The sequence below is a fragment of the Apodemus sylvaticus genome, chromosome 20, assembly GCF_947179515.1.
Source record: "Apodemus sylvaticus chromosome 20, mApoSyl1.1, whole genome shotgun sequence".
Classification (NCBI taxonomy): Eukaryota; Metazoa; Chordata; class Mammalia; order Rodentia; family Muridae; genus Apodemus; species Apodemus sylvaticus.
The window spans coordinates 39,586,144-39,657,592 of NC_067491.1; the positions used below are offsets into that span (position 1 = coordinate 39,586,144).

At 44.2% G+C, this 71,449-nt stretch overlaps 2 protein-coding genes across 3 annotated transcripts; one reads left to right on the plus strand and one right to left on the minus strand.

Moving 5' to 3' along the window:
• The first annotated feature begins 5,510 nt into the window (after positions 1 to 5,510).
• On the plus strand, positions 5,511 to 22,392 carry Nudt4 (nudix hydrolase 4). Of its 2 annotated transcripts, none has more exons than XM_052165044.1 (5): positions 5,511 to 5,817; positions 16,604 to 16,714; positions 18,014 to 18,058; positions 19,565 to 19,652; positions 19,908 to 22,392. In XM_052165044.1, exons 1-5 carry the CDS (start codon positions 5,722 to 5,724, stop codon positions 20,108 to 20,110), a joined length of 543 nt encoding a protein of 180 aa, XP_052021004.1. In that variant the 5' UTR covers positions 5,511 to 5,721; the 3' UTR covers positions 20,111 to 22,392. The 2 variants fall into 2 exon arrangements, with proteins under 2 accessions (XP_052021004.1, XP_052021005.1); XM_052165045.1 differs by having other exon boundaries at positions 19,568 to 19,652.
• A 1,618-nt stretch (positions 22,393 to 24,010) lies between these two features.
• Positions 24,011 to 59,247, minus strand: Ube2n (ubiquitin conjugating enzyme E2 N). Its single transcript, XM_052165241.1, has 4 exons — positions 59,125 to 59,247; positions 28,334 to 28,580; positions 28,012 to 28,152; positions 24,011 to 27,477 (listed from the first exon to the last, which is right to left on the minus strand). Exons 1-4 carry the CDS (start codon positions 59,152 to 59,154, stop codon positions 27,437 to 27,439), a joined length of 459 nt encoding a protein of 152 aa, XP_052021201.1. The 5' UTR covers positions 59,155 to 59,247; the 3' UTR covers positions 24,011 to 27,436.
• Positions 59,248 to 71,449: the final 12,202 nt, after the last annotated feature.

Genomic DNA, 71,449 nt, shown 5'->3' on the forward strand with positions numbered 1-71,449 from the left:
TCTTATTTCCCAGTACACGTTTTCATCAGCTGGAGGACTGCTTATAAACAGGAGGTGTTCAAACAAGGGCCTGCTGGGGAAGAAGAAGAAAAGGAAGGAGAGAAAACGGGAATTCAGTAGCAAATGTGAAACTCCGGGATCATTCTCATCAATGGGCTGTTTACAAACAGTGGAACTAGAAAGTCTGCATCTGAAGTTTAAATAACAGCTGGGTCAATGGTAGTCAGTTAAAGAACTTTTGGTCTTAGTGGTTAACCCTTGCTCACAGGTGCTTTTGTTATATTTTGTTTTGTTGTTTGCAATTCTAAGGGTTGAACCTGAGGCTTTTTTTTTTTTTCAAGACAGGGTTTCTCTGTGTAGCCCTGGCTGTGCTGGATCTCACTCTGTAGACCAGGCTGGCCTCGAACTCAGAAATCCGCCTGCCTCTGCCTCCCAAGTGCTGGGATTAAAGGCATGTGCCACCACTGCTCAGTGAACCTGCGGCCTTAATTACAGACTAGGTCAGTGCTTTACCATGGAAGTATATGACGCATATGTCCAGGCCACCCCCTCCTCTGTTTTTTCTTTTCTTTTCTTCTTTTTAAAATTTATAACAAGGTCTTACTACGTTGCTCAGGTTGGGCTTGAATTTGCGATGCTGACCAGGCTGGCCTTGGATTTATGATCCTCTTGCCTGGTTCTCCAGCAGGTTTCAAGCACTGATTCTCACATTTCAAATACTGGGGCTCCGATCCATAAAATCATTTTTGTTGCTACTCCACAATTGTAATTTTGATCTGGTGTGTGACTCTTGTGACAGGGGCCTTCAGTCCCTCCTGGGGTTGTGACCCACAGTTTGAGAACCACTGGTGTAAAGACTTATGCCTTTAATCGTCAGCGCCTCTGTAAACAAAACAAAACAAAACAGAAACAAAAACAGGAGAGTAAGTGGAATTATAATCTGGATTCCCACTTCCATTTCGCACCTCGAGAAAATCCTCCCTCCTGAACTCCACTCCTAAACTCCTTTTCATTTTAAAAGGTAAAGAAACTCTGTGTTAGAATGGAACACAGATGAACTAATAGTTACTATGTAAGAGAAACACCAGGACATGCTCACAGAAATCAGGTAGGCACAACAGAGAACTGCCCAGGGTTCTGTAAAATGTGAATAAAACGCAGCTGGATGTGGTAGAACAGACCTGTCATCCTAGAACTCCTAAGGTTGAGGAGGAAGTGTGTGTGTGGGGGGGGGGGGGGGGGCGAGGGTGTTAGGGACAGGCTGGGTTTGAGGCTGGCTTGGGACTTACCCGGATGGTACAAATGAAAGCAAAACAGAAAGGACAAAAGCCCCAACAGCTGTCCGTACTGACTGCTGCAGCTGGGATCATCAAATGAGATCATGCAACCAAGCACTGGGTAACTCGAGAAAGAAGAGCTTCTGACATCAGCAGAAAGGCATGGAAAGACCCCATTTCAGGATCACAGTTTCATCCAGAGAAAGACTCCCGTTTAAACAGCACTGGGATCCAGGACAAGGCAGATCCCTTCTGTGCCCAGAGTGGGTCATACTCTGAGGGGGTCTCTGCTCCCTTGTTAAAGCCTCAGTGGGGGGTGGTGTGGAAAAAGACCCTATACAGCCCATTTTAAACCATTTCCTTCTCTGAAGATTCAGAAAAATTGGAAATAAGGTATGAAATGGCACTGTGGGTGCTAAATTCCATGTAACACAATACGGTGTGGTCAATGAACTAAACAGACATTAATCTGAAACTAGACTCTGGTCCCCAAGGGAACTGACCGGTATAACTTAGCCATTACTGGTTCTGCAGAGGAAAACCAGTCTGTTTATCTCAACCGTGATCCGAGCGGATAGGATCTAAGCTTTGACCAGTGCCTAAGCTCATTTCAGATGCAGTATAATACTCGTTAAACAATACTAAGCTGGGAGATTTGAGCTCCCTGATTCTCAAGAATGGATGCAAGCACATGAAAACCTGGCTTTGGGGCTAACCTTTATCCTCATCTTAGTCAGATGGGCTTCCTTTTTTGGTTGGGTCTCTCTCAAATAATTACAAGTAAATAAATAAGAATGCATGGGTGTAGAAGGAGTAGGTGATTTATACTATTAAGAGTCTTCACTGGGCAGTGGTGGCACACGCCTTTAATCCTAGCACTTGGGAGGCAGAGGCAGGCGGATTTCTGAGTTTGAGGCCAGCCTGGTCTACAGAGTGAGTTCCAGGACAGCCAGGGCTTCACAGAGAAACCCTGTCTCAAAAAACAAAAATAAAGAATCTTCAGTTTAGCTGCCTGTAGTGGCACATGCTTTTAATCCCAGTATTTAGGAGGCAGAGGTAGGTGGATTTCTGGGAGTTCAAAGCCAACCTGGTCCAATCTAGGACAGCCAGGGCTCTGGTACACAGAGAAACTTTGTCTCGATAAACAATAACAACAAAGTCTTCAGTTTAAATAACTTATTACAATATTGCAAACCCCTCCACCCCATGTTAAACTCCAAGTCTTTCGCAAACATCTCTTCAATCCTCTTTTAGCCTTTGAGTAGGGGAAGAGGGGGGACTTGGAGAGCTCTCTGATAAGAATTTCCCTGCAGTAAAACATAAAATACAAGCCTGTAATGCCAGGGAGACTGAGCCTGAGCCTGAAAGTTCAAGGTCAGCCTGAGCCGCAAGAAAGACTCCTTCTTAGAGCAATAATTATAATCCGGATTGAGCTGGGTGGCAGTAGAGCAACGACTCTGGAGGCAGAGGCAGGCGGATCTCTGAGTCTGAGGTCAATCGAGTCTACAGAGTAAATTCCAGGACAGCCAGAGCTACACAGAGAAACCCTGTCTCGGAAGACAAACAACAAAAGCAAACAAGAAAGTGCTTTGTTGATAACATGTTTCTTCAAATTCTTTTCAACTTCAAAGCACTTTCAGACTCCCAGCCTTGTGCCAGAATGTAGCAAACCAGTCTACCCATTTGAGAGATGAGAACAGCTGTGGCTCAGACGCCCAAACATGTAATCGTTGTAGGAGCAGAAGCCAACATTTGTTTATATTTGTTTATTTTTATTTTTATTTTTTTTGTTTTTTTTCTTCTTTTAACCAAGTTCAGTACCAAGAAGTTGAAAGGTATCTCCTGCTTACATTCACCAAGTCTCTCCTGGGCTTTTTTCCTTCAGCAATTTGATTCCAAACATCTTTGCCTTTCCCTCCCCTTAATTCTAGCCCATGCTTCATCTTCTGGAACCAATAAAGGAGAAAGAGGATGGAGAGATGGCTCAGTGGTTAGGAGCACCTGCTACTCTTGTCACACAGTGGCTGACAATCATCCTTAAATCCAGTTGCAAGGGGATCTGATGTCCTTGTCTGTCCTCCAAGGACTCCAGGCACACAGATGGTGCAAGTATGTATGCAAACATGTAAGCAAAAATTCATACAAATAAATATAAAACAATGAGACGAGTAAATCACCATTCGGGTTCAACCATCTATTTATTGATCACCCACTTCTAGAAGTTTCACTGAAGATTTTGTGCAGTGGGGAAATTGAATCTCTATCCATTTGAAAGGATTACAGTAAAGCCAGGCATGTGGTAATCCAGCACTATATGCCTATAATCCAGCACTAGAAAGACAGGATCCGAAATTATAGGTCAGCCTGAGCTACATGAGACCCTAGCTCAAAACACAGTAAAAAGACCACTTTATCAACAGCATTCTGTTATGTAAAAGCAGCACTTTGTATCAGTCCTACTGGAATTCCTAGGTAAATGTGTTTGTAAATCCTGGACTTCAAGTGGCTTCAGTAAGAACAGCTAGGAAAATGTCTCTGTACAGACTTGATTTCTAATTGTGGTGAAGCTTCATTCCTTAAACCACCTAGTCAACATGAACTCATTCTCCAGCCTTGCGTCTGCTAGGCTCTGGGGTAGAACAGGCACAATAGCCTCGTATCAAGGGAGTGCGGTGGCTCAACTTGTCAGCGAAGGCTCGCAGCCCTCGGCTTGCGGTATAAGCTTCCGGTCCCTTCTACAGCCACATTGGCCTTTCGTTTCTAAGAGCTCCGCTCCCTCCCTCTCTGCCTCCCTGACCTTTGCATAAACTCCAGTTCTCGGCTCCGGAGAGTTCAGCTTTTGTCTTCTCAGCTCCTCCTCCCCTCGTTGCCCTAGATGCCTAGTAACGAAACTTGTCTCTTTCCCCTCTGGTCAAAGATCTCCGGAACCCACTGCTCGCACATCAGTTTAATATTCCGTTCTGTGACTGCTCACGATTTCTCTGTTCTTAGGTTCTTATTCTACTGGAGGGGCAGGGTCTGACCGGTTTTGTAAGATGCCAGTGCCTGGCACACCGGAGGCCTTCCAGGAATGAAAAACAAACAGATGTGGCTGTCTAAACAATTGTGTGGGAAGCGGGGTTCCAGTGGGTTGGTTAGGAGTTTGGGGTTTGAAATAGGGTCTCATGTAGACCAGTCTAGTCTCACCAGTTCAGAATGACCTTGAATTCCTAATCCTTCTCTTCGGGGTTCTCAAGTGCTGGGATTACATACCTGGGATTCCACACCTGATTTGGATTAGGGGTTTTCTTGAATTCCAGTGATGTCAGGTCTCCTACTTTCTATCTTGACCTTTCAATGGCACTGAAATATGGGCAGTTTGTTCTAAGTGCCTAAGACTGTGAGCTTCTAAACAACAAAAATCCCATTGATCTGCTGCTGTGGCCTTACTTAGATTGAGATACACAGAGAATAACAGTCATGAACACTGGAGGGTCAGCCGAGGTGGAGGATGCTACAGCACAGACAGTCCATAGTACACTTCAAAGCTTGAGCTGACTCTTCAAGAGCACATAAAAGCACTCTCATCGAAATAGAGGAAATGGGGGAGAGGGAGAAGGAAGGGGAGAGGAGAGAGAACTCAATGAACTTAACCTCCCTAGCCTTCACTAGCAGCGCTAACCGCGAAGCTTCCGTAGTCATGCAATGGCTCCGGGGACCTCGGTTCCAGGACACAGTACTGGGGTCCGTCCCTAAAGGGACCACTAAAACGGAGAGCGAAGAGGTCTCTGCTCCCTTCCCTTTCCCAGCCTTGTACAAAGCGCCCCACCCACCCTCAACCCCACCCCCTCCAAAGCCTCTGGAGCACTCGCCGGCAGGCAGGGCAGAGCTGGTAGAGCCCCAGACTTAGGCCTCAAGCCCCGCCCCTCGGCTGGCCGAAGCCACACCCCCAGTTCCCCGCCCAGCAACGGTCCTGGCGCGCAGGCGCAATGGCGCGCGCAAAAGAACGCGCGCGCGCGCGCGCTCGCGGGCCCCCAGCTTAAATGCGGGCGAAGGGGGCGGCGCGCAGCCTCGGCGTCTCTGCCCGGTCTGCACCGCCGCTTCCAACTGTCTCCGCGTGGCACGAGCCACGAGCCGCGCTCTTCCCCCGGTGGCGGCGGCGGCGGCGGCGGGTGCAAGCAAGGAGTGGCTGCGAGCGGCGGCGGGCTCCATGGAGAGCGGCGGGCGCCGGAGCAGAGGCGGCGCTTCCACCGCTGCCCTCGGACTGCAGTGACCCGCGTTCCGCCCCGCTTCGCGGCGGCCGCCCGGCCTCGCCGTCCGTGTCCGCGCCGCTGCCGCCGCCGCCGCCCGTCCCACCGGCGCCCGAGCACCGCGACTTCCCTCGGCCAGACTCCCCGGCGGGGTGGCGGCGCCCGGGTCCCCACGGTGGCGGCCGGAGCAGCGGCTGCAGGAGCCCGGCTCTAGGATGAAGTTCAAGCCCAACCAGACGCGGACGTACGACCGCGAGGGCTTCAAGAAGCGGGCGGCCTGCCTGTGCTTCCGCAGCGAGCAGGAGGACGAGGTAAGCGCGGGGACAAAGGCTGGCTGGCGGCCGGGCTCCATCCCGGACCCCCTGCACCTCCCGAGCCTGCGGGTCACCTGCAGCCCCCACGCCCGGAGCTGGAGATCGGTCGCTGGGGTTCGCCAGCTTGCCTTTTAGACCGCCCAGGAGGTCGCAAGCTGTTGGCTTAATTACGTAGATACCTCCTTTTGCAAAGCGGCCTCCGCTTTTAAAGTTTTTCTGACGACCGAAAGATGGCCAACGAGAGATGTAGGATGATGCCAGAAGGGACAAGATAGGCCAGAAACGGGGCAGAGTTGCTCTTTGCAGCCCGGCGATCTCTCGTTCTTCTGGTTTCTCAAGGCTGTTCTGCGGTGTGACTTGACATCTGGGAAGGAGCGGCGGCGTGTAATTTTACCCCCCCCCCCCGGTCCCCGCATTGGATTTATAGGGGCCCTTGGAGTATTCTCTGGGAGAGTCTATTTTGTTTAATTCCAGTTATATTTGTTCGGTTCTAAAATGATTCTGTTTTCATCTTGCCCTCTGGATAGTTCAGTCGCTTGGTAGCTAGGGGAAATCTTTTTGTAGCGCTGCCACGCCTAAAATGAACTGATAGAGGAAAAAGTTAGCGTTCTGAGTTCTGCTTCTATAGCCATGTCCAGGAAAGCACCAGGCGTAAAACTGAGGATGGAATTTAATGGTTTCCTTATTGCTAGCCCCTGAAGTTATGATAAGTCTGACAGCATACACTCAGTAGTTGTTAACAAGGAACCTCATGGTCTTTAAACCGCTTTTGCTTTTTATTTATTTTTTTCAAGGTTGATTTGAAACCTTTTAAGTGTAAAGCCCGAATCCCAAAGGAACTTCCAGAGAAAGGTCTTTGAAGTGGGTGTACTCGGAGAATGAAATATAAGGACTTTTAAAAAGTGCACAAAGGGGGAAAAAAGCTAACAAGTCTTAAATGCAGTCTATCATGGGAGTCTTTGAAGGAGGCGCCGTGCGAGGGCCAGGCAAACTAAATGTAAAAGCATATAATAGCGAATAGTGACCGAGGATCCTGTCTGACCTGTTCACTGCTCTATCGGATTTTTAGCTGAGCATTTACAATGAGTTAGGCGCAGCCGGGGGAGTGTTACATTTAATCCTTTTAGCTCTTGGAAGTAGTACTGGTCGGCCCTGTTTTGTAGGTGAGAAGACAGCTTTGAGCAGAAGTACTTTGTCCAGATGACAGAATTAGGAAGCCATCGTCCCTAGGGATGTAGTTCCTACTCCAGAAAGCTGGCCTCTTGGTAAAGGGACTCTCTGCTCAGTGTCCAATGCTCCACGTTTTGTGAGGTTAAACTTCAAAGCCTTTTAAGTTACCTTTGAAATTGTGCTATAATACACAGTTGGAAATTCAGGCCCCAGTGTCTGTGTGTGTGTGTGTGTGTGAGTGTGTGTGTGAGTGTGTTTGGGGGGGGTGATATCTGTCTGTGTCCCTAGGGGAAGCTGTGCGATAGGAGAAATCAAAATGATCTAAATTGTGGGTCTGGCAAAGCAGTCTTGACAAGAGCTTCATAAATGACCTTAAGCAGGTAGGTGGATTGGAGTGTGTGTGTGTGTGTGTGTGTGTGTGTGTGTGTGTGTGTGTGCTTGGAGGTTGAGCTGGAAACGGTGCTAAAGGAGAGCCTGGGTTCCATCCTGGGCTTCTCTCTTTCTCTCTCTCTCTCTCTCTCTCTCTCTCTCTCTCTCTCTCTCTCTCTCACCCCCCCCCCCCCAGGAAGTTGCTGTAAAATAATTGCTACAGCCTGTTTTCAGAATGTATTTTATACAGCGAGATGAGGAAGACTTGGAGAGTGATAGAGAAAATCCATTATATAAAGCTCTGGCTCTTCGAGCCTGTAGGCTGGGGACCCAGTGAATCAACTTGTTAGGGGATATGCTCCGAGGGAAGACTCTGGAATTCTCCTGAGCACACCACCAACTTTCAGCATCTGGTTTGGCTCTTGAGAAATTTTATTTCTGTGGTTGCGTACAGTTGAGAGAGGCTCTTTCTATTATGTGATGATTTCGGAATAAACTCTTAGCAAAACAGTAAGATGTCTAGGAAAGCTACAGATGTGCTTTCCCTGTCTAAATGCTACTACTAGCCATCCAAGGAATGACAAAAGCTGGTTGTCCCACCCTTCCAGCTAATGGGTAAAAAAATGCTTAATCTATTGGGTTACAGGGTTGTAGGTCCTGGTCAGAACTTTTTTGGTTTTTTTTTTTTTTTTCTGAGACAGGGTTTCTCTGTGTAGCCCTGGCTGTCCTGGAACTCACTCTGTAGACCAGGCTGGCCTTGAACTCAGAAATCCGCCTGCCTCTGCCTCTCAAGTTCTGGGATTACAGGCGTGCACCACCACTGCCCAGCCTGGTTAGAACTTTTAAATGTATGTTTTAAGGACAAGAATAACTTCAAGTAAAAAGAGTTAATTACTATCCTATCCTAAAAGGCTACCGAGAGCTCCCTCCCATTGCTTCGCCTGAGTGCTGGGATTATAGGCGTGAGCCTCGATGCCCACCTAGAACAGGTTTTTCTAAATAGTCATGGTTTTACCTGTGCATGCCGTAAATCCCAGCATGTGGGAGGCAAAGGGGGGGGGGGTCGGATCTCGGTGAGTTCACGGCCAGCCTGGTCTACGGAATGATTAGAACCTGTAAATCAGGGCACAGAAGTAACTTGTCCCAAGGTCACAGAGCAAGCCAGATTTGACTTGAAGTCTACGAAGTCCCGCTTCAGTTTATCTGAGCAGCCTCTCTAGCTAGTTTTTTTCCCCCCTGTGGAGGACCATCACCTTCCGTGTGGCTTTGAGCTTTCAGATAAATATCCAGAGAGTAGCAGGTACACTGCTTCTATAGGCAAAGACGTGTAGTGAGTGGGTAACTAGAAACGGATTCCTTTGAATATATTTGCATATTTATTTGAGTGGTGGGTGTAAAGCTAGTTTGAGCTGGTAAGGAACTGTAGTGGAAGAGTAGTAGAAGGGCGGGGGATAAGGAGGCCCAGTGTGCTTTCCTTTGTGTGCTTCTGTTTTGGAGCCCAGTGTGTTTCAGGTGGAATTGGACTTCAGTAAATGGGAAGGGAGAGACAGAGCCTCCCAAATAGAGGAGGCCGACTGGGAGTGGCGGGGGTGCTATACTCTGCAAGGGCAGCTTGGGATGGCAAAGGAAAAGGAATGATTGTTTTGAAACCCTCAGAACCTTGGGTGGAGAATGTAGCTCAGTGGTGGGGCTTGCCCGCCACACAGTGCCTCCAGGGAAAACGGCACCCCAGATGTAGCCTGCCAGGTAAGGCAGGAAGTACATTTCGATTTTAGATTTCTGAGGGGGATTTGAGAACAAAATGGGACATAGAAGTGACTCAATCCAGGGTTGAATCCCGGTGCAGTAGCAAGAGGCATGAACAAACCAACCTGAGAGCAACACCAATTCTGGCTCGGATCGGTGGCTCTGATGAGGGTCTAACCTCCTCCCGGCTTGCCTGCAGTAGAGCGTTGATATCTTGGGGAAAATCCAAATCCAGTAAAAGTAAGGTATGGTGAAAATGAAGGCTCCTCAAAAGGTAAAAAACTAAAACCAGAGCTGTGAAGAGGTATCAGTCCTGATCAGGAATCCTAGTGCAATAAAGGCTCCCCTGCGGTCCTTTACAGATGGGGTCAGGTGTCATTTAACACCTGGCAGTCACGCGGTCCCTAGGTATTGGCATATTTGACCAAGAGACTTAAGTTATCAACAGATGAGCCGTTCAAATGGAGACCACTTTTAACGTGTTATGTTTTCCCTGGCAGTGGCTTCTGTGTCAGAGCTTGTGTGTGCTAGGCAAGCAGGCCCTCTCCCACCGAGCAGCGCCCCCAGCTCAGGTTCACTGTTTAGAAACATTGTGAGGTCTAATCTGTGACCATGGCTCCCCGAGACCTGAAGGAGGGCAGACCTCTTCAGCCACTAAAGCAGCCAGCTTGTTCTAGGAATAGTCCTTGTCTAGCTAGCGTTTGCCTGGTTGGCAGAGGGGGATTTCGGGCCTGGTGGGCTGTTCTTTCCTTTGGAGTCAGCCAAGGCTTACGTGGAAGATCGGATGCCCGCTTGCCTTTCTGTCAGCTGTGGTGCCTCTTCCGGCTGGAAGAGTTCTGTATGGCTCTGCTTCTTGGCTTGAGAAACACCATCTGTTTACCAGTTAGTATCTTGACTGTGTTGTACACCCAGTAGATCCTATCTGTCTGCTTTGGGGGTGTTAAATAGTACTTTTTGATAGGTTTCTCTGGGGAAAGGCTTCAGTGTTCATGGAGGGAGCTTGGGGTCAGCTGTTTCTGAGGGCAATATAATGTGGTAAATGGCTTCTTTATACACACAGACACACACACACACACACACACACCCTCCCTCCTTCCTCACCTTGCCACACCACACCCCCCAAATCGTGTTGACTTGATTTTTAGATTCTGCACGCGCAGAGGTTATTCAGTCTTAATTTACCCATCGCCTTAGAATTTAAAACAAATTTTAAATGTTTACAATGAAACAGAAGATGAACTCACACCTGGTGAGAACACTCCCTGTGCAAGTACCAGTATCCCAAGGGTCACGTGGAGACAGTGACACTTGCTTACCAGCCCCTCACTTTAAAATTCTTCTAAGGATGGGGAGGGGATGCTCTGGTGGGCAGAGGGCAACTTGTAGACGGTTTTCTTTCCTTCCTTCTGCCATGCGAGTCCATGGAACCAAACTTAGGCGCTCAGGCTTGTCAGCAAACGACCTTACCAGATGAGCCATCTCACTGAGCCAAAACCAGGGCTTTGCTTGTGTCTTGCTTGTTTCTTGCTTGTTGATAGTATCTCCCTGTAGGCCAGGCAGCCTCCGTTTTCTACAGTGCTGCTGCTGCCATTACACTCAGCAGTCACCAAGTCGGGCATGAATCTCTGTTTTAAATTAAAAGGCGGGGGAATGGCTCAGGAGTACTTAGTTAGCAAGTGTAAAACCCAGCCCTGGGGAAGAGTGATTTGTGAAAGACTCTCATTTGTAATTAAAGAAGGGAAGGTAAAGGTGGCTTCCCGAGTAGTTCATATTTGAAGAGTACACTGAATTATATTAACTTTTTTCTGGCTTAACTTTTATTGTTGTGCACGAATGAGGATGCATGCTTTTTATCTGCACTGGGACAAAAAAGGTCATAAGTTCAAGGCCAGCTTGGACCACATAGGGCTCCAGGCTAGTCTGGTCTACACCTTGAGACCTTATCTCAGAAAATGAATTCAAGGATGCACCTGTGGCTCCCTGGTGGAGGGAGCACTGCAGGGAGCATTGCATCAGTGGCTGAGACTACAGCTTGGATTCCCACTGCTACCCTAGTCTCCTGGCTGGGGCTCGAGCTCAGGGTCATGTGATTGTTAGGCAGGAGTTATACTTCAGGGTCACATTGCCTCTATTTTTGATTCAAGATCTCCCTAAGAGCTGGAGAGATGCCTCAGAGGTTAAGAGCACTAGGTATTTTTTCTAGAGGTCCTGAGTTCAATTCCTAGCAAACACATGATGGCTCATAACCATCTATAATGTGATCTGGTGCCCTCTTCTGGCCTGCAGGCTTACATGCACGCAGGATACTATACATAATAAATAAATCTTAAAAACAAGCAAAATCCCCGGGCGGTGATGGCACACACCTGTAATCCCAGCACTCTGGGAGGCAGAGGCGGGCAGATTTCTAAATTCGAAGCCAGCCTGGTCTACAGAGTGAGTTCCAGGACAGCCAGGGCTACACACAGAAACCCTGCCTCGAAAAAAACCAAAAAAAAAAAAAAAAAGCAAAATCAAAAAACAAAACAAGACCCTCACTAAATTGCCCAAGGTGGCCTTGTGCTAGCTCTGTAACTGGGATAGGCCTTGACTCTGTGGCCTGACTCTCTCCAGAATATCTGGGATTGCAGTATGGGCCACCACCTCCCCTCTTCCCTGACTTGAGCTCTTAACTGGAAAAAGATAAGTGAATCTTTCATAAATATGCCTTATTAATTTTTAGTTTGGGAAAACAGCATTCAGTAGGCTCCCCCCCCCCAAATTTAAATCTTTGGTGCCATGTCTGTCCCTGTTACCCAGGGAAGTGAGAAGAAGGTTTGGATCACCTTAAACTGGCATTGCAGACAAGTTGTGAGGCACCATGTAGGCGCTGGGATTTGAACCTCTGGAAGAGCAGTCAGCACTTTCCACCACTGAGCCCTCTGCACAATTATCTTTGCTGTTTCATTTTTTGACATAGGGCTTCACGCAGTCCAAGTTGACTTCAAAACCTTGATCCTGCCTCTGCCTCCTAAGTGCTGGGATCACAGTACTGTGTCACCACACAGTACAGTACTGTGTCACCACACAGGCCTCTGGCTCTTTAATCACCCTTGCCCCTCCTCTAACCTGTGGCTGTGCCCTCATTCCGACTTAATAGGGTATTCAGGGTGAGTAAGACTTTAACTAGTCCTGAGATCTCCGCCATGGTATTTATGTCATCTCTTGACTTAGGGAGGCTGGTAGCTTGCCATAGTTCTCCATACCTGTAAGAGAATGAGAATACTTTGAGGAAAGACCTTCATTGATTTACCCAGTGTTCAGTATTACAGTAAGGGGCAAGCTCGACCAGACCCTCTCCTCGGTGCTCTCCTCAAACTAGCTTTTACTACTGTGACAGGAGATGGATTAGCTCTGCCCCTCCCCCAGGTGGAGGCTTGCATGGGCTTAGTGTGAGTGGTGATCTTGGGTGTGGACTATGCGGATGACCAAGTCACACATTTCACCTCCTGAAGCGCTGTAGATCTTTGTAGTCTGTGGCACTTGGAATGAGCGCCTAGCATACGACTGGCGTTGAGGTACTGGCTTTGGAGTTAGTTTCTTAAATAGCTGTGTGCCACCAGTGGCAGCTGTTTACATGTGTGTCCCTGGTGCCGCATAAACCGGGAAAGGTCAGGAAGCCGCAGGGCTCAGCACAGCCAGGAAGTGGCAGATGAGGGTATCCAGTTGTAGATGAGAGGCAGCTACCGAGATGTCCGGCTTACCTACCCAAGGTGGACACTGACAGACCCTGTCTGCTCTCGAGCTGGGCACTGGGACACACCTGTGATCCCGGCTCTGGAGGCAGAAGCAGGAGGATCTGGAGTTCAAGGTCATCCTTAGCAATGACATACGACGACATAAGGGGTTTGAGGACAGCCAGTTGTACTGGGGGCCCTGTCTCAGCTGACGATGCAGAGAAGAAAAGGTGTGTCTGGGGGTTGGGATGAACAGGAACACTGGGGGCCAATGCTTATCGGCCCAGATGCCTGACACTGATTTGATATTTATTTATTTATTTATTTATTTATTTTATTTATTTATTTTATTTATTTATTTATTTATTTATTTATTTATTTTTAGGGCTCAAACGCACTGAATACCAATGGCTTTGAGACTGAATGAGTGGCTGGCCGTCAGTGTGCACTGTCCTGTCCTGACCCATTATAAAAGCACAAGGAAGGCACTTAGCATGGAATTTGAGTAAACGTTTTATCCAGCCAGTAATACCTGGTGACCTCTTAACTCTGACCAGAACAAGAGGCTAGTAGCTGGGTCAGAGCCAGGGCAGCTGTTTACACTGCAGGGCATATGGGGTGTGCTTTGAAGCCTGCAGCTCATTTGCCAGTCTGGATGAAGGCACCACACCTCTAGTTGGGTAAAGTGCCTCAGTGATCCGTGCTTTTGGGTAACAGAAGGGTTATTGACATGGGATTTGCAACCTCGCTTTCTTTAAGGTCCTTGAATTTGAACATAAAGACTCCTACTCTCCAGAATTCTGAAAGTTAAGTTTTATCCAGCTTTTCAATACTATACTGCACACCAATGAATAGCCTATGTTTAGTGAGCCTTTACAGTTTCTTAAAAATGTATATTTTCTGCTATCCTGTCTTCATTCTCGGAATTAGAAAGCTAGCAGTAGTTGGCACTGAGCTGACTCAACTCCAAAGGCAAGAGAACATGTAGCCCCCAGTGGCCATCAGTGCCTTCCAGGTAGGTGGTTTCCTTGCAGCGAAGACCCTAGCACTAACAGGTCGCTACACTCTCCAGTTGATGGGCTTCAAGTTCAGACTCGGGTCCCCAACACTGTTAGATCTGCAAACGCCTGCTCCTTCATTTGTTATGGTGAGCTTAGGCCCTATCTGCAGATATTAAGCCTTAAATTTATCTAAAGCTCTGTTTGGACATGACGCTAATTGCCCCCAAAGCAGCCACAAGTGCTTCAGCTAATGCCCTGGCAACCCTTCCGTTGGCTCAGTGTTTCCCGGATTGGCACTGCCACTCCATGCTTTTGAAAGGAGTGATGCGGGCAGCACAGGCGTGCTCTGGTAGAGCCAGGATGGCACGGGCAGCTGAGCAGAGGGCCTGTTGACTGACTCACTGTGGTCAACTGAAGCTTTCCGTCTGGAGAAGGTTGAATCCTCAGCAGCCGCAGGCAAAGCTAGACATGGTGACACACAGCGCTGTGGGGTTGACCTAGCCAAAACAGTGAGTCTCAGTCAGGTTCAGTGAGAATTGCAGAGAGCTGTAGAAGGTACAACACTCAAGCATGTAGACACACAGACACGTCAACCTTTCTCAAATAGGAGGGAACCCCTGTGTTTCTGAGCTCTCGAGAGCCAGCAGCTTCTCTAACAGAAGGGAGAAAAATAGAATTGGTACTGTCGTTGCCAAAAAGATACAGTATCCACATTGGGGATTAGTCTCCCCCGCAACCCCCTTGTGGGGGGGGTAGGGATATAGCTTGATGTTAGCGCGCTCGTTTAAGTGTAGGTTGTCACTTTGACTCAACAGATTTCCCTGAGAAGAGGGAACCTCAGTTGAGTTCATTGTAGATCAGGTCGGTCTGAGGCTTTGTCTGGGAGATTGTCTTGACTGAGTGAGGTGGGAGGGCCGGCTCCGCCCGCTGTGGGTGGCACCACCCTTAGGCAGGTGGGTCTGGGCTGTGGAAGGCAGGTGAGCACAGACCAGCAAGTTACACCCCGTGCCTTCCTCCTCTGTCTGTCCTGGCTGCTCTCAATAATGGACTATGACTTGGAAGTATAAACAGTTAAGCCCTTTGCTCCCTCCCCCAAGTTGTTTTTGACCAGTGTTTTGTCACAGCAGCAGGAAGCCGGCTAGGATACCTAGCATGTTCAAGGCCTTGGAGTAGGGCAGTGGTGGCGCACCAGTAATCCCAGCACTCTGGGAGGCAGAAGCAGGTGGATTTCTGAGTTCCAGGCCAGCCTGGTCTACAGAGTGAGCTCCAAGACAGCCAGGGCTACACAGAGAAACCCTGTCTGAAAAAACCAAATCCAAAAAGAAAGGGGTGTGGGTGGGGGTGAGCCACCACTTTCTAGTAATACTGATTGCATGTCAGTTTCTCATTTGAACAATGACTACAATTTTACCTCAGTGCTAGTAAGTAAACTGTTAGCAAGTTGGGTCCTTGTTTGTGGTGAGAGTGGCTGTTTTTTTTTTTTTTGTTGTTGTTGGTGGTGTGTTTTGATTTTTGTTTGGGCCTAATGCTGTTCTTACTCCTTAGTCTATAAGTTTCTCCTGTCAGAGGTGACTATTTGGGCTTTGCCGCTGGCTCACCTGGTCCACTTTCAGTAATTCTGCTGTCACAGCAGCATAAAAGCACCAGACAAAATGCAAAAGTGTCTAACGGTGACTACTTCCTAATAAAATTTTATCTAGAAGCAGGGAAATCTGAATATTACATAATTTAAAGCCACCTGACATCTCCTATAGAATCGCTAGCTTTCAAGACTGTGTTCAGGCGTAGCCTGTACTTCATACCAAGTTCCAGAACAGGCTAGACAGCAAGATCCTATTTCCAAAAATAAAGAGAAAAATGAACCTTTCACCCCCCCCCCCTCTTTTTAGCTCAGGCTGTTCAAAATTAGTGGACTGTAAACTAGTTTGCCCTTGTTCTGGACGTAAATTAACAGCCGTTGATCTGACTGGTGTCACTCAAGGTTAATCACATGGTTTCGGAAGACGCAGGTGCCCCCATCTAGCTATGAGCCTCACACTCTGCTAGTGTCCATTTACACAGCACTAGTCTTCACGAACCCTTAGATCATGGGTGAAGAGGGTGGCCTGCCTGTGGCCGCGTGTCTTTCGTTGGAAGAGAAGATTCTATATAGCTCAAGAGTAACTCCCATGTAGGCCCCGGAAGTGACCTCTAGCGGGTAGAGTGCCGAGTGTGCTGGCACACACCTTCGGCTCCAACCCTGTGGGAAATAGACAGGCAGATCCCAGGCGCATGGTGGCCGTCCATGTGGCCGAAAGGTGAGCTCTGGGTTCAGTGAGACCGCATTGAGAGTGACACTAAAACCCGGTCTCTACCGCCAGGCATGGGGATGATACGCATGGGCCGCTCCCCAGAGTGACTGAGGTGATGGCCATGGTGCATCCTCAGTCACCCACTCAAGGGGGTCCTACATTTGCAGAAGAACTGGAAAGCTGCACTTCTGAAATCTGGTAGTTAATAATCCTAGAGGGCCAGAGTTTCAGGCCAGCCTCATCTACTCGCTGAGTTCCAGGCTAGCCAAAGTTATACAGTGATACCCCGTCTCACGGACCCACACCCCGATATTTATATAGCCTTTATAGTCCCTGGAGGTAGGATGGTTTAGTGGTATGACTCTATCTTGTTGGTGTGTGCCCTTAATAATGTCAGTGAGATTTCAGAGTGGATTAATCCAGATTCCATATCAGCCATGGAGATGTTACGACTTAGCGCTTAAGTCCGTGGTTACTGTGGGTCTTGCAGGTGCTGTTGGTGAGTAGCAGCCGCTACCCAGACCAGTGGATTGTCCCGGGAGGAGGCATGGAGCCGGAGGAGGAGCCCGGCGGTGCTGCTGTGAGGGAAGTGTATGAAGAGGTGAGATGACTGTCTGGGGGGTCACAGGAGGTGCCGCTGGCTTCCCCTGGGTAATCCTGGGCAAATGCCAGTAGCGGGAGCTAGAAGGGTTTTGTTAGCTTCCTCATGTTTATAAGGATATTATATATATTACATGTTGCTAAATCCAAGTTTTCTTTTGTTTTTGTCTATGGTAAGCAGCTAAAATGAATGTGACCCTCCTAAAAATTCATTAACATTCAGTTGTGCTGTTGATCAGTTATTGTTTAATGATCAATGTATAACACGGTGGCCTTGCCTGAGAGCTAGATGATATATCCGTATTGTAGTAAAGAGACATTTTGTACCATAATTTTCAAACTGTCTTAAAATTCAATAAAATGTCACACCCTTATGCACAAAATCATAAGTGGCCTGCTTGCCCCTCCCTGGAGGGTGGAGTTTGGCTTCACTCACAGGTGGAGACCATGTGAGGCAGAAGTGGGTGAGGACGCCTGTGCTCTGCCACTGGGCTTCCGGAGGACATCTCCCAGCTTCCCTCAGGAGGCTGCCATTGCTGTTGCTGCTGTAGTAACGCATGGGGATCAGAACCCTTTGGATAGTGACTAGAGAATTCATTGTAGCTCTTTCCTGGAAGAGGAGAAGGCAGGTTTGTAAGAAGGGGGAGGGTTGGGCTGGAGAGATGGCTCAGCTGTTCCCAGAGGTTCTGAGTTCAATTCCCAGCTACCCACAGAAGCTCCCAACCATCTATAGAGACCCGATGCCCTCTTCTGGCCTGGGGATGAATATGCAGCAGAACACTCATACAGTAAATTTAAAAATTTAAATTGACTAAAAAAGGTAGGGATTCTGTTAGTTCATACAGAAAATTCTTATTCAGTAAGTTCATTTTTATCACCCATATCATTTTATTTAAATGAAAGTCGTCTAATCAATCCAGGCAATCAGGATTTGTGTGTAAATTGAGCCATTATTCTATATATAGGTGGTGAATCTTGGTATGGCCAAGACACTTTTCAGTTAGGCAGTTAGCTTGCTAAGGAAAGCCTGGACTGTTTGGATTCAAAAGTTGAAACAAGCCAGGCAGTGGTGTGACACGCCTTTAATCCCAGCACTTGGGAGGCAAAGGCAGGCGGATTTCTGAGTTCGAGGTCAGCCTGGTCTACAGAGTGAGTTCCAGGATAGCCAGGACTACACAGAGAAACCCTGACTCGAAAAACCAAAAAAAAAAAAAAAAAGTTGAAACAAAACATAGCTTATAAATGAAACATTATTATGAAAGAAGTGTTTTACTTACTGACTTTTCAATTTTTTAAATAGGCTGGAGTCAAAGGAAAATTAGGCAGACTCCTGGGAATATTTGAGGTGAGTTACAAATAGCCCTTAACTTTATTTTACTTATTCATGATTCTTGCCTAACAGCCTGAGCCGCGTTCCTCTAGGACTATGAGCAGGCAGGTCAGCTGTGAGCATTGGGGGAGGCTGGGTGGTTACCACGTCTGTCACAGACTGTCCACCCTCTGGATTCAGTGTGGACCCAGGCATGGGCAGCATCTTCAGCGGTCTGAGATCTGGGGGCAATTGTGGGTTCTGTCCAGTTCAGCATGTGACACTGAACAACACAGTGACTTGAAAGACCAGAAGACACAAAACTCAGGCACAAGGCATCAGTGCTAAAATAAAAACCTCGTCTGTGTTACCTCTTAATAGCTGAAGGCAAGACGAGTTTCTCAGCGAGGGATCGGTGGGAAAAAAGAGGCTGGGTTCTGAAGTCAGTGCATCTCTAGTCAATGTGGTATGTGGCACGCCAGAAATATGGGGACTCACCTTATTGAAATTTAAGAGCTAGCTCAGCCTTTCTTGATAGAACCTAAAGTTTAAGCCTTTAGGAATTGAAATTGGTAAGTCACCAGTTCTTGTGTGGTTAAAGAGGTAGCTCATAAGGAGTACTGGTTGTTGTTATTCCAGAGGACCTGAGTTCGGTTCCCAGAACCCACATTCACAACTGTAATTCCAGTTACAGGGTATCTGACCCTCACTCAGGCATATGCAGGCAATAAAAGAAAAATTAAAAATATAGTTCTTAAAGAAATTACTCAAAATGCCTGTCTGTAGCACTGGTTTTACACAGTTACATAGCACCATCTTCTGGTTAAAGTGAGAAATACAAATTTGTCTGTGATCATGTGTGATATTTTTCTGTGATAATTACACTTTTGTCAGTATGGCCAGTTTGTAAAGAAAAGTCATAACAAAACTTAATTTGTTAAGGAGACAACATACTATTTGACAGGAAATGGCAGCTAGCAAGCTTTTTCCCTTTAGCGTATCACAGCATGTGACACATTTTGCCAATTTTCCCATTGGCAGTGTTGGACGTCCCAGTTCTGATTTTGAGATAATCCCATTGTAATGCAGGCTGCCTCAACTTCTCAATGTTGGGGTTCCTGGGGCGCACCGCCACACCCAGGCTAGCTAGTGTCTTTGGTCCTGACAGGATCTTAGCTCTGACCTCAGCTGGGTTGGAACTTAACTTGCTAGGTCGTCCAGGCTGCCTTGGGACTGGATCCTTCCTGCCTTGGGGTTCAGGGTTGTGATTTCAGCCATAAACTACCAGGTAGCCTACTGTTCTCAATGAAAAGTTGTGTGTGTGTGCACATGCGCGTGCTGCACACATGCAGAGGATAGAAAACAACTCTGGGGAATGATTGTTCTCCACTGTAGCTTCCCAAGACCCAGCTCAGATCATCAGTGCGCTGCATCCTGCTGAGGCCTCTCTGGAGATGCTTGTGCTGCTGTATTAGTCCGGCTCGGGCGTGCTGCTCCGTGTGCTGGAGCTGTGAGTTAAAATGCTTTGCTTTTCTATTCAAGCAGAATCAAGACCGGAAGCACAGGACGTATGTTTATGTTCTGACAGTCACCGAAATATTGGAAGACTGGGAAGACTCTGTGAATATAGGTGAGCTCCTATCCCTTTACATAATTACTGACAAATGACATTTTTGCCATTCCTTAACTGTCCATTCTTTGGTTATTCTTTTGAGAGGGGAGAGTGAACATGTAGCTCTACTTTTTGAATTACCTGTTATTTTTCCCTGCCATATTAAGTCATGTAGGAAGTAGAAAATTCATTGTTTGTGGGGGGAGAAAGGGCATCTTGTATATTATGCCTTTTTAAGCTGACCTTACAGTAACTGCTGCTGTGCTGTTCTAGGAAGGAAGAGAGAGTGGTTCAAAGTGGAAGATGCCATCAGGGTTCTCCAGTGTCACAAGCCTGTCCACGCAGAGTACCTGGAGAGGCTGAAGCTGGGGTGCTCTCCGAGCAATGGGAATTCCACGGCTCCGCCCCTCCCAGATACCAACGCCTTGTTTGTGACTGCTGCACAGCCCTCTGCGGTGCCGTCCAGCATAAGATAGAGAGCTGGGCCCCTCCCCATGTGTCACAGCACACGTCCCAAGGAGGTTTTTTTTACTTTTCTTCTAACACATCTGACTGCTGCTGGCGAACTCTATTTGCTATGCAGGGATTTAAAATAATTTGCATGTATTTCATCTGCTTTCAAGTCTTTTAAAATAAATAACAAAATAGCAAAATATTTTAAGATGCCAAAGTCATGTGGAATTTTTTTAAAGCCTTAATTGTACCCCATTACTTTGGTTTTCATTTTTATAACCTTTTTAAAATTTTCACTTTTGTCCACTTAACATTCTATGGTTTATTTTGACAGATCAACTGGTTGTTGGGTATATTTTTTGCCCTAAGTTTTTTTTTTCCTTACAGTATCATATAGATACCAAATCTTTGTTGGGAATGAATGAAAAATTCTTGGTATTTAAAGAAATATATCTATCCCAAAACTTAAAGAGAGTGGTATTCTCCATTTGTAAGCTGCAGATTTGGGCTGTTTTTGTATGGGCCAGTAGCCTTTGACAAAGCACTTCAGCTTACTATTTCTGAGAATTTGTTCACAGCCAGAATTATGTCACAGTCAGTGTACTAGGACCGTTTCCCCTCTGACACAGGGATTTGATGTGAAAGAGTGCGCCATTTTTTTTAGGGAAAACTGTCAGCACTAGCGTGTGGCTCGGCACGGCTCATCCTGAAATTGTGTTTGTAGAAATCCATCTAACACACGCAGCTGCTACTGTCCTTTCTAGCCCTTTGACATAGATTATATTAGGGGCCACATCTCCCTCAATGGCAAGTGCTCTTTAAATATATTTTCCGTTTCTGATTTAAGACATTGTTTACCACTGGGCTAGACTCTAACCTTGGATGCCAGTCAGTGACTTTTCACACTAATAAAATGGCTGTTCTTAGTGTTCTTAGGCCTAAGACACTGTCTTGAGTGTCAGCAGTAAGTGATGTCAGGTAAGCTGACTGTGCGGGAACTACAACATTCTAGCCGAGAATTATCGCACCTTGTGTTCGTGCTCACTCAAAGTTGGCCACCCCATGAAAAAGGACTAACTTCCTCCGTGAAGTCATGGAGGACGTGAAGTGGGAGGAGAAGAGGAAAAGATCTTTAGCCATTATTAGCCTATTGTAAATACTCAACTGGCAAGCATAAATCAGTAAAGTCATTTGTTCCTTGGCTTGTTAACCTTTAAAGTGTGGTGCCGCTGCTGAAGGGGGCTTTGCCTGTAAAGAAAACAGGCGCCACAGATGCAGAACTAAAAATATTAGGTTCTAAAGCAGAAGACCTCAGCCAGCCGGTAGCATTCATCCGAAATTATGTCTTGTAACCAAGCAGGATAGTCCAGACCTTTTATATTTTACTTTGTACAGAGGTCATGTACTCTGGGTGTTTTAAAAGAAACATTTAAAAGAAACCCACGGATTGACATTTTCTATCTTTTTTGTTTTCTCATGATTCTCTGCAATTTCTTCATGTACTAAACACAACAGAGGAACTGGACTGTTTTGTATAGAATACTGCTAATAAATCCTCGTAAGTGCTTGGGGGGGTTATATGGACATGATACTCTTGAGGTAATAATGCATGAACCTATTTTATAAACTGTGTATTGCCATGTAAAATATGTACAGTATTAATGTCAACCATCTCTTTAAAAGTTAGCCTATAAATATTGTTGTATAATTTCTTTGGTCAGAAACATTTGGACTAAGTCGTGTCACCTGGGTCAGGATTTTCTTCAGTGCCATTTAGCAAACTGTCTTTCCTTAAAGATTCATGGAATGTAACTGATTGCAGCTTTGCTGTTAGATTTCACCTGAGGGTTCCTCATTATTCTTCTGGAATCCAGACTTGCAAGATATAAAGGAAACTGAATCTACTAGAGAGAATGCCTGCCAGGCTGGCCGCCTGCGGAGTGGAGACGGCTGCTTGTGCTTATTTGCGCAGTCGCCGAAGAAAATGGGCAGCTAATTTCTCCAGTTCCATGTGCCTAAGTTTAAAAGAAAAAAGCAAAGTAGCTTGTTAGAAATTGACTTGCAGAAAAGTAGAAAGTGCTGTGTGGTAGTGAAGAAAATGGCATTTTCCCACCACACACAAGCCATCCAGCTTTGTCACACAGTATGAAGCAGCAAAGGTGAAGGAGAGAGATGGCTATGTGGACAAGAATCGCTCTGCATGGTATCATCTGAGATGGTTTCATTCGAACTGTTGTAAGAATCTTGACTTTCTTTTTTACATTTGGAAACATCAAATAAAAATGGAAACAATAATCTGCATGTCTATTTTTAGTATACATGCTTTTCCAGGGGGCTAGAGAAATGGCTTGGGTTAAGGGGGCTTTGTTCTTTGGTTCCAGCACCCATGTAAAGAGACTCAACATCCGTAACTCCAAGGGAATCTCATAGGTTCTGGCCCACGCATGCACACACACACGCATGCATATGCCCTTGCTGTATAGAATCTACTGCCCCCTCAGCTAGGTTCACATCATCCACAGCCATTCAATCTTCTGTGCGTCCATGTGGCATCTACTATTGAAGTCAATGAAGTTTCATGTTAATACCAAAACCAGGAAAATAACTCTTTACATTTCCACTCATTATTAAAGAATTAAAAGTTCAGAGCAGTGATTGCTGGGTGGGATTAAACAGTAATGCTATGCTAATCAATCACATGTTCAAGGCCAGCCTCGTCTAGGTATAGCCAAGACTAAAGAGACTCCAGCACCTATTTTAAGTAGTTTGTAAGTGCCTGTAAATCCAGGAGAAACTGACCTATCTGGCCTCTACAGGAAGGCACCTGCATTCACAAGCACACACAAGATGAGTTGCTATGCAGTCCTGAGATCTGAGATCAGCTAGGATGTGGTAACCCCAGCTCGGAGAGGCAGGTTGAGTGGACCTACCCTAATGACAAGGCCTAGGCAACTGCAGTAAGAGTAGTAACTGCAAACTCCTTGGCATCCCCAAACACTCTACACAAAGTCCTTTATTGATCTCAATTTCTGAGTCGGCAGCCAGGTGTGATAGATACACCTTCAACAGCCTGGGCAGCCAGGGCTACAGAGAAAACCCAGAATTTTCAGTCATACTGGATGGACTCTCCACCTGCTTCACTAAGTGTATCTTATGCCTACATACCTTGACAGAGCCAGAGATCTTACCTTTACAGAGCTTCCTAAAGTCTTCATTGTATAGCATTTTTTCTTGTTCTAGTTTGTGTAGACCTCATTTCAAATAAAATTTTATTTAAAAAAAAAAACAAAACTCTAGCAAATACACAGCAAAATCAAGCAAAGAGTAACTTCATTGTGAGGTTGAATAGATGGCTCACTGGCTAAAAAGGAACTGCCGCTTCTGCAGAGGGTCTGGGTCCTGCTCCTAACTTCCTAATACACTGGCTTACAGACTACAGTTCTAGGGATCTAATACCCCCCCTTTGGCCTCTAAGAATAGTACCACAAACATGTTGCTCATATAGACACAACACACATACATGTAAAAATTTTAAAAGTAGGATCCCTATGTCTTCCCTAAAAAGCTGTCCTGGAACTAAGTAGACCATGCTGGCCTTGAACTCACAGATCACTTACCTTTTAATACTGGGATTAACGGCATGTCACCAAACCCAGCTTCTCCCTGGTTTTTAATACCTTAAAAATCCCAGCAGTAAGATGACTGTCCTTAACTGTATTAAGCTTGTGAGGTTCTATCGTCTTGGTACTTGCCCAACTCGCACCAGAAAAGCCCCCCCCCCCCCCCCCCCCCGTTCAATCCCTGCTAACAGAAATGTGTAGAAGGAAAGGCTAACTCTCAGAACCAATACCCCAGCCTTAGTGGAGATGGAGATGAATGTGGAGGTGTGTGAGCAGAGTGCAGGAAACAGACAAACCATCACATCCAATTGGTATACGTTTTTATTGTTTTATACTTCTTTGAAATTACATTCAACACGTTTTCCTTTGACTTAAAATATAAACCCTGATACAGCTCCTTAAAAGGCGGCATGCTTCACAGCCAGATGAAGTGTTGCCCCCAGCCCCAGAACACATTCCAATGAACCAGTACATATTTCTTACGGAATAGTGGGTTAGGTACCCAATTTCTCATCTCATTGTGTAATTTGTGTGTGGATAGCTTTCCTGTGTTGTAGTCTTGAAACTTCGATTCTGCAGTAACAAAACCTGATGTAGTTATTAGATTAGCCAAGAGAACAATGCCTAAACTATCAGAGAAACAAAGCCAACCTCCTGTCCACGTCACCACTGAGGTCTACTTGGCTGACTGGTCCTTACCGAACACCAGATGGTCTTCCCCACCCTCTGGAGAAATGATGACCACAGCATCCCTGTGGTTTTAATATATCAATTTACACTGAACTTACAAGTGCATTCCTGGTCTAGTGTGAGTATTCAGTTTTACATACAGAATTCCTAAGATCTGAGCAACCAAGGAGAACTAATCTCACAGTAGAAGTGAATCACAGCAAAATAGTCAACAAAGCAGAACAAAAATTTCAAACCACAAAGCCCAGATTTACACACTAAGGCTTCAGAACTGACTTCAAGATGCCAATTTGGAAGAAGTTGGTTTTCTTTTCTCTCTGAGCTCTGGAGGCAGATTTCTGGAGGTTGGAGGAGTTTGTCTGATTTGATCGGATTAGCCTTTCCAAGAGCTGCAACTCCTGTGCTGTGGCCCATGCCTATGCTGTCCCTTCAAAGGAAAGGCCCGAACTATTAATTCACATCTCCGTCCCTAACCAGCAGACAACAGGCAAATGTTAAAATGCTTTTGTTAAGTGAATGTCTTTCTTTTGCTGGGGCTATGAAGTCAAAGCTTTGTAAGAAAACAGAATCACACATACAGAAAACAGGTGGTCTGGGAATGACTTCAACCTACTTTAAACAGGAGAATGACCTGTCATCCAGGGGCGACTGCTACTCAGCTCCTGCCAGAAGATGTCCATGCAATCTAATGTCCATCAGTCTAATTAGTGCTACACCTTCTTATTCAAATGTTACAAACGTTTTCTGTGTGACTATCCCAAGTTTCTGCAATACTGCCACTGACTGCTTTGAAGGAACAATTTTCCTGGCCAATGAAAACAGGCCCATAGGCCAGGGGAAGTTACCAGGTGTAGTTACCTTGTCCTGTTGTTTCCTCTAAGTCTTTTTAAGTCCAGGCATTAAGTAACAATTCTTGCTTCTTCCAACTAAGAGAGCAAGTTTCAAACAATGGGGGCTCAAAATCTCCAAAGAAAATGTAACACCAGGAAATTAAACTGGGAAACAGAAAGCCCAGGGCACACTAGGCCAAGGTGGGTAATGTGTGAGGGGCCAGCTAGAACTAGGGGCAGTGCTGGCTTTCAGGATGATGCTGACTGCTGAATGGTTAATTAACTTCAAGTCCTGTCAAGTTTGTTTCTTAAAATGAGAGAACTGCCTTAGCCATGGACGAAGATACACTCAGGCCAAGGATAGTAACAACTGCTGTCAGAGAGCTTAAATTTTTACATTATCAGGTTGGGCCATAAGCAATTTTATTCTAAACTTTACATTTGTTAACAAAATGCATTTATTTGGAACGATCCAGTTACCAGTTGTCAAAATCTCTTATATGCTGAAAATGTAATTTTAATAGATAATTCATCTTACAAGAACACAATAAAATAGTCTGCATTCCAAAAAAACAAAAAAACAACAAAAAAAAAACTTTATGAAGAAACCCACAACCTTACATTGCAGGAGACGAAGATTCCTGACAATACATGTTAGCATTTGCATGTACATAACTTAAAAATAACAAGAATCAGAAATTCAATGTAGAAAAAGAGGTTGGAAAGGGATTGTTTTACACAGGAAGAAAACAATTACTAACAATTAAAGGACAAAAGGAATAGCTGGGCACAGTGGCGTTTGATCCTAGCAGAGGCAGTGAGATCTCTGGGTGGAGGACAGCCATATAATAAGACTCCCTTTTCTTTAAAAAAAAAAAAGGGGGGGGGGTAGTGGTGGTGGAGGGGTTCTCATAGCAAATGCACAGGAACCGAAGAGCCAATGACTGCCTGGGTTCATTAGGTCTGCAGGACGACTCAAAACTGCCTCAGCAAAAATCAAATAATTAGGGGTTTCCTAATAGCGCAAACCAATAGTCACAGAGTTCCAGACAAGAACCAAGAGAAGAGTCATAACCTACATCTGAGACTCAAATGCAGACATGTGGATGTCAGATGTGACATGCAACTGTCCTCTTCACTGTGACTGCTGGGTATGGTCAACTTTCAAACATGGCAAGGACACTGAGGATCACCTAATTGAATCAGGTAATGTTTATTTCAAATTTCTAGGAGGTTTAAGGGGAAAAAAGTCAGATATTGATGCTTCATGCATGCTCAGGGCCAGTTTATAAATACTCACTCAGTAGAATCCTAACAAATCTGCATCAATGAAACAAACTGGGAAAATTCTCCTCTTGCCAATTTGTCACAGAGAGGACTAAAACAGAACGTTCCATCTATTTTAATTTTAAATACGATTGTCACATTGGGAAAGCGAAATAAACACAGTAAAATAAACTGTACAAAGGCAAAGTAGAATAACAAAAAATATTTTACTAAAACATAAGATTTACAGAAGTTTCCAGACAAGCCATACAAAATGGTCACAAGCTTTTTCTTCGTCTTTTGGGGGTAGGGGTGGGGGACGGAGGATCTAAACTTGACAGCAAAGTCACAATATTATTAGTGAGGACTGTGGTGTTTTATTTAATGTTCCCATTTTGGTTCCGACAATCAAGCTTGTCCATCTACAGCGTCTAAAGTTAGACTTGGCTAGAGAGCATATTCTAAAAAACCGGTTAGCTGCATTAACCACTGCAGTTAGATCCTTTAAGGGGGGAGGGGAAAGGAGGCCATAAAATTAAAATAAAGCTACTTTCCCCCTAAAAAAATAAAATAAAAACGCCCACATCCCTGGCAGCTAACCCTGACAACTAATCTCCATTCACAGTGCCTTGTACTTTAACCATGATGGGGAGAGGGGTCAAAGCAGAGAGGCCTGCTTCTCAGCGTCTCAGCAACCGGATGATACTTCTAGCCTCTGCTCATGCTTTACAACAGTGAATCAGGACAAGACAGATTTGCTAATGTGCATGTAATCACCAAAGATGAAGATGCCTGGGCTTTTATTTTGTAATGTTTCTAAGACTGTGTCCATTAAATGCAAACAAAAAAACAAAAAAAAAACAAAAAAAAAAAAACAAAAAAAAAAAAAAAAGGAAGAAGTCTTGGCAGAACAGGAGAAGTGGTGTACACTTGATCGATCGACTTAAATATTGTTCATGGCATATAGCCTAGTCCATGCTCTCGCTGTAGACAAAAACAAATATGCAGCTGTTAGTTTCTTTCCAAACAAGATATATATCCTCCTAAATTCATGCCATCTCCTATAAACTGGATCAGGTCAGTTTTCTGAATGCCTTACTACCAAAACAGTACAAGTAATTAGAAAGGGGCTTTGTTTGTTTTATAAGACTCTCACTATATAGACCAGCGTAGTTTAAACCTTTCATAAAATTCAACAGATGGAAAAGTTCTTTCATTTCTGAATAGATATGTCCCCTCACTAATTTTGTTATAGCAGGAAGAAGTCTGATGATTCCATATTCTCTATAAGTAGCTATATTCTTTAAGTAGACCATAAAAATAGCTCACAATAGTTACCAAGTTTTCTAGTATCTTCACATACTACCAGTACAGTAGTCATTATTGTTAGATACATGTGGTTAAACAATGCAAAATGTCCTTGTATATTTTTACATAACGTGAGCTTGTAATCAAAGCACAGCTGGTAAGCGCCTGTGTTGAAAGCAGAAGCAGGGGAGGAGAAGAGGTATGAAGTACCTGTCTCTATGGCTTGGGCTTCGTTGGTCTTCCACTGCTCGGCTACATCATTGGCTAATGGATCATCTGGATTAGGAGCACTTAACAAAGCCTGGATTGATAGCAGAACTGTTCGGATCTGCAGTGCTGGGGACCACTTATCTATGAAGGTAACAGGCCCAGTATATGATAAAGCATGGACAAAGGCCCAGAACTGCTGCGCTTCCCTCCCACACATTCTGGCGCGTTAGCATACCGTGACATTACAATGACATTCTAAATGTGGAATGCTTAGGACAGAAAGGACATGTTAATAAAGCACGGGGTGACAAACAACACTTACCTTTCAAAATATCTAAACATATTCTTCCCAACTTGTCTACATTAGGATGATAAATTTTGGTCATGAAACGTACTTTAGGTGCTGCCATTGGGTATTCTTCTGGAAGGAATAGTTCAAGTTTAAAAGTCCCTCCCTCAAAGGGGGAATCCTGGGGGCCAGCAATGACCACATGAAAATAACGGGCGTTGCTCTCATCTGGTTCTGCTTTAATGCCAGGAACTGGTTCTGCCAGCAAACGCTGGGTTTCCTACAACAGAAAAACAAGCATACCCATGAAACAAATGTCATTTCACTAGATACCAAAATTAAAATTAGGAAGTTCATCTTTTGAAATTAGATATAACACAATCTCCCAGTGACACATAATCTTCACATAAAATGTGAAACTCAAAAGAATCTGACTTCTGTGTGCCATAATAATGCACACACCCAAAACAATAAAGGAATAGAAGGCTTTATGGCGGGCATGATGTACTTTAATCCCAGTAGAGGTAGGTGGAGCTCTGAGTTTGAGGCCAACCTGGCCTACAAAGTAAGTTCCTGGACAGCCAAGCTGCCAGGACTATGTAGGAAAACCCCATTTCCAAAATACACCAGACCTTTCATATAACAACAACCAACTGAATATAACTGCAGGAGATTATCAAATTCTAGATTAGATTAAGGGCACTGATTGCTCTTCCAGAGGTCCTGAGTTCAATTCCCAGCAACCACATGGTGGCTCACAACCATCTATAATGTGATCTGATGCCCTCTTCGGATGTATTTAAAGACAGCTACACTGTACTCATATACGTAAAATAAATAAATCTTAAAAAAAAAAAAAACACAAAAAAAACAAGCCATTGAACTCTTCTAAAAAAATTAGGTCATTCTTTGTAGTCCGGGGCAGATGAGGTCTAGAATCCTCAATAATACCAAAATGTCTGGATGCTCAAGTCTCTTACATAAAATAATACAGTATCTAAACTACAGAAATCTTCCTGTATGTTTCAAACCATCTCTAGATGACTTGCAGTGCTTAATACAGTGGGAATGTTATGTAAGTAGCAATACACAAAATAGGGAAGAATGACAAAATTCTTGTTCCATAAAGATAACACTTTGCCATAGGACTTTCCAACTGCATCTGGTGGAACCATGGACACAGCGCTATCACAGAGGTGCTGCAGAAAAGAACAAGCCTAGGAAACTGGGTGTGGCAGCAACGGCTCATACACCCTTGGATCCCAGTGCTTAGGCAGAGGCAAGCACATCTCTGAGCTCAAGGTCAGCCACAGCTATATAGCTAAAATCCTGTCTTTGAGGAGGAAGAATCAAGAACACCTCCAGGGTGCTTAAATGGGAGCAAGAGACAGAAGATGGAGGAAAAGAAGGCAGTGTGTACAGGCAAATGCTGGAAGACTCTAAAACTGACAATCTCTGAAGGGCCTTTAATGCTCTCCAATAATTATACCACATACTATTTTTCCACAACTCTCTTGAAACCCCTAAATGTCTATCTTCATCCTGCTTCTAACTGAAGCTCTGCTTCCTATTTCATGAGAAGGCATACATCCTTTCCGTTTCCATGATGGCATCTGCACATGTCCCCGCCTCTGTACCGTGTACCCTGACTCTGAACTACAAGAGAATAGCTCTTTCTCCCTGAGCACAGCCCTTTCCTCACCTTCCCCAAACATCACTCCAACACCTCTCCAGAGTCAGTCTTTTCCTTTTTGGACCTTTCCCAAATCATACACATTCTCTTTTATTTTTACTAATAAGAGGGAACCAGGCCTGGACTAACCAAGCTGGCTCTCCTGACAGATTGTTATAAAATGAAGCCAAGCTAACCACTTGTCATCTTCTGCCGTGTCATGATACAGCACAAAAGGACTGAGCTGACCGATCTTGCACTATCAACCTCTAAAACTCTTTTCTTTGTGAGCACCCAGCTTTAACAATTTAGTACAATGGAAAAAGAGTAACATAGCAATCCAATTTAACCTAATCTAAACTTAACTTTCTGACACACACCCCCCCCATCCCCACAGCCAAATTTTCCCCAAGTCAGTAGATCCATCACTGACTGGTCATCTCCCATAGGTTATGTATCTAGCCTGACTTTAACTACTTGAAAAACCCAAAGGCTCCCTGTAGTAAAGATCAGAAGCAAACAGACTGTGTGTACCCCCTAGGTTGGTTCTCCAGCAAAGACAAAAAGGGTCCAGAAGTCTACCTAGGAGCATACAGTGTCTCACCACGCCCACCCCTCTGGTCAAGTCTCCACAAACTCTAACTGGCAGACTAAATAAATAACCTCCTAAGTCTATCCCAGGCTTCCAACCTAGACCTTGCTATCTTGTACTTCCTGGTTCTACCTTCTACATTTATTTAAAAGTCAGAGCCTTGCAATGGACTCCTGTACTCTGCCTACCTTTCCAGTTTACCTTCATCTATCCCCATACCCTGGCTTCTGTTCAAGCCCATTTGGTCTCCTGACAGTTCCTCAACCTACCAGACACTATTTCCACCTCAAAGACCACTCTTGTCCTTTTTCCCCAGGACAAACCAAAAAGGGACCCTAGCCTTTTTTTAAGGGGAAAAAATGTTAAAGATCAGCAAAGGGTCAGAGAAATAAATAACAATGGCAAATTTTCAATTTTGGCCTTTTCTCAACTTTGTTTTATCCCGTTTCCATGAAAAGGCTAAAAAGAGGGGACAGGATCCAAGAACCTAAGTAACCACCACTCTCAGATTATACATAGGAGCAGCTATTTAAAGCTCTAACAAGCTACCCAGAGTACCTCCAAGATCAGATCCTAAAATAGCTCAGGAATCACTGTGCGTTGTCAAGTTACACATTCACACTCTTGCCATGCAGGGTTCCAGGCCAGCTACACAGCCAGACCCTGTCTCAAAAACCAAAAAGTATGTATGATGATCATGAAATTTTACTGGAATACACACCGTGGTTTAGTTTTTAGATGTATAAAACATCCCTCTCAAGTTGACACAAATTTGACACAATGAACAGATAATTTTATCTGATGAAGCACTCTTCATTTCCCAAACTTAGCATAAATTGTGAGACTAGAAAACCCTAACACCAATGTCTGGAATCTGTACCCAGAGTAGTAAGAAGGGAAGGAAAAAGATTAACAGTGAGGGTTAGGGTCTTACAGTGCTTCTGTCATAAAGACAGTAAGACAGTAAAGTACAGTGTGGTTTCTTTAAGTGACAAAGATGAAGTTCCTACTGCTTTACTTGTTTAACTGTTTCTGAGCAAGCCCGCTGTTTATATTTCATATAGGTATGGTACTTCCCCCTTGCACACAATTTGTCTTCACACAGCTGCAGTTATCCTTGGTCAACCCCAATCAAGAAATATCAGTTGTTGGGCCAGTGAGTCGGTCCAGCAGGTACAACTTGGCACACAACCCTGACAGCCTGAGTTCTACCATCAAAGCCCTCTGACCTCCTCCACACAGGTGCGGGTGGTTCTTGCTTCCACCCTTTTTCCTACAAAAACCAAGTAATAATTGCCAAAATAGTAAATGGTAACTCTCACAAGTGATTGATTTATAAAAGTTTTGTTTGTTCTTTTCTTTTTCTTTCTTTCTTTTTTTTTTTTTTACTTTAATTTTTTGGATAGTCTCAACATGTAACTCCTGGAATTCATTATGTAGACCTGGCTGGCCTCAAACACAAGATCTGCCCCTGTCACTAGAGTACTAGAATCACAGGCAGGCACCACCACTCCTGGCTTTGATTACGTTTTACTATGCACCTTTCACCCAGTCAGAGGGCACCCCGCCCCCACGATCTGGTCATTTAGCTATAGCATAATAACATCTCACACTGCCGCACACCTAGATGTGGATTAGCCTTTATCCAGTATATCCAACAAAAATAACTCTACTGGTCCACTGGTCACTAAGTGTCCATGCACTACCAGTCCTGGCTACTAGACTGACAACCTGTGCTCAAATAATCCTCATTCTGCTTAATGACAGCACCAGAGTGAAGCCTAAAATTTATGAATGCCAAAGGGAATGTGTAAGACATTTTTTCTCCTCAGACCTGGAGTCTCCTTGCTGAGCTCTGATTGCCAGCACCCATACCAGGTATCTATCTCACAACCATCTCTATTTCCGGGGGCTCCAATTCCCTCTTCGGGGCTTTGTGGATGCCTCGTGCATGCAGACAAATGTACAAATATAGTAAATTATAAACAAATCCTTTAAAAAAAGAAAAAATCATGTTTCCCTTTAACGAAAAGGAAAAGGCTGTGCTGCAGGTGATGCTGAGAGGGCTCGGCTGACTTGTAGGAGCCCTTTGGTCCCCAGCACCACTTAACCTAACTGGGCATGGTTATAACCCAGCACTATCCTTGACCCAAACCAGGAATGTAGAGGGGAGAGAAAGCACTGACAGGGAAAGGTCTTGATTTCAGCAACTTTTAGGATTTTTTTTTTTTTTAAAACTGTGCGCTTTAAAAAAAAAAACTTGCAATTTAAGGTTGTTTTTGTTTGTTTGTTTTGGATTGGCTTTCTCTGTGTGGCTGCCCTAGTACAAACTCTGTAGACCAGGCCTCCCTTGAATTTACAAAGATCTGTCTGCCTTTGCCTCCTGAGTGCTGAGATTAAAAGCATGTACCACCACTGCCCAGCTAAAACAAAAAATTTTAACCTATAAATAAAATTTTTTAAGAAAAAGAAATCTGAGCTGGGTGTGGTAGTGCACGCCTGTAATCTCAGCACTTGGGAGGCAAATCCTGGTCTACAGAGTGAGTTCCAGGACAGCCAGGACTACACAGAGAAACCCTGTCTTGAAAAACAAACAAGGAGGGGAGGGGGGGAGAGAGAGAGAGAGAGACAGAGAGAGAGAGAGAGAGAGAGAGAGAGAGACAGAGACAGAGACAGAGAGAGACAGAGAGACAGAGAGACAGAGACTGCACGTCACACTTCACATTATGTCATGTACAGAAACTGCAATACTTATTTAAGACACATTTGAACCTGTGGTCATGTCTTTAATCTCAGCACTTTGGAGCAAAAGAAGCCAGAACTCTTGAATTTGAGAGCAGCCTGGTCCACAGAGTGAGTTCCAGGACAGGCAGTCTGGGCTACACAGAGAAACCCTGTCTCATAGTATTTGTATTTCATTTTGAGACAGGAAGTCATAGACCAAGCTTTTTGAGCTGGAGCTCAAGAAAAAAATCCACCTGCTTCTGTCTCCCAAGTGCTGGAATTAAAACTGTGCATCATAATAATTGGCAGAATAGTATTTTTAAACATGCCTCTACCAACTACCAAGTAAGTCAATATCCCCTTTCTTAAAATAGTAATTTTTGTAAAAAGGATAAATTTATATTTTTCATTTAACCCAAAATGCTACCTCAACATGTCATCAATATATAATGGCTAACAGAAAATTTGAACCTTTTTTCACACTGAGCCTTCACAAGTCCAGCTTTTAATCTACACTGAACACATGTATCAATTTCAACTGCTCCACAGCCATAGAAGCTAGCACCTACAGAGTAAAAAACAAGAGACGTTTATTACTGATAGGTCATTAAGAGCAAGTTAACTTCATATATGTGGGTAAATTTTTGTAGAGCAACTTTATCACTGTTTTCTACTCAAAAATACTCTGTAAGTAATATAAGAAGATATGGAATCATATAGGTCTGATATAGGTCATGAAGGCTCTCTGCCAGTCCCTTTAGGTCAGAATTGCTGTCTGCTGCAATCAAAACATTGTGTAAAAATGATGTCTTGGGTTTTAAAAAACAGAAAAAGCAAGGCACCTAACTACATGATGAAATACTGGCTAATCACCAAGAAACCATTTTAATTCTTCCAGTGAACACCACCCTCTAGTGGACATAAGACATCAACAGAGTAGACAAAAACATAAAATACTCTTTAAAATGTTATTTTACTCCAATAGGTGAAGTCTTTTTTTTTTCCTCTCTTCAAATTGTACCATATGGTCACTTCTCTAAGCTAAGATTGGCACTAATGTCAAAGTCCTTAAAGGGGGCCCATTCTGATCCAGACTTCAAATGCACCTTTTTAAGAGTTTAAGAAAACTAATGTGGGTTGGAGTGATGGCTCAGCAGTTAAGAGTACTGACTGCTCTTCTGAAGGTCCTGAGTTCAAATCTCACAACCACATGGTGGCTCACAACCATCCATAATGAGATCTGATGCCCTCTTCTGGGTGTCTGAAGACAACTACAGTGTACTTACATATAATAAATCTTAAAAAAAAAAAAAAAAAAAAAAGGTAAGAAAACTAATGCAAGCAATCAAGCAAACTAAGCCAGGCCTCATGTCTCTGTATGCTGCTGCCTTCTTTGCCTCCTATAATCCCAGAAGCCACTGGCCCAAGGGGACCCTTTGATTGTGCTTATCCAAAAATCAAAAGAAAATGGTTTACAACACACTCTCCTTCTCCTCTACCCTCTGGAATTCGGGGTTGCCATATTCAAAGGAGGGGAGAGGGGAGGTTACCAAGCACTAAATTTGAGATTTTAATATAGTGTAAGGCTTTTTGTCAAAAAGCCTTATGCGGCTCAGTTGGTAGAGCACTCTTCTTGGCATGCAAGGAGCTCTAAGCTCAATCCCTAACACCATATATGCCAGAAGATAGAGACAAGAAAACAAGAATTCAAGGTCATCCTTAGCCACAAAGTGAACTGAAGGGTCAGTCTAGGATAGAGAACTTGTCTCCAAAGAAAAATTCCATAGAAATTCAAAGAACCATAGAAAAGGCCCTGGGTCCATTCTACCAGTAAGTAGCAAGCAGGTAAAAAAGAAATTCTACTCCACTTAGGAATGCTAAGCAACAGGGGAGGGGGGAGCAGATGCTACTTATGGGTTAGAAATGGACACTTCTGTGACGTTCTGAAAGGCTAAGCAGAGATGCATAATCAGGTTGTTTCTCAGGTCTGCACACAGAAGGAAAACCTCTCCTGGATTTCCGCTTTCCCGCTCTTTCCCATCACTCAAGTTAGCACAAGGGCTTTGGCTTACTTGCCCTACCTACTCTATCTGATGACAAGAACCCCAGCTAGTAATGACAGTGAGTGCAAAATTGGAAACCTCTACCTCAAAACACATTTAAAGGCAGACATGGTATCTTCTGCCTGCAATCCCAGCATTCGGGAAAAGCTCAGGCGTGAAGATTTTAAACAGTGAGGCCAGCCTGAGAGGGGGTAGAGGAAGAAAGAGGAGCAGAGAGTAATTAGCATTTAAGGTTAATCCAACCACTGACCAAAGGGAAAATATCTTAATAAAATGTCCCTGTAAGTTAGGCTTAATTTTTTAATTTCCTTATCTACTATCTCCCAAATAAGCACACCTAACACACCCATGCTTAGAGTTTACACATACCTGTTAGCTCCCTAAGGATAAGCACACAAGCACTGTTAACAGATAAGAATGAAGACAGTGATCCATGCCAAAAGATGTTCTCCATGAATTAACACACTCAATCCGCATACTCACTCAATAAAGGTGGAACAAAGGTAACCAGCTGGAAAAGAACCAAAGTAGGAAACAGCAGAGCCAAGACTGGATGCAGGCGTTGGGCTCTAGTCCACCTGGTTTCTTAATCTCTATAGTACAGACAGGCAAATAATTGACAGGGAACTAAAAGGTCCAACTGGTCTGCTGGGGCAATAAGGAGCACTCGAGTTAAGAAAGGGCTACTCAGCAGGATGGTGGTGGCGTACAACTGTAATCCTAGCACTCTGGGAGGCAGAGGCAGGCGGATTTCTGAGTTCGAGGCCAGCCTGGTCTACAGAGTGAGTTCCAGGACAGCCAGAGCTACACAGAGAATCCCCCCCCCCCAAAAAAAAAGAAAGGGCTACTTTTAGACCTTTATTCACCAGTTCATGAAAGAAGTACATTTAAGCAATAAATGTCACTTTTCTTCCATTTTACTGAGAAGGTACAGTTTATTAACACAAATGAAAGACAGGGAAAGAATCTTTGGTTGAAATATGCTATACTAATCATACTGACTTCGAATTATCTATTATAATTTCAAAACAGCAAACCATTTGCCCATTTTTGATATTCCACAAACCCATGACTTTATACTATATAATGAAGTCTCAACTTTTTGTTCTTTTGAGGCACGGTCTCACCCTCTAACTCTAGAGGACCCATAGAACTATGTAAACCTGGCTAGCACGGAATGTGGAGATGCACCTGCCTCTGCCAGTGCTTCCTGGAGTGCCCAAAAGACTGGACCCCTCTTTCCTAGAACGCTCTACACACACTGACCTTACAGTCATGGCAGCCCTCCTTCCTGTCAGTCTTTGAGGTCACAGGTGTGAACTATGGTGCTCTGATTTCAGACAGTAGAATGTAAAACACATGTCTCTCCCCGTCTTCCTTCCCTCCCTTCTCTAAGGAAGGGTAGAGGTTAGTTTCTGCAGTTTGGAGGTTGACCATTAACTGTATTGCTGCACACACGTGAAGACCTGAGATTGTCTCCCCGGCACCCATATAAAAATATATCACTATTCCCAGAGTTAGATTTGCTAGTCTTGGAAGGTTCATTTCAGAACTTGAATATCAACGGTCTTAACAGAAGTTGTAAAAAGCTATGACCAGATTAGGACTCTTGCTGATTGATTCCTAAAGATATATTAAGCTTCACGGCAAATAAGTACTTTAAACCTCCATCTTTTTGTTTTCTGGAAGGCTTCCAAATAGTAATACCACAGTTTAAGATGTATACCCTACTCATTCATAAAACACCCACAAAACTTTTTTTTTTTAATTTATTTATTTTTATTTTTTGGTTTTTCAAGACAGGGTTTCTCTGTGTAGTCCTGGCTGTCCTGGAACTCACTCTATAAACCAGGCTGGCCTCGAACTCAGAAATCCACCTGCCTCTGCCTCCCAAGTGATGGGATTACAGGTGTGCCACAAAACTCTTGATGGTAACACTGTCCTTCAAATATATCCAGCTCTGAAATTAAATTCAAGGCAGTTAACTGACTCCATTTTCATTTTCTCTAGTTCCTAATTGGGTGGGTGAGGTAACAAAAACACTTAACATTCCTTTTTTGGGGGGTGGAGGGAATCGGGTCTCACCGTGTAGCCCTATATGTCCTAGAACTCACTATATAAAGAAAGACCATACTGGCTTCTGCCTCCCTGGTGCTGAAAATAGAGGTATGCACTACCACACCCAGTTGAACTTATTTTTATAATTTCAAAACTTAAAACTCAAAACATAAAGAAATAAGACTTTAGCTGGATGCAAATGCCTTTAATCCCAGTGCTAAGGGGATAGAGGCAGTCGGATTTCTTGAGGCCAGCCTGGTCTAGAATGTGTTCTAGTACAACCATGCAGAGAAGCCCTGTCTCAAAAAACAAAAAAGACCTCAGTAATTTGCATTCAATTTTTCTACTTCTAATAAACTGTGGTCGGGCAGTGGTGGCGCATGCCGTTAATCTCAGCACTTGGGAGGCTAAGGCAGGTAGGTGGATTGCTGAGTTCAAGGCCAGCCTGGTCTACAGGGTGAGTTCCAGGACAGCCAGGGCTACAAAAACAAAAACGAAAAAACAAAAATAAAAAAATGTGTCTCAGGAACAATTTTACCAATACTGGTATCCCCAAAGCCTAAATGAAAGTTTAAGAAATAAAATACAATATTTTTTTTCTTTCAAAACAGAAGCGTAGGCCCAGCTACAGATGACCAGAACTGGGCCTGCTAATATCTTGTAGTATAGCTAGTGCCACCGAACCTGGACATTTAGAATAAAAAATTAACTGCCAAACTGCCTAACTTGCAGGCAACCATGACAAGGCCATGCACCAGAAACATTTTTTTTCTGTTGTTTTTTGATGTTGTGGGAAACCGCAAGTCCCCACGCTATACACAGCTACTCTCTGTCCGGCCAGCCGGCTATGCAGTAGCAAGCAACGGCCGGCCGATTCTAATCTCGTGGAGATTCCCAGACTCAGCTCCAAAATCTCTCCACCCAGCTCTAAGTCCCACTAAGTTCCCACTGGTGGGCTGCTATGCCGCCAGCTCCATGCTTGCCCGCTCCTATCCCTGTCCAAAAAGCCCGTAACTCTCTCCTGCTTCCTCTCTTCCTCTGTCCACAAGATGTAGCTACTAGTGACTCCAAGTTTCAATGGCGGATCCACCAGGATTATGGCTTACAAGAATAGGATTCTAGTTGTTGCGCCCAGAGAGTGAGTTAGCATTGTTTTTGAACTAAGTTTGCGTTGTTTTCCTTCACGCGGAAATTCGATTGGGTTCCAGAGAGAAAAGCATGGCAGCCAAGTGTGGATGTGCCTAACGTGCACCACAAAAGGCCGTGAGGGTTCTGAAGCATGGGACTGCTGGGGGAGCAACCCGACAATGGGAAGTTAGTGGGCTGGGTGGAGAGATTTCGGAGCACTGGCTCCAACAGCACTGGCTGCTGCTCTTCCAGAGGACCCAGGTTCAATTCCCAACCTCCCACATGGCAGCTAACAACCATTTGTAACTGTGGTACACAAACAAAACACTCATAAGATAAAAATAAATCATTTTTAAAAAAGACTGTAACCCTCCATTACTCAGCCGATGAAGAGAAGGAGGGAGACTTGTGTTCACGGTCATAGAAGTTCTCTGCTCTCAATCAGGGACCTACACTTGCAAGGTCACAAACTGCTTCATATTGAGTATCTGGTGCTTGTTATTTCAAAAAGGAGTTTTCATTGCTCACTAAAAGAAAAAGATCTTAGTAACACTTCACTAAGACTCCTGTAGGCCAGGTGTCTAAAACAAATAAATTTGACAAGCTGGTTTTTAAAAATTATTTATTTTCTCACTTAACATACCAATCAGACCCCCTCCCCTCTCTGGTCCTCCCCCTTCCTCGACTTCTCCTCTGAAAACGGGGAGCTCTCTCTGGGTATGACCACCACCCCTATCCCCCAGCACAGCAAGTCTCTCTCTACAGGACTCTCTCCCAGTGAGGCCCAGTTAGGGGAACAGGATCCACACACAGGCAACAGACTCAGGGTCAGCCTGTCTAGTTGTTGAGGGATCCGCATTAAGACCAAGCTGCACTTCTGTTGTGTGTGTGTGTGTGTGTGTTTGTTGGTGGTGGTGGGAGTAGGTCCAGCCTACATATTTTATGGGGAGCTGCTTGTTAAATGTTAGTTCTATGTGATAAACTTAATATCCCACTTAACACATTAGCAAAACTGAATCAATTTGAACTTTGGTAAAAAAAAATTCCCCCAATCATTCATATTTTCCTTTGTTCACACATATTTCCTTCCTTACTATTATGTCGGAGCTGGAGCCATAGAAAAACACGGAAAAGTGAGGTAACAAAATGATGGCCACAGTAAGAGACTACATGGTAAAGTAACAGCAAAATCAGACTTGTATATATTCACTGTTTCATCCATCATTCCTTTGTCTGCTTCACAAGTAAACACCCTTGTATGGCCATCAGCACACAACTCTAGACACACAAATACACCCACCAACAAACTTTTATGCATCTCCTCACCACCTCAATAGAAGTTAAAATAGTAATTCCTCAATTTTTGATACAGGCACTCTCCTGTAATATCAAATACTTGGGTGTCAGAAGCAAAAGGATCAGGAATTCAAAGTTATCCTCAGCTACACATCAAATTTACGCCAACCCAGGCTACATAAAACTCTTGTCTACCTGTGTGCCAAAATTTAAACAATCAGAAGAGTCCATTCTAGAAAAACCATCAGTAGTTAATCAGCACCAAGGCAACAAACAGTAGAAGAGTTGGAACAGCAGCGTCCAATCAGGATCACAGGCAGCACAGAGCACCCTGAACGTGCCAATGCAGTGAAATCACAGCTGTCCAACTCTTACTCGCTAGCTCTTTGACTCTCCTGAAGATTGAGATGCCTAAGAGAAGCTGTTCCTGCTCAAATTACCTAAAGCTGCCTTGGTTGCTTGGTAACTATAAGGTCTCTAAAATTAGAGAAGTGAAAAGGGGACATGCTGGCTAGTTTTTTGTCAACTTGACACAAATGAATTATCTGAGAAGAGGAACCTCAATTGAGAAAATGCCCCCCTTAGACTGTCTATGGGCAAGTCTGGGGGGGGGGGGGCATTTTCTTGGCTAATTACTGGCGTAAAAGGCCCAGCACACTTTGGGGGAGGGATTAAATACCACCCCATGAGAAAGCAAACTGAGCAAGAGATGGGAAACAGCGCTGTAAGCAGTGTTCCTCCCAGGTCTCTGCTTCAGCTCCTCCCTTGGCCTCTGGCGACAAGACAAGCCCTAAGCCCTTTCCTCCTCAAGTTGCTTCTAGTCGTGGTGCTCATCACAGCAATAGAAAGCAAAGCAGGACAGGAAATTACTAACACTGGGAATGGGGTGGAGCCCTGTGGAACTAAGTGGGGAAGAACAAATTAAGTCAATTATAATCTCTTATCAAAGACCTTCTACATAGTATAAAATCATTTCAATATAGTATTAAATTCATACTACCGAGCTGAAAATCAGCTATGCAGCTTGGAGTGTTATATCTTATGAGGAGAAAACATATTTGTAGGATATCTTTAAAATTAAGGACTGCCCTGAACACCAAAAACTCTGGCACTAAACTTACTAAGCACTTTAATTTCTCCAAGGCTTATAAGTACTGTTTGATAGTTTTTTGGCCCAGGGGAATTAGCCTATATATAGATTGTGCTCCCAGTACATTCTCTAAACAAGGAAGAAATTTGTTACCAATGAAATCTAGTTTTGAGGCCAGGCGGTGGTGGCACACGCCTTTAATCTCAGCACTTGGGAGGCAGAGGCAGGTGGATCTCTGAGTTCGAGGACAGCCTGGTCTACAAAGTAAGTTCCAGGACAGCCAGGGCTATACAGAGAAACCCTGTCTCGGGAAAAAAAAAACAAAAACAAAAACAAAAAAGAAATCTAGTTTTGGTGTTTGTGACTGCTGTTCGTTTTTGAGGAAGACATAGCTGTTTAGCCCAGGCTGACCTCTAAATCTTGCTCCTGCTTCAGCAGAGCGAATCACAGGCATGTATGTATCACCATACCCAAGTTCCAAGTTTTTGGGTTTTTAACTTGTTCATAAAATATGAAATTAATTTACATGAAATTAGTTATACTCCTAGAACCAAAATCACAACCAGTCATATTCAAAAATGTTCTTTCTAGGAAGAGTCCTAAAACTAAGCTGGGCATGATGGCACACGCCTTTAGGTCTGACAATTGGGAGGCAGAGGCAGGCCAACTTCTATGAGACTGGTCTCGTAGCAAGTTCCTCCAAGACAACCCGAGCTGTTATATAGAGAACCTCTGTCTCACACAACCCAAATCAAAACCCAACAAAAAGCAAAAACAAAAAACAGCCCTAAAACTGTGTAAGGTATGCACTTGTCACTGACAGTGGCACTGTTGGCTCCATTCCTCAGCCTGGCTGCATCATTCTTCACAACTTGCACTGAAAACATTCGCACCCCAGAAGCTAGTGATCACGGAGAGCAGAGCAGGGACAACTCAACCATGTCTCTTTACTGCTGGAGTTTCAGCCTATGTGCTATCAAAGCGAGTGCAGTGTTTCTTTCAGTTGAATTCAGATCTCAAAATGCAGCAACCACAACACAATGCAGTGCCTATAGATGTCCCTAACATCTGTGCTTCAAGCAACATACAGAAGATAGGGAAGTAGGGCAGCTCAATTTTTTGGTAAAACATCCAATTTCTTGGTGTGATGTTGGTCTAAATCTGCAATCAATCCAATTATGCCAACAGCATAATTTAGTTCCAGAAAAGAATTAAGACACATGGGCCAATGAGACAGCTCAAGGAGTGAATTCATTTGGTACCACACCTGATGATCTGCTCATTTCCAGAACTCATAATGAAAGGAGAAAGCCAACTTTTTCTACAAACTTTCCTCTGATGTCCATATATGCCTTCTCACAATAGACACAGGACACACATACACATACAGTAAAACCCAAAGCAAAGAGGCAAAACCCAACACCCCACTAAAGAGGAGGAAATGTGGCCCAGCATAGTAGCACAAATAACTTTGATCCCAGAGTTCAGAAGGAAAAGCAGACAGATCTGAGTTCAAGGCCAGCCTGGTGTACAGAAGGAGACTAGGCCAGTCAGGGCTACACAGAGAAACCCTTGTCTTTTAAAAAGAAACAAAACAAAACAAAAGGAAGGGGGGATATAGGAAGTAGAGCAAGAAAGAGTCAGTTCTCAGGCTGGAAAGATGGCTCAGTGGTTAAGAGCACTGACTGCTCTTCCAAAGGTCCTGAGTTCAAATCCCAGCAACCACATGGTGGCTCACAACCATCTGTAATGAGATCTGACTCCCTCTTCTGGAGTGTCTGAAGACAACTACAGTGTACTTACATATAATAAATAAATCTTAAAAAAAAAAAAAGTCAGTTCTCTCCTACTATGAGTCCTTGGGATCATTCTCAGGGTATCAGACTTGGAAGCAGACTCCTTTACCCACTCTACTGGCTGGTTTTGTGTGTCAACTTGACACAGGCTGGAATTATCACAGAGAAAGGAGCATTAGTTGGGGAAGCGCCTCCATGAGATCCAACTGTTAAGGCATTTCTCAATTAGTGATGGGGGGGGGGGCTTGTGGGTGGTACCATCCCTGGGCTGGTTCTATAAGAGAGCAGGCTGAGCAAGCCAGGAGAAGCAAGCCAGTAAGGAACATCCCTCCATGGCCTCTGCATCAGCTCCTGCTTCCTGACCTGCTTGAGTTCTAGTCCTGACTTCCTTTGGTGATCAGCAGTTTGGAACTGTAAGCCAAATAAACCCTTTCCTCCCCAACTTGTTTCTTGGTCCTGTTTGTGCAGGAATAGAAACCCTGACTAAGACACCCACCATGACATTTTGCTGGTTCCAGAATTAGCTGTTTTACCTTTTAGCTCACAGAAAATTTTACATCTTGATTTTACATATTGATTCTAGTATGAAATTCCCACTTTCCTAAACACTGTTGGTAAACAGGTAACATTGGCTTTCAAATGATTTATTTATTTCATTTATTTATTTTTGTTACTTAGCATTATGTATCCTGTGTAACTGATTCAAAATTTCAACTCAGTAGGATACATACAGTAAGGTATTTTATAGTGAAGTAGAATCTTTGTAAAATCAATTAGCAGTAAGAACCTACACTATATAGCTCAGCATTATGTTAGACTGTCCTTGCATTTTAACCATCCTGGAGCTACCAGTATGCAAATATACAAATATTACACACACACACACACACACACACACACACACAAAAAGGTAAATTGAGGGTGTTCAAGCTATTATTTTAACTGAAGCATACGTCAAGATAAAACAATCTGGCCCCAGGTTTTGTGCTTCTACTGTACAGAACCACACATCACATTCCCAAAAAAAAAAAAAAAAAAAAAAAAAAAAATTAGCATTCTGCTCTTGAGTATTAGAAAATAAAACTAAGCCACAAGTCATATTTTAGCTGCCCAAATGCCAGCATTTCATCTGGAAAATCTAATGCTAGTTTAAAGAATCCTAAATACTACTATGTACCACTATACTTCAGAAGTACACTTTCTGCAGAAGACCAGTTGTAGAAGACACAATTACCTTATGCTGTCTCATCAACCAGCATGGGCCCAATCCAAAGTACCCACATGAGTTTCAATCTTATACTGGTGGAAGGAATGAACATCTCCACGGGGGAAAAGGAAGTGACCAGCTGAAAATAGATGAGAACTCCCAGAAATGTACATCTAAGGATTTAGGAAGCCAGAGAGTGGCTGTAAATGGTAGAGACTGTGTGGGGACAGGGTGGGGTTGGGGAATGGTGATGGGACAGACTGTTGCAACATTCACAAATCAGTTGCACTTCTGCTCAACAGCCTTCTGCATATAGTCAGACACAGGGACCAAATCCAAGAACCAAAGACAGCAGGCTCTGTTTGTTGCTCTTCTAAGCTGCTTTGATAATCTGTCCACCTTCCATCCCTTTCCCCCTTCCCCAATTTTGCTCTTTCCTTCCTTCAACCTTCTTTCATGTTTAAAAGCTGTTTTACTATGTAGTTGTAGCTGATCTCAAACTCAGGTTGATGTCAATCATGAACATGGCCTCAATACTAACTGTTTAGGACTGGGAGAGAGCTCCAGCGTAAAATGATCTGGCTCTAATACCCTGCACTGGGCAAAAGCCAGGCATGCATTAATCATCCCAGTACCGTGGAGACAAAGACACGCAGGTTTCAGGGCTCTCGATCAGCCAGCCTAGCTGATCAACCAGGTCCAGATCCCTATCTCAAAAATAAGACGGACAGCTCCCGGGGAATGATACCTGAGGCAGGCCTCTTGTTTCCTCAAAGATCACTCTTTGTGTCTGTTCTCTTCCTCAAAGATTATTTAGTTTGGCTTTAGATTTTTTAATATCTTTGGGTTTTTTTTATTAGATACTTTATTCACATTTTAAATGTTATTCCCTTTCCTCATCTCCCCTCCAAAAACCCCCAACCCATCCCCCCTTCTCCTGCTCACCAACCCACCCCACTCCCACTTCCCTATCCTGGCATTCCCCTACACTGGGGCGCCAAGCCTTCACAGGACCAAGGGCTTCTCCTCTCATTGATGTCCAACAAGGTCATCCTTTGTTTTGTTTAGTTTGGTTTTAGATTTCTTTTTTAAAGTATATAAGTACACTGTAGCTGTCTTCAGACACCCCCAGAAAAGGATGTCAGATCTCTTTACGGATGGTTGTGAGCCACCATGTGGGTGCTGGGATTTGAACTCAGGACCTTCAGAAGAGCAGTCAGTGCTCTTAACCACTGAGCCATCTCACCAGTCCCTGGTTTTAGATTTAAAAAAAAAAAAGTTATAAAGTCCTCTTATAGAGGACCCAGGTTTGGTTCCCAGTATTCACATGGCAGATCCTAACTCTTTAATTCTAGTTCCTAGGAGGACCCCAATACCACTCTTCTAGCTCCCAAAGATGCCACATTCACATACACATGCATCAAAAACACTCATACCCACAAAAGAGGGGGAAAAAAAAACCAGAAATAAAGCAACAGAATTTGAAATTAAACAGCTTGAGAAACAAAATTTGGAACATGGTGCTATCTGCTCTATTCCAACTACCCAGGAAGCTAAGACAGGAGGAGGGTGTGAAGGAAGCCAGCCAGAGCAACCAAGTGAAATCCTGACTCATGTAAGGAGGTAAGGGTGAGGCAAGTGAACCGGGAATGACACTTCCGGAGGACCCTGCTATACCACTCCTGGGCATATACCCAGAGGATTCCCCAGCAGGTAATAAGGACACATACTGAGGGCCAGTGAATGGCTCAGCAGGTAAAAGCACTGCTGGATCCCGAACAGCACCAACTCTGACTTCCACGTGCATGCCATTGCACACACATGCCTGCATTCACATGCACATAATAATTCATAAATTTAAAAAAAAATAGGGGCCAGTTAGATTGCTCCATGATAAAAGGTGCTTGCCACTAAACCTGAGGACCTATCTTCAACCCCTTGAATACACAGGGTAGGGGAGAACCAACTCTCAAGAAACTGTTTTCAGCTATCCATATACCAACTATGGCATGTGTATATTTCATACAGATACATACACAACATCAATAAATAAAACAAATGTAAAAAATTAAAAATATAAATGTGAACTCACGTCATGTTACCAGTTTGGGTCACAAAAATCATAAACACCACCCTTAGAATAACTGGTTTATATACCTATAAACTAATATATATTGTTATATATTAATATCATAAACTATATAAACTATAAAGTGCTGGCACTCAAATCCAAGGTCTTGTGCATGCTAGGCAAGCATTCTACAAGGCTTTAAGGTGACTGATATCCTGAAACAGAGATGGAAGACATCTTTCAATGAGTTACTTTTCTGTTGAGTTTTGTATCTAATTAAATAATACTATTTAATACTAATATACATATAAACTGTGTATCTAAATACTAATTCTACAAAGCAAGATAAAATCAAGTAGAAAACCACAAGAGCCTTTTAAGTAATCCTGTTTTGAAAATGGCATGGCCTCTTTACCTTGGCAATTGACAACATGCAGAATTAACTTTTTTTTTTTTCATAATTAACTTTAAAGAAGGAAAAGAGTAACGCTAACATTTAATGTTAAGGAGAAGGCCAGGGGGATTGCAAAAATGTCCCATGTTTGAACAAATCTACTGTTTAGAACTTACTTTAAGAAACATTTGAGTATACCTCCAGAAATAGTGAGCACAGCTAAACCCCTAAGAAAAAGACACTAGACCCATAATGTTAGCACCAAAGCGAGGTATTTACTCTGCAGTGAAGCTCACTTTGAAACAGTGTTAGAATTGTTAGGCAATTCTAAGTGTTAGGCTTCAGTGAAGGAACAAGTGTTCACAACTGTATACATTTCTTAGCACTCACCTGGGGCTGGTGGCACATAGCTGTTATTCCAGCACTTTGAAGTTTGAGACAGAAGGTTCAGAGTTTAAAAGCCTGCCATTCAGCCTCCAATTCAAGCATGGTATGGGCTAACTGAGACCCTGTCTCAAACAAAAAAAAAAACCACTCAAATAGTAGCTAGGTATGGTGGCATTTCCCTCTCAAAAACTTGAGAAGTGGAGGCAAGAATTTTTAAGTTTGAAAAGAATCTGGGCTACCCTGGTTTAAACAAACAGACCAAAACAAACAAAACGGAAAAACAAAAAACCTTACACATTATAAATTAAAATAGATATGTAACATAATAAAGGTAACTTAAAAGAGACTATTATATACATGCTGAGTTTACTGAAAAAGGAAATGAGTCTTAATTTGGAACGAGGACAAGTTTAATCCGGGGAGAGGCCAGCCCCATTGTTTGAACAGGTATCCTGTTGAGACTTGGGCGATGGAACAGCCACAGAGGAAAGCAGGAAGAAAGCACACCAGTCAGTGGGTGGCTTACGGTGATTTTCTGCACTGTATGTTGGTCTCAACTCCTTAAATCAGTACAAACACTAGACTTAAAAAAATGTTTGGAGTAAATCGATTCCTCTGTTGAAAGGACTGAATAACACACATATATTAACAGCATGTACCCTAAAACCACAAAAAGAATCCTCAAGATCCTAGCTAAACTACTTGGGAAACAGTCAAACCTTAATGTTCCGGGATTTCAGGAAATGAACTGTTAAATTCATTGGAAGGGCCAGTGGCTGTTCCAGCTTCAAGGGGGTCCAACACCTCTGGGCTCCACAGGCAGCTGCATTCAGGTGCACATTCTCATATACACTTGACATATATTTAAGGGTAATAAAAAAACGTTTTGAAAAGCTTAGATAAAGTTGGGCATGGTGGTTTATACCTTTAATCCTAGCACTCAGGATACAGAGACAGAAGGACCTCTTTGAGTTCCAGGGCTGCCATGGCTACATAGTAAGATCTTGTCTCAAAACTAAATAAATAAAAACAAGAAATAAAACAATCCAAGAAAGCTAGATAGATTTAGCAAAAATACATATGTAAGCCGGGTGGCGGTGGTGCACGCCTGTAATCCCAGCACTCTGGGAGTCAGAGGCAGGCGGATTTCTGAGTTCGAGGCCAGCCTGGTCTACAGAGTGAGTTCCAGGACAGCCAGGGCTATACAGAGAAATCCTATCTTGGGGGAAAAAAAACCAAGTCCAAAAAACAAATAAACAATCAGAAAAAAGAATACGTATGTAAAGAGGCTCATGTAGGGATTAATCCTTGAAACTAATTTGTATCTTCACATAAACTATTTAATCCTCAGAACCACCTCTAAAAACATCTTACAGAAATATAGACAAAAACATCTACAACGGTAGACTATGGATCACATTAGATTTATTTCTAATATGAAATGATTACTTAAAGTTATACTAGAGTATGAAGTCCTCCTAAGCTAAACCAACAGCCTACAAATCTGCAGGACTGAAGCCAAGCCAAGCCAAGTTCTGAAGTATCACAAGAACATCTTATTCTTATCTACAGGCAGGGCCATGTCAGCCACTTTTGAGCCTTTCAAAACTTCTACACTGGAAAAATCAGTGTCAGCTATGAAGTCAACACCTCTCAGTTATCCTACAACTGGTAAACTCTAAGCAAAGAAACAGTCAATGGAAACAGAAAACTTGTTCGAGGATTCTTTTCCTACTGAGTAGCTATCACCCAACATTCATGTAATTTGGAATTTATCCAGTATTGAGAGAACTAAGTTAATCATCATTCCTCACTAGATACCCAGGCATGATTTAACTCAGGAGCAGGAAAATGCATCACTGTGATGAATAAACATAGAAACTGCATAGGGAAGAGAGGAAGCACAGAGAGGAGCCGTCAATGAAGTAAGATGAAAGGAAGATGCACTTATTTTCTGTGCATGCATGTGTGTGAACTACACATGGGTGTGGCGGTCAGACGACAACTTGCACAAGTCTCTTCTCTCTTTACAATGGTGGTCCCAGAAGTGAGCTCAGTTTGTCAGGCTTGGCAGCCAGCATTTTTGCTCACTGAGCCATCTCCCCAGGTCCTATATAGTAGATGGAGTTGGAACCCAATCCTACCCACAAGAGACCCCTAGAACCCTCAAGATCGGTTTAGACATTTCAGTGTGAGAAGGTGACAATTCACAGATTACTGTTTCAAAAATAAATACAGAAGAAGACCAAAGCCCACACAAAAAAACCAATCTGGAGGAAGAGGAAGGGCTCTCAAACCACTAAGTAGATACTGGTAAAGCTAATAAAAGAATCAGTGATCGTACATACTTCAGAGAGCAGGCCAGAAAATACAATTCTGTGTTAAGTTGGATGAAATATAAAAGACTTGTAAGTGAAGATAAAGATAATGAAATGAGGTAAGCCTACAACGCAGTTTGTTCTGTGTTTTGTTAGGCAGTCATAAGCCTTGCACTCACTACAGAATCAAGGTCCTCTAGCTCTAGCTCCTCAGTGCTGAGACGACACCCACACACTGTCCCACCCAGGATAGGAGGCCCTTGTTGGATCCACGGCCCTGTGAAGGCTAGGCAAACCCGTTAGCTACTGACTTACAAAGATACCCAGGATTCTTTCACTGGTTATGAAAAACTTCTTTTGTAATTGCTGGTGTTGGCAACATGGCTTTGAATATATTAAAAGTCACTAAATTTCAAAGTGCTGAATTTTGTTATATAAATTATACCTTAAAATTAGACAAATGAATAAAGTAGTTTTCCCTTCAATATTCAGTGAGAAAGCAACATTTTACCTACACACTAGAGACTGGTCTAGCAAAAAAAAAGGGGGGGGGGAGACTTTTTTCTTTTCTTTTCTTTTCTTCCCCAAGACAGGGTTTCTCTGTGTAGCCCTGGCTGTCCTGGAACTCACTCTGTAGACCAGGCTGGCCTCAAACTCAGAAATCCACCTGCCACTGCCTCCCAAGTGCTGGGATTAAAGACGTGCACCACCACTGCCCAGCGAAAGACTTTTTTCTATTACTACTTTTAGTGTTTGATACTTGGTACAATAACTGGATGTTTAGTAATTGACAAACCTCTAAAAGGAAAGAACTTTTCAAACTGAAATCTAAAATGGATTTTAATTTGAAAATTAAAGGCAGAAGGCAGGAAGATCTGAAATGTAAGGCCATCCTCCACAGCAAGTTCTAGGCTAGTCTGGAATACATGAAATCCAATCTTAAAAAAATCAAAATAACACCGGCCAGCCTGGTCTACAGAGTTAGTTCCAGGACAGCCAGGGCTATACAGAGAAACCCTGTCTCGAAAAAAACAAAAAACAAAAACAAAAATCAAAATAACAAAAAACAGCTGGACCTGGTGGTGTAGGTTGGCTGGATGCTGAAGGAAAAATAGCTCAAATTCAAGGGTAGCCTGGCCAATTTTACTTCAGACCTTATCTCAAACACTTAAAAAATAAAAGGGGGTGAGTGGGCTGGTGATATATATAATTCAGCAATAGAATACATACATGGGGTCCTAACTGTAATTTCAGCACAACACAACAAAGGGAAAAGAGAGACAAGCCATTATTGGGGGAGAGGGGTTGATTAATAAGTATAGCTTTTACAGCCAAGGTTAAGAAATATTAAGTTTTACCACTGTAAACCAACTGAATAAATACATAAATAAATAATTTTTTCCCTGCCAATGCCAAATGCCAAAATTTATATTTGCAGGCAAAAGAAAGCTGTATGAGGAAGGTAGGTTTTCTTATTCTCTCCAAATGGGAGTCAGGTACAAATACCTTCTCTCAGTTGAAAACACAATGGATGCCCAAAAAAAAAAAAAAAGTCAGACTCTACTTTTAGTTTTGTTTTAAAGTTGACATTACCATGGTTTCATTGTGATATGATGACACCTTGAATATCTCATGTGTCTTCCTAGTAAGAGACAGCTAAGCAGGATATCACATAGTATCACATCCTAGCATTCAGAAAGCCGAGGCAGGGACTGCTTCTTGTTTGAGAATGCTGGCCACACTGCAAGACCTCATAGGGTAAGGGAGGGGATACAGGAAATAGCTGCTAATGGTGTGGTAGTGGTAACTGCTTTCTAGTTCTTTTTTTTTTTTTTTGGTTTTGGAGACAGGGTTTCTCTGTGTAGCCCTGGCTGTCCTAGAACTCACTTTGTAGACCAGGCTGGCCTCGAACTCAGAAATCCCCTGCCACAGCCTCCCAAGTGCTGGGATTACAGGCGTATGCCACCACACCCAGCTTTCTAGTTCATTTTTAAAGTACCATAAATTTTTCTGAAGTTGGAAAACTTGACCAAACCTACAACAAACTTCAATACTACATTAGGCAAAAGCCCGTGGTTAAATAGTAGAGTTCTGATAAAAAACAAGAAAACAAGGCCTGGTGCTCAGCAATTATGGTACCTGCTGTTCTTGCAGAGGACCCAGGTTTGGTTCCCAGTGCCTACACGGCAACTTACTATAAAGGTCCTTAACTCTAGTGCCAAGGAATCCTCCCCTGGCCTCCAGACACCACGTGGTACACATACAGACAATGCAGGCAAAACACTCTCCACCCCTCCCTAAAGCCCCTAGATCCTGCAATGTGGACACATTTCCAATCCACTGGTCCACAAGACATAAAAAGGCATGCACCGCCATGTGCAGTTCTTAGCCCAGGGAACCCCACCACTTGGGTTCAAACCATTGCTCCACAAATCACTGGGTCCCTTGGCAGGATGACTGATCTATTAAAAAGGGAATGATACACTAACAGGACTGCTGCTGGAATTAATGCATGCAACGTGCTTAGAGTGTCTAGCTCATTGTAAGATATTATTATTATTATTATTATAGAGAATTTTAAAAAAAAAACTGTTTGACCAACCTCATTTAAAGAATTATTGCCAGGGTGGAAGAGATGGCTCAGTGGTTAAGTGCTCTTCCAGAGGTCCTGTGTTCAATTCCCAGTAACCACAGGGTGGCTCACAACCATCTATAATGGGTTCTGATGCCCTCTTCTGGTGTGCTCACACAAATAAATAAATGGTCCCTTGCATGCCTTATTTAAAAGGCCTAGACTATGCCAGGTGGTAGTGGTGGCGCATGCCTGTGATCCCAGCACTCTGGGCGGCAGAGGCAGGTGGATTTCTGAGTTTGGGCCAGCTTGGTCTACAGAGTGAGTTCCAGGACAGCCAGGGCTATACAGAGAAACCCTGTCTTGAAAAAACAAAACAACCACAAACCAAAAATCAAAACAAAAAACAAACAACAACAAAAAAAAAGGCCTAGACTAGAGGGCTGCAGAGTCCAAGGCCAGCTATGTACTAAGTTCCAGGACAGCCTGAGCGTAATATTGATGACCACTATGACAGTAATCACCTAAACCTCTAGGTATACCTACAAGGTTATTTGGATTAAGTTAGAACATGGCACACCCACACGGCATTACCTTGATTTGTTTAAGGTGGGAAGACCTATCCTAAAGGAGGGCAACACCATTCCTTTTCTGGGCTTGGTTTCTGAGCTGGATGAAAAAGGAGGATGATAACTGGATGTGGATACTCTCTGTTCTCAGCTTCCTGTGCAGATACAACCTGACCAGCTGCCTCAAGCGGCCTTTAGAACTTCCTCCCCAGGATGGACTGTACCCATGAACTGTGAGCCAGATAAACCCTTTCTTCAACTGGAGAAATGTTTCCGTGGTTAAAAGTACTGGCTGCTGGCTGCTCTTTCAGACGACCTGGGTTCAATTCCCAGCACCCACACAACAGCTCACAACAGTGCTTAACTCCAGATCCAGAGGATGTGATGCCCTTTCCAGCTTCTCTGAACACCAGGCACGTACCTGGTACAGACACGTGTGCAGGCAAAATACTCATACAAATAAAATACTTTTAAAATTAAAAAACCCTTCTCTTTAAGCTGTTTTTATCAAGAGTCTATTTATGTTTGTTTTGTTTAGTTTTTGAAACAGGGCTTCTTTGTGTAGTCCTGGCTGTATCTGTAGATTAGACTGGCCTCTAAACACAAGGGATCTGCCTACCTCTGTCTGCCTCATGAGAACTGGGCATGTGTGCCACCACCCAGCTAAAGTCTTATTTTCTTTTCTGAGCCACCTTCTCATATGCCCCTTATGTAGTCCAGATGACACTCAAACTCACTATCCTCCTGCTTCAGCCTCCTGAGAAGATTGCAGTGACATGCCATGATTTCTGTCTATTCAACAGCTTTTAGGCGGGTGGTGGTGGTGCACGCCTGTGATCCCAGCACCTGGGAGGCGGAGGCAGGCGGATTTCTGAATTCGAGGCCAGTGTGGTCTAAAAAGTGAGTTCCAGGACAGTCAGGGCTACACAGAGAAACTCCTGTCTCAAAAAAACCAAACCAAACCAAACCAAACCAAACCAAATCAAAACAAAGAAAAAAACAGTTTTTAATGCCAACTCTCTGAACACAGCAACTAAGCAGTAATGATTTTCAACAACCCTGAAACTTTTAAGGTATTAACATCACAATTACTAGACTTATGAAATACTTTACTTTCTCTCCACTTTATTCCACACTTCATACTGACTATTCCATTCCCTCTGCATAATTCAGCTTTTGAGCAGAACACAGAAAGGCAGACAAATCAGTTATGGAAGAATGATATGCATCCTTAAGAGTCTTACTAGCTTAGTGAAGTGTTTGTTTTCTTAGCTACAATCTGTAAATACTTTGAAAATACAAATTGATTTGTCTAAAATTAAGCAGAGACAAATGATAGTATTGAAAATTAAAGACCTTGCAAATATGAACAGCCAATTTTCTTTTTAAAAGCAATGTATGAGCAATTAGATGCTGAAGTGAACATTTCAAAGCACTTTAGGGGCTGGCTATAGTTTAACAGGAGCTCATGCTCAAAATGTGCAGAGCAAGCCTAAACCACATCGCTGCAGAGCAGAGAGAATTAAGAAGGTGGCTGAGCAGGATGCACTTCCACAATCTCAGTCTGGGAGGCTGAGACAGGAGGAGCACAAGCAAGAACCCATCTTGCACACTGAGACCCTGACTCAAAAAGAAATAAAAGATAAAGAAGAGGAAAGGGGAGAGAAGCAGAAACCCTCACCATATAGGAAAGGAAAATTGATAAAAATGATGTCTATCTGTCTAAGCTAGGTTGGCTGTTTGGTTGGTTTTAAAATGTATTCCAGGCTGGATAGAACTCAATAGAAAACTTTCAAGTTCTAGATTTTCCTGCATCTACTTCCCAAGTATTCAAACTACAGCCCATGGGCCACCAAACCCGGGGCTTTTAACACTCTGGACAAACATTCTATTGGGTGGGCTACACCCCTCCCCCTTAGCTTGCTAGATTTTAATCAAGTAAGTCAACTAATTCCTAGAGTAGTAAGTCAGCAACTGTTTTATAGGATTTTTATTCTCTGCCACTCCTATCTCCGCCCCCTTTTTCCTTGTCCAATCATAGACCATCTCTACAGGACTATCCTGCAACAGTCCATGACTAAAAACACAAGAGAATGTCACTTTGGGTCTGTGATCCCACCACATTGGAAGCTAACACAAGCTGTCAAGACCACCCTAGTCTCAAAACAATCAAATAGGACCAGAGATAGCTCAGCGATTAAACATTAACCTGGCAACCTTAGGTCTACCCCAGAACTCAAGCAGAAAGAGAACCAACTCCCCAAAACAGTTCTCTGAACTCCCTAAGTATGCCCTAGCCCATATGTGCACAAGCCAGTGCATGCTTTAAAAAAATGGGCGCGCGCTCGTGTGTCAGGCAGTGGTGGCGCACACCTGTAATCCCAGCACTCTGGGAGGCAGAGGCAGAGGCAGGCGAATTTCTGAGTTCGAGGCCACCCTGGTCTACAAGAGTGAGTTCCAGGACAGCTGGGACTATACAGAGAAACCCTGTCTCGGGAAAAAAAAACAAATCCAAAAAAAAAAAAAAAAGACTGGGGTTCTCTGTGTGGCTGTGTCTCTCCTGGAACTTGCTCTACAAACCAGGGTGGCCTCAAACTCAAGAGCTGCCCAGGTCTTTGCCTCCCAAGTACTGGCTTCAAAGACATGTACCACCACTAAAAATGAGTATCATATCAATGTAACATAAAACTGAAATGAATTTGTTCCCAAACCAGTTCTTCCTTATGATAAAAAGGGTAAAAGAAATCTCTCACTTTAGGGCTACTTTTGAGTAGCCTTTATTAGCTTTAAAGTAAGAAAAATTCCAATGTCAATCAAATGTGGTGGGTCATACCCTGTAATTTCAGCACTCAGAAGACAGAAGCAAGGTCTTAATTTGAAACCACTCTGGGGTACTTAGCAAGAATTTATAAGAGAGCCGCAAAGGATGGGGTGGGGGTAATAGCTAAAAAAAAAAAAAAAAAAAAAAAAAAACCCTCAGTATCACACACAAACAAAATGCCAAATAAACAAAACTATCAACACCGTTAATATTGGATAATACAATTTGCACAATTTAAAAGCTATCAATAAGCAATTAGTTAAAACCCTACAAGCCAGTTCTATAAAAAGTGAGTCATCTTGAAGGTAAACTGATGACTGCTGCCCAGGTGGGTGGAGAGCACAGCAAGCATTTATTTGCATGAGTAGGGAAGAAGCAGAACTCACAGGAACAAGGCCTGTGGTCTTTCTGAAAGGACACACAATAAAACACTGGTTGTCTGTAGTGGAGAACTCTTATGACGAAGGGCACGTGTGACCTTTATCTTCTCTATGTCCCCTTTAGAGCCTTTGACCAGTCTGTGTTGCTGTTTGATGAACTTAGAGGAGGAAAACAAGAAGGGTGTTGCATGGCTGGAGACAGAGCAGTTGGCAGAGTCCTTGCCAGGCAATGAAAACCCTGGGTTCAATACTTAACACCACATAAAACTAGGTACAATGGCACACTTGGAAGCAGGAAGATCAAGGTCATTCTCAGGTACAAATGAAATTTGATGTCAGCCTGGTTTACATAAAATCCTGTGTCCAAAGAAAATATTTTTTTACACAGTGCTGGTTCAAATGAATGCTACTAAGCACAGCAACAATGCCAAATTATAAGATCATAGCTCCTGTAAAACTTCTTCCAAATAGGTCTCATGTCAATTAATACTTCAGTGTCTATCTATATGTACCAAAGATTCTTTTGGTTTAATGAGAGATGCCAGGATCACCCAAAACCGTATTACAGCTTTAATCAGTCTTAAGTGCTATACAATGAGAAGGAGGGGATTATGGGGACACAGAAACAAGGCAATTAAAATTAGGGTAGACCTCTAGAAGGCCAAGACTTGTGAGAAAAGAACACAGTACAATAGCAAAGTGAGCAATACAACCAAACACCAGTGAAGCCCCAGGACTGGAATAAGCTTAAGCACTCATGGTCCCAAGGAGAGTAAAACCAACACTAACTCTAGGAAAACAACTTCAATCAAACAACAGATGACCAGATTCCAAATGTGCAGGGATTTGGGACAGGGTTGTCAAAATGTTGTAGATTTCATTATGTGATGGATAACCACTGTAATTTTTAGCAGTACAGTAACATGATCTGTATCTTTAAAATGTAACACTACCTACTGTTCAGGAATAGACTAATGCAACAGGCCAGGATCATGAGGTAGAAAGCACCACTTTTAATAACTGCCCAAACCAAACCATCTAACTCAAGCAACTTAGTATTTGCAAAATAAAATAATACTGTCAGATATGGTGGAATACACCTTTAATTCCAAAACTCAGAAGTAGATGCAGAGAGATTGGGGTTTGAGGCCAAATGAGTTACAGTGAGGTATTGTCTCATTAAAAAAAAAAGTAATAATATAATCAATAGTACAGTTCATCTTCTGAAAGCCAAAGGCTCCCAAGAAATAAAATAATCCAATAGAAGAGAGTCTAGGTCTATGGCTTCAGCTCCCCCAACCCACTGCTCTAGTCACAGAGACCCCTGTGTAACCTATTTGAAACAAGGTCTCACATTCCCATGCTGGGTGATTAACTTCTAAACCCTCCTACCTCTATCACACTGGAATTATATGACTGAGACAGGTGTGGTGAGATAAACCTTTAATCCCAGAGAGGCAAGGACAGATAGTTACTGAGTTCCAGGCCAGCAAGGTCTGCAGAGTGTGCTCCACTACAGCCAGGCCTACAGAAAAAGTCTCAAAAAAACAGTAAATACCAACACCACTGCTGATTTCTGTACAGTGTTGAGGACAGGGCTCAGCAAGGCTTCAGGCAAGCTCAGCAAGCACTCCCTACCCTGAGCCACATCTCCAGCCCGAAAGCTACTTTCCAAAATAAAGTTGAATGTAAATATGTTTTCTGCTTGAGGTGTTGCTCTATTGCATAGCATGTATAAAAGCTCTTACTTTCAACTCAATCCCAAAACTAGAAAAAATTTTTTTTTACTGATAATACAGAAAGTGGATACCAAAAAAACCCTAATCTCTTAATCTGCCCTTAGTGATTTGGGGGGGGGGGGGGGGAAGGTCCTTTAAAGCTCAAAGTACTAAAGTCAATTAGTATTATCTATAATAAAGTACCAAAAAGTAAAGATTACATATTACAGCATGGGTTTACCACTACCTTGTTTTAAATAAGCAAAAGGAAACACTGAATGTATACTTAAGTATTGGGTGCCAAATGAACTGAAGAGCACTTGAATTTTCTGCTTTAAACCATTTCTGTAAGCTTATAACCAATACATTCCACAGAATTTATTTTCTCATCCAAGGCCTTCATATTACTGCAGAATATCAATCTCCAGAATCAAGCAAAACTGAAAAAACAAGATCAACTGTTCAGTTTACTGAGCATTTTAGAGAGCTGTATTCACTATCAATCTCTGCTGTTTGCTCCATAACCAAAGTAACAATAAATAAAAACGTGATGGTCTGTGGTGGGAAGCAGTCATTTTTCAAATGGAATCTTGGTTAGCACGATCACTAGTGGCTATGTGCATGTATCAGAACTACACTACATTCTAGATCTTCCAATGCACGAAAACCTACTTGGAATGATTCTGAGATTCATAACACAGCAATAAACATTTGTGTTACGATTCCAGTGCTCGAGGAAAATTTATTCTTCCTTCCTAGGAATTTTTATCCTATAAAAGGGCTTGTTTTTCTAAATCAAGCACCTTTCTGTCAATGACATTTGTGACTGCCTGTAGTGTCACACTACAGTGTCTCACACCCTTCAAAGAGGCCCTCCATTTACTAAGTACAAATCTCCCCTAAAACTTTGGAAGAGTGGAACAATGCTATAAATATATGTTCACTGGATTACAGCAAGCAAAGTGAAGCTTCAATTTAGGAACTTAACTGGCATATTCAGCAGTGCAGGATTTTAACCAACTTCCTACATAAAAGACAGATGCCAAAAAAATTTTTTTTTAAGATTTAGTTTTCTTGGGTTATAACACCTATGAAGACTTAATGGTGTTATGTAAAGACTTTAGGAAATCAAGATACGAGTTTTTCCCCCCCGTGGTTCCATATGTACTAATCAAAACAGTATCCCTAAAGAGCCTCGGGTCCGCTCAAATAAGGCGCACAAAAGCTGAAAGGCAAACTGTTTCCCAGATCATCCCCATAACTGAGGCCTGGGCCTCCGAACAGAACACAGTCTGCAAAGAGTTTGCCAACCCGGGTAAAATCACTTCGCGGTGCTGACCAGCACAAACACAGGGAGGCGAACGCGGAAGGCAGGGCAACCGGGCGGCAAGCCCCCGACGACGCTGGGAGCGGGCGGCTAGGACGAACATGTGCGGTCGGCGGCAGAACCCGCGGCCCTCCCGGAGCCGCCTCTCCCGGCCCGCGGCCCCGCCCGGCTCCCGGGGTCGGTCCATTCATTCCGCACCCGGCCACCGCCGCAGCCCCGCGCTCCTGCCGAGGAAGGGAAGGGAGCTCCGGGGCACAGCGGCCGGCCCCGGCCACAACCCGCGCCCGGAGTCCAGGCCACGCCGCGATTCCCGCCCGCGGGTGAACAGAACCTGCCGAGGCCCGCACCGGTCCCGCGCCAGACCCGAAGCCCGCAGCCCCGCCCTCTACCGGGCAGCCGTCAGGCCTCCCCTGCAGCGGCCTCACCGCCCGGGAGTCCCGGTTGTCCGGCGTTCAGAGGCGGCCGGAAGTCTCCCTGGCGCCCCCTCCTCAGCGCCCGACTTCCTCGCCGCCGAGGCCAGACCCTTCTCCGCGATGCCTCGGGCCTCTCAGAGGCTGCCCAGGGAAGCATATGGCCGCGCGGCCTGGCGCGCTGGAGGAGGAGAGCAGAGCCAGAGGCCCGAAGCCCGCCTGGGCGGTTACCTTGATGATCCTGCGGGGCAGCCCGGCCATCTTGTCAGATCCCGAGTTCGGCCTCTGCTCTTGTCTCCGGCTCCGCTCGCCTCACGCACGAGTGGAAGTCCCGGGCTCCACTTCCGGGGGACGTCGCCGCGCCCGCCGCCGCTGCCTCCGCCGAGGCCCCTCGGGAAATGTAGTCCCTGCTAGGACACGGGCTTCGGACGGCCTTCCCTCCGACCTGGCGGCCCCCTCCCCCGCGCTCCCCGCCCCAACCCCAGCCGGGGGTGGCGGAAGTGACGCTCCGCGGCGGGGCAGGGACTTTGGGGGAGGCGGCGCGAGGCGGCGCCGAGCTTCTTCGCCCGCGGCAGAATCTGCAGGACTGGGCGTCCGGCGTCCACGAGCGGTGTACGTGCGACCACGCCTGCGTTGGTGGGCGACGTAACAAAGGCCCGGCCCCCGACGTAGCCCATTCATTCATTCGTTCCGTTTGTTCATTCAACGTGCCCGCATTGCGCGTGGCGGGCTGGCGCTGCCGCAGTTCCCTGCGGACCGGGCGGATGGCGCGCTCCTCCTGGGGCGAGCAGACCGGAAGTCTATGCCAAAGCTTCTAATCTGGGAATCTTCGCTAGTTGCCAAGGACCCGGACAAAAATTCCTAATCGTTTAAATTTCACATAAAAAAGGGGGCCTCTCTGGCGCTCCCCAAGAGAGGGTTTGTAACAAGGGAGGAGGCAAAGGGCACGGCTCTTAGACGCTTGGATCAGCAGGAATTTTATTCTTTGTGGTTATTGGTTTTTCTGAGAAAGGGCTTCGTATATTAACCAAGTCTGGCCTGGTGCTCTCTATTCTGTACGCATTGTGCTGGCTTGGAACTTGTGATTCTCCTGCCTCTGCCCCCTAAGTATAGATGGGCTTGTGCCACCACTTAGGGTTGAGCCTGGCTATTGAGGTTGACTTTATTTATTTATTTATTTATTTATTTATTTATTTATTTATTTATTTATTTATGGGTTGTTGTTTTTTTTTTGTGGATTTGTTTTTTTCGAGACAGGGTTTCTCTGTGTAGCCCTGGCTGTCCTGGAACTCACTCTGTAGACCAGGCTAGCCTCGAACTCAGAAATCTGCCAGCCTCTGCCTCCCAGAGTGCTGAGATTTACTTGCTAACTAGAAGAAGGATCCGATCAGAGTGTTAGGGTCCATGATTCGCTGGAGAATGATACCCCAGACCCAAGTAGTATGTAAACTGCTTTATTCTGCAGAAGTCCAGCATTCTGAGGTCTCTTATTCCAAGACGGAGACCTGGACGTGATCTCACAGTCCAAATTTAAAGCACAGTGGAGGTGGGGGGCCGGAGTGGCTGGAAAATGTTGCTGGGGTAGTCTGGAAACTATTGCTGAGGAAGTTTAGAAACTGCTGCTGACCCAGTGTCCTTGTCTCAGGCCAGGTGGTGGGACAGCTTCTGTGTCCTGGAATTGCCCAGTTCTTAGAAAAAGAGATTCAGGTCTCCTCTCCTGAATTGCCAATTTGAAGCCTGTCATGGAGTCAGCCTAGCCTTCTCAAGAGGATAGAGAACTCAGTAATTTCCAAAGGAGTTGGATTACTCATGGAATGAGGGCCCTAAAGTGGAGGTGTCTCAAAAGGGCTGCTGGGTGTTTCCATTTCTTTTCGTGTTGCTGTGATAAAATATCCCGCAAAAGCAACTTAATGGAAAAGGGATAATTTCAACTCAAAGTTGTAGGTTACAGTTGTAACCATCACAGGGGGACAGTCACAGCAGCAGGAACTTGAGAAAGCTGGTCACGTTGAATCTATAATCAGAAACAGAGAGCAATGAGTCTTACATGCCAGTGTTCAGCTTTCTTCATTTATACAGTTTACAGTTAGATCATTTATCAGATCGAGACACTTCCTACAGGCATGCCCAGAGGTGTTCCTAGATTCTGTCAAGTTGAGAACACTAACCTTTGGCTGGTGCCTTCAGGAATGAGATCCACTGGAACTGGAGCTAAGGATGGCTGTGAGCCACCCTGTCAGTCCTCTACCAGAGCAACAAGTACCCTTTACTGCAGAGCCATATCTCCAGCTCTGGTCACAAGACTGCCGTTTAGATAGGCTTAACATTTTCCAAGGTTATAGCAAAATAGTACAGCTACTTTTCCAGGCAGGTCTGTCAAAACACAAGCCTTACCTGAGTGGGGGGAAAAAAAGGAAAGGAAAGGAACATGACAGGCCCTAGGTATGGTGGGTGAGAAAGGTTGTTGTAGATAAAAGGGAGAACATAGCCAGGCAGATGTCTGGGAGAGTCCAGAGTGACCAGACTTGAGTTGGACTATATGGGAAGAGGGGGAGGAGACAGGTGCAGCAGCCAGGAAGCCCAGAAAAGGGTAGAGAAAAGGGTAACCAGGTAACCAAACGGTTGGGTCTCACAGGGAAGGGCAGCCCAGCCTCCAGGATGGAGAAGTTTGAGGGATGAGGCTGGGTGTGCTGGCTAGCTGGGAGGGCCCTGAAACAGGTAGGGACTTGGGGATGCCAGGTTCTCCTGGCAGCTAGGTCCACTTTGATACGTTAAAGAGGCACTTCAGCCTTTTGTCCCAGGTTTGAAACCTAACCTTACCTAACAATGGCTTCCAGCATTGCCATCATAAAATTATTTTTGTTGCTACTTCATAGCTGTAATTTTACTATTGTTATGAGTTGTAGTATAAATATCTGTATTTTCCAATGGTTTTAGGCAACCTCTTTGGATCATCCCCAAAGACACTGCAATCCACAAACTGAAAAAAACTGTTCTCAGCCGGGCAGTGGTGGAGGACACCTTTAATCCCAGCACTTGGGAGGCAGAGGCATGCCATGCGGATTGCTGAGGCCAGCCTGGTCTAAAGAGTGAATTCTAGGACAGCCCGGGCTACACAGAGAAACCCTGTCTCGACAAAAAGAAAAAGAAAAACATGGTTCTCAATGATGACTTAGAGTAAATGTGATATGGAATAATAACCAGTGAACCAGCCCCATGCTATGAGCAGGGAGGGAAAATACATGAAGGAAAAATGTGATTGCAAAAAACCTAGTAAAGATATGAGAAATGTTTTGTGCTGGGTGTAATAAAAGATCACTGATATGCGTGTGAGGTAGGCACTGTTTCCAGCTCCTTTAAAAAGTTTTTTTGTTTTATTTATGTGTTGTGTTTGTGTGTGTGTGTGTGTGTGTGTGTGTGTGTGCATCACAGTGAAGGCCTGGTGCTCATGGAAGTTAGATCACATAAGATCCCCTGAATTGGAGTTACGAACACTTTGGAGCTACCTTGTGGGTACTGAGAGCTGAACCCAGGTCCTCTGGAAGATCAGCCAAAGCTCTTAACTGCTGAGCCACAGCTCCAGGCAGCACTACCACCCAGCTCCTTTTAGATGAGAGATGAAGGCTGAGGAGTAATGACGAGAACTTGAAAAGGAGAATTTCAGGTAACCAGGAGTCTGGAATGGCTGATTCCGGAATTAAAAGCAGCGCTGGGCACTTAGGGAGTTCCAGGCTAGTGGGCAACAAAAGGGTTAACAGCACCTGAGGGAGCTGTGTCCTGGTGGCCTCTGGCCTCCACATGCACCCGCACCCACACAAACACACAAGTACAGAAAGGCTGGTTCAGAACCCTACTTTATCCAAAACAGAGATTAAAAAACAATATTAGTAGAGTGTGCTAGTGCCTGCATTTAATCCCAGAAGCCAATGGATCTCTGTGTATTCCAGGACAGCCAGGTTTATATAGTAAGTTCTAGGCCAGCTAGGGACACAGAGAGGGGCCCTGTTGTATTCCATAGCTGCCTGTAGCTACTATGAACTGGGATGCTGGAACAGAAGCTGAGGGATAGATGGGGAAGGGGTGGAAAGAAAGAAGGCCAGGACAATTCTTCACCGATCAAGGCCCCAACTTTAATGGCGGTCAGACCTTTTAACAGTTTGGGCAAGCCCTTCCCCCCCCAGACTCCGGGCTGAGTTCTGGCGGAAGTCTAGCTTCTCCTGGTGGTCCTTGTCTCAACTGCTCTGGCAGCTGGGTGGGTCACCTGCTTAATTCAGGAATTCGCAGACCTGGAGGAACAAGGAGCTTAACCTTCACTCTGAGCTTCTCCACCCTAGGATAAAAATTCCTGCTGTAACCTACTTCCCTATTATGCCATAATGTCAGATTCCTGCCTGAAGCCAGGGATTGTCCTTGGCCAATGTCAAGTTCCTACCATGTGGTATGACTCCCCAATATGGCTCTGTTCAGGGCCCAGTCTCCAAACGAACAAAAAACCAAAGCAAAACCAAAAAGGTATTTTCTGACCTCCGTACTGTTTGTAAACACACACACACACACACACACACACACACACACACACACACACACAGGGGTGTTTTGAATGAGACTGGCCCCTGTTGCGTTTTATAAAAAGATAAGGAGAAAAGGACTATGTTTGGTAGAGTTATAGTCAGGTGTGGGATACAGGGGGTGCTTCTGCGGGCCCATGCTGAGGCATCTCTTCCCCCTGAGGGACCAGCCACATGGTATAAAATAGAGTTTATTCAGGCCATGGGGAGGGTAGTCGAGAGGGCAGTAGAGACAGAGAAAGGCAGACAAAGAGAGCAGAGCAGTAGAGGCCGACCATGAGCACCTGGAGAGTGGGGGAGGGGCGGGAGGATAAAGCAGGAGCAAGAAGGCAAAAGAGAGTGGAGGGGGCAGGCAGCCCCTTTAGAGTGAGTCAGGCACACCTGGCTGTTGCTAGGTAACTGTGGGTAGAGCCTAGACAAAATGCTAATACCTGTAGGCTCGGATATTTGAATGTTTGTTTTCCAGCTGGTGGAACTGCTTAGGAAGGATCAGGAGGTGTGGCCTTGACTGCTCCGGCACCATGCCTTAGTAACTGTTGCCATGCCTTCTGCCATAAAGGACTAACCCCCTGAGCTGGAAGCAAGCCCTTCAATTAGATACTTTCTTTTGTAATGCACACAAAATGCACAACTAAGTTAATCAGTGATATTTTTTAAAGAAGTTCAAGTCATCTTCAGCTATATAATGATTTAGAGGCCACCCTGGGATGCATACCACCCTGTGTCAAAAACCAAATAAAATCAAGTAATAGTATTTACATCTACAAAATAGGAATGAATGTGACAATTATAAAATCATCGGAACCCATTCATTCCTTCAGGGAAGAAGAGTTTTCACATAGAGAACGCAGAATAAAAAGGGAACTTTGGACTCTTGCGTTAGTTTTCAGGTTCTATTACAAAATGTATGATATAATGTAAAATGGGGAAAGGTTGCCAGATGTGGTGGAATTCACATTAACCCCAAAACAGGAAGCTGGGACAGAAGGAATTCCAGGCGAACTTGGACTGCACGGTCAGCACGTACATCATAGGATCTTGTCTCAGAAAAAAAACAAAAGCAGATTGGAAAAAGGGAGGGCTTAGTCCACGGTCTGTTGTTCTGCTGTTTGGGGGCCTCTGGAGAAAAAGCAACATGTGACAGGAAACTACTTACTGTGCTGCTGGGAAAGCAATGAAAGTAAGACAAGTAGCTGGAGTCTCAATGTTTTCTTCAAGGGTGTACACTGATCAAAAGGCCTCTCTTAGAGGGTCTGGGGAGAGGGCTCGGTGTGTAAGCACACTTGCAAGGGGACCTGAGTCGACATCTCCAACAATCAGAGAAAAGCTAACATCCACTTACAAGTGAGTGCCTATCAGATGTGTCCTTTTGGGTCTGGGTTGCCTCGCTCGGAATGAGAGTTTCTAGCTCCATCCATTTGCCCGCAAATTTCATGATATCCTTGTTTTTAATAGCTGACAAGGGGGGACCTCTCCCCTTCTCTGAGGTAAAGGGGGAAAGGAGGAGCAGGAGGAAGAGGAGGAGGAGGAAGAAGAGGCCTGTTTGCTCCTGGAAGGTCATGAATGCTACACAGGCCAAGAGCTCTCTGGATTTGAGAATGAAAGACACACATGCTAAATTTTGATATGCCTTGACCAGCTCAATGCCTGGGCACTTCTAAATCTCCCCCAAGGCTAGCAACACTCCTCTCCAGTATTCCTGAGTTAATATTTTAAAAGATCTATACTTCATCTTTGCTACGCCAGACCCAATAGGGGAAGTGGCCCTTAGAGCCCCTTTCCCAGATTTTTACGTAATGGTGGGTCTTTAAATGTCATCTTTCTGCTTCACCGTCATGGAGAGTCTCCGTGTGTCTCCTTCCCCTCTCTCTGTATGGCTAGTCTTTATTATCGATCTTCTTTATTATCGATCTTCTTTATTATCAGTTGTTGCCAGCTGGGGGAAGGGATCCTCAGGTCTGGAAGCATGGCTGGAGTAAGACAAAGCAGTAGAACCAATTCCCAACAGAGAGAGAGAGACACACAGACAGAGACAGAGACAGAGACAGAGAGACAGAGAGACAGACAGAGAGAGAGACAGAGACAGAGAGACAGAGAGAGAGACAGAGACAAAGACAGAGAGAAAGAGAGAATTTCATTTAGAAAATGGCCTATCAGTCACCTTTAATAGAAGCCCTGTTTTAATTCACAACAGTCATCAGTATTTGTTTTCAAGTTCCCTCATTGTTTCTGGCAGTGTAGGGAAACTGTTTTGTGGGCGGCCAAGACAGAAGTATCTGTGAGAGAAGGGTTCATGTACACTGACTCAGGCAGGCAGTGGGCGGGGAGGAAGAGGGCTGACTACAAAACAAGACAAGGAAAAATGCTTACTGCCTTACATTCATGCCTCCAACAGAAGATGCCAAACACGTACAGACTGTTGGGCAACACAGGGCCCAAGGAATGCAAGGAGAGTCATCCTGGGTCGTCACCAGTCCCTAAAGGTGTTAGCTCAGAATACAACAGCGTTTCTCAACCTGTGGGTCGCGACCCCTGAACTCAACTGACCTTTTCATAGGGGTCGCTTAAGACCATCAAAAAAAAAAATTTCCAAAATAAAAAACCAAAAACCAAAACAAAACCAAAAAAACCCCTCCACGCAGATATTTACATTACAATTCACAACAGGAGCGAAATTACAATTATGATGTAGCAACAAAAAATCATTTTATTACAGTATTAGGAAGGTGAAGAACCGAGTCGGCCGTGGTGGTGCACACCTGTAAACCCAGCACTTGGGAGGCAGAGACAGGCAGATTTCTGAGTTTGAGGTCAGCCTGGTCTACAGAGATACAGAGAGAGTTCCAGGACAGCCAAGGCTACACAGAGAAACCCTGTCTCGAAAAACCAAAAAAAAAAAAAAAAAAAAAAAAAAAAAAAAAAAAAGGAAGGTGAAGAACCAACCGGTGATACAAAGTGAATGCGAGCAGAGAAGTTCCAGGAGGTTCTGGGTAAGCCTTTGTTGATGCTTTCTGTTTTTCTCTCCACGCCCTGGGCCAGTTCTCAGTGCAAAGATCCTTCCAGAGGATGGTGACTCAGTTTTTGGCAACAGGCTTTGCAGGAACAGGTAGCAGCAGAGCCTCCCCACTGCCTCTGTGCGCCACCCTCTCGGGTTTCCAGAAATCTTGCGTTCCATTCCGTGTCCCTAAGCTTCTGCCTGGTGACTGTACTCAGCTGCCTGGTCGTTATTTCCTCCCACCTGGGACGCCCCACCAAAGTCTGTCCTGCGGCACCTCTCAGCGCCTTTCCTTCCCTGTCAGCGGAAGCCTGTCTCAGAACCCGAAAGTTCCCCGTGTGTGTCACTGTCTTCAGGAAATGACCCACTTAGTTCTAGAAGGACCGAGCAGATTTTTGAACCCTTAGGCTTTTTTTATTTTGTTTTGTTTTGTTTTGGTGGGGAAACGCAGTGGGAGAGTGTTCACCTACCATTCCTGGGGTCCTGGATTCGAGCTCAGCACTGGAAAAATGAAACGGGAAACACGGAACAAGGCTAGGCTGAGCTGACCCGGCTCCTTGGTTGGTTTGTTTGTTTGCTTGTTTGTTTGTTTTAAGTTTCATATATTTACTTTATATGACTACATTGTAGCTCTCTTCAGACACACACCAGAAGATCCCATTATAAATGGCTGTGAGCTACCATGTGGTTGCTGGAAATTGAACTCAGGACCTCAGGAAGAGCAGTCAGTGCTCTTAACCACTGAGCCGTCTCTCCAATCCGCTCCTTGGTTTTTTTGGAAACAGTGTCCCTCTGTGTAGCCTTGGCTGGCCTAATACTCCCTAGGTAGACAAGGTTGGCCTTGCCTTTGGAGAGCTGAGATCAAAGGCATGCACCATCACTCCCAGTTTCCAAGTCCTTGTCCTTAGAGATCACCCATCAGAGTTAGAGGGATGGAACACAATGATTGGGATCAAATACACTCTGCAACAGAGGTCATCAGACCTCACACTGTTTTCTCGCCTCACAGGTGAAGCATGTAAGTACGGCATCCCCGGGTAAGACTGATTTGCAGTGTTTCAGAAGTGAGCCTCTGCACCCCTGTATCCAGTGAGCAGAGGATATGACAAAAAAGTTGAAGCCAGGCAATGGTGGCTTATGCCTTTAATCCCAGCACTTGGGAGGCAGAAGCAGGTGGATTTCTGAATTTGAGGCCAGACTGGTCTACAAATTGAGTTCCAGGACAGCCAGGGCCATACAGAGAAACTGTGCCTCAAAAAACAAAACAACAACAAAAAAGTTGATTTTATTTTAAATAGGACGTGATAAATAAAACAACGTTCAGAGCTTTAAAAATGAGGATTAGGGGAGCAAGGGATCATGGGACAGAATTTTAAAACTGCATGTCTGTCTGTGGAACTGGTTCCCTCATTCTATCATGTGGGCTCCAGAGATAGAACTCAGGTCATCATGCTTGGTGGCAAGGTGAGAGAAAGATCCCTGCTACCTAGCCTCCTGGTTCCCTCAGAGAGCCCAGCCCCAGGATGCTGAAGTCAGACCCCACACAGCCAGTAGTCTCCACAGGAGTCAATGTGGAATCTGCTTCTCTGGGCCTCTTCCCTGAGAAAAGCTTTTTCTGTCAGATTTCCCACTACACATTTACTGTGGCCCTAGTACAAAGTTGACATCTCAGCTCCTCTGTGCCCTTCCTGACAGCCTCCAGCAGGCTGAATAGACCCTAAGTGTTGGCCACAGTTGGGCCTTAATGACCCACATGGAGTCTGACTAACTGATAGGAGTGGCTGGGAGGGCCAGAATGTTCAGTTAGCTGTGAGCTAACTTAAACTGTTCCACTTCAGTCTTCCTGGGGTTCTGTGACTAACCTCCCTTGTCTACTCAGCTTCTATTACTGAAGGGAGACTATTAGTTTTGAAGTTTTATGTGAAAAAGGATGTGGCAAAACAAACCCCACAACTGAAAGAGAAAGTACAAAGAGCATCAAGGAAAAGCCCTCTCTGTGAGGGACACTAAAACTCTTGCACGCCACCGAAGTCGGACATGGAGTTTTACGGGGTTTTTAAAGCTTATGATGTCATTTGAACTCATAACTTACTTAAGGACAAAAAAGGATGACAGAGAAGGTATGACTAAGGTCATGTGACAGAAGACTCTAAAGTGGAATTAGGTAAATTCCAACACTGTTTTAAAAAGGAGTTTAGTGAGCAAAAAGGCTTGCCTCGAACAACCCCAAGGAACCTATTTATTGCTTTGGGGAGGCAGGGAGTGAAAGCAGCTAGCTGTGATAAACAGAATTTTCACTTTCTGTTTGTTTATGAGCCAATAGATGGACGGTCAAGCATATACTCTAGACTTTCAGGAAAATGATCTTTTTTTTTTTTTTTTGGTTTTTTTTGTTTGCTTGTTTGTTTTTCTGAGACAGGGTTTCTCTGTGTAGCCCTGGCTGTCCTGGAACTCACTCTGTAGACCAGGCTGGTCTTGAACTCAGAAATCTGCCTGCCTCTGCCTCCCGAGTGCTGGGATTAAGGGTGTGTGCCACCACTGCCCCGGAAGGAAAGATGATCTTTAAAGAGGAAGCACATTTATTTGTTTAATGGCCATATTCACAAGGGAAAAAAACCTTGTAAAATATTAACAGTGATTATCCTTGGAAGATGCGGCTGTGAGCACACGCGCGCGTGCACGCACACACACACACACACACACCATCATCATCATCATTCTTTAAGCCCACAACAGGATCATTCTCTGATAAATCAAGTTTTCTTCTTTCTCTATTTGGTGATCTTCTCATGTCGATTACAGCTGTATGGTATTCATAGTTAAGATGTAGCGTAACTTATTAATTGCCCTTTTGGCTCATTTAAATGTTGTCCTCTTTTTATGATTGCATGTAGAAGGCATAGAGAATAACCAAATGCTTTAAATACTCTATACTTGAAAAACCAAAAAATAATTTTTTAAGCATTAAAAACAAAAGTCTCACTTACTTTGGATTGGAAGTAAATGCTTCTGGATGGTTCTGTTTGATCTCGCCCATTTTACTGCTGCCGCCATGATCCTTAGCAAGGGATTTTTAAATAATATGGTGAAGAGAAACTGCCTCTAATACCTGTTGCTAGGGACATGGATTTTCGTTCCTACTTACAAGATAAAGAAAATAAACTACAAAGGTAAAGTTGAATACTACAACTGTCCTTACTAAGGTTCCATTCTTCCTATTGGCTACATTGTAAGATGCTGTCTCAGCTTACTGTACACTGTGGCTTCTGCTCTTCCGCAGGATCCCAGCACCACGATGCTGTGCCTAGGGGCAAGGAACTAAAAACCACAAAACAAGCCCTGTAAAACCATGAGTCAAATCAAGAACTTCTAAACTTAAAGTCATTTCTATCAAATACTTTACGCAAAAACTATACAAAAAGTAATTAAAAAAAAAAACCCACCCCGGGCGGTGGTGGCTCATGCCTGTAATCCCAGCACTCTGGGAGGCAGAGGCAGGTGGATTTCTGAGTTCAAGGCCAGCCTGGTCTACAGAGTGAGTTCTAGGACAGCCAGGGCTACACAGAGAAACCCTGTCTTGGGGGGGGGGGGGACCAAACTAATACAAACCCACCTTGTAATATGACTGTCTAGTTGGGTTTGAGGCTATAACACACAAAGACACACAAATATTGCCTCTATCTAAGTCTCCAGTTGGCATCTGAAACAGGTGACAGTCTTGTGGGACTAACTTTTAATTTGTAGGGAAGAGGAAGTTTGGAGAAGTCAGGGTGATTATTGTCTCAAGTGCCTCCTTCAAAGTCACCTCGTGTCGGTGGTACTCGTTGGCTATAGCCAGCACCTCTCAAGGTCAAGAATTGTTTCTCTCTTACCTTCAGGTCTAGAGGCTCATGAAGGAATGAGTTACACTAAGCAGTGTAACCAAGCCTGGGGTATATAAATACTATGGTTTGCAATTCTATAATTGCAAACCCACCCATACCTCAGTGCCTCAGTGAAGAAAACCTTCTGGAATTATATCAGAATTATGTCCCAGTTTTGGTATATTATCTGTTTTCTGATAAATCCTTGTTTTGTTTTTGTTCCCCCCCCCCCCCCCAGACAGGGTTTCTCTGTGTAGCCTTGGCTGGCCTCAAACTCAGAAATTCGCCTGCCTCTGCCTCCCAAGTGCTGGGATTAAAGGCAATCGCCACCACTGCCTGGTTGATAAACCCAACAAAATTCAACAACTTCAGGCTAGAAATCATTAGATTTAGACATTAAATGAAAACATTCCTTTTTCTGTTTTTTCCTTCCTCCCTCCCTCCCTCCCTCCCTCCCTTCCTTTCTTATCTTGTTTTGTTTTCTTTTTTGGAGACAGGTTTCCCTGTGTATCCCTGGAATTCGCTCTGTAGATCAGGCTGGCCTCAAATGCAAGGATCCATCTGCGTTTGTCTCCTGAGTACTGGGTTTAAGGGTGTGCACCACCATGACTGCTCCTAAACTCTTAAGAAAGGACAGAAGTGCAAATATAATGTGGATTTGTCATACAAACTTTGAAGGGAAAGTAAAATATAACTCACAGTCCGTATTAAACTTAGAAGCATGGAAAATTGTATATTTCCATCCAGACCCAATTTTTGAATGTTCTGTTCTAGTGTAGGTGAGAAAGATACTGACTGCAGTGCAAATTAGTCTTTCATTTTTTTTTCCTTCTGCAGCCAAGCTTTATTGACGCTTTTCGTGGAGGAAGACCTAGTCTTTCATTTTTATCTGGTGACCAAAAGTGGGTGAGTGCCTCAGAAGGACACTTGGTGCTGAAGCTCTGGGGAACAGCATTGCTAAAGGCAAAGGACCACACGGAATACAATCACATCAGTGTTACATGAAGGTTAAACTGATCTTGCAATATCTGTATGGGCAGAATATAGCTATTGCAGATTCAACACGGCAATTAATTTTGATTGATACCCTAGCCAGTTATTTTAGTTTGGGTTTTGCTTCTACAAACATT

What these genes read in the sequence shown, in the direction of transcription:
- Nudt4 (XM_052165044.1), top strand. Translation starts at nt 5,722, where the DNA reads ATGAAGTTCAAGCCCAACCAGACGCGGACGTACGACCGCGAGGGCTTC. An exon ending in TGAGGGAAGTGTATGAAGAG is followed by an intron (nt 16,715 to 18,013) that starts GTGAGATGACTG and finishes TTTTTTAAATAG; the next exon opens with GCTGGAGTCAAAGGAAAATT. An exon ending in GACTCCTGGGAATATTTGAG is followed by an intron (nt 18,059 to 19,564) that starts GTGAGTTACAAA and finishes TTTCTATTCAAG; the next exon opens with CAGAATCAAGACCGGAAGCA.
- Ube2n (XM_052165241.1), bottom strand. Translation starts at nt 59,154, where the DNA reads ATGGCCGGGCTGCCCCGCAGGATCATCAAG. An exon ending in ATGTTTAGATATTTTGAAAG is followed by an intron (nt 28,153 to 28,333) that starts GTAAGTGTTGTT and finishes TTACCTTCATAG; the next exon opens with ATAAGTGGTCCCCAGCACTG. An exon ending in AGCCCAAGCCATAGAGACAG is followed by an intron (nt 27,478 to 28,011) that starts GTACTTCATACC and finishes TTTTGTCTACAG; the next exon opens with CGAGAGCATGGACTAGGCTA.